Source organism: Protomyctophum bolini (assembly GCF_963924005.1).
Source record: "Protomyctophum bolini genome assembly, chromosome: 6".
Taxonomy (NCBI): domain Eukaryota; kingdom Metazoa; phylum Chordata; class Actinopteri; order Myctophiformes; family Myctophidae; genus Protomyctophum; species Protomyctophum bolini.
The window spans coordinates 33,870,282-33,931,229 of NC_137867.1; the positions used below are offsets into that span (position 1 = coordinate 33,870,282).

The following is a 60,948-nucleotide window of genomic DNA, read 5'->3' on the forward strand; positions in this document are numbered from 1 at the left end:
GCTGTACCTGTCTGGATATTTGAGAGAAGGAATAAATGGTAAATGGCCTTTATCCAAGGCGCTTTACATAGATTGTGCATTACATTCACCAATAATTCAGACACAAATTTATACACTGATGGCGGAGGAAAACATGCAAGGCAGGCACCAACCTGCTCATTGGGAGCAGTCTGGCTCAAGGACACTTTACCACTAACTCTGGGGGATCCTGGGATCAAACTGCGTCTCAAGCGACCTCTCTACCCCTGAGCCACTGCTGCCGGAATAAAGAATTCTGTCCAGAAATGTTGTATGGTATAAACTTACCCCACTTCCAGACTTTCTTAATGCAAGTAAGAACGATACAGTTCACTTTTCTTTTTGACAGTATACTATACTGTACCAGTAAGACGCCTGGCCAATATTGATGACATCAGGGATCTCCATATTTATATGGGCTTAATTGCGACAGCAAGTCGCATTTACTATGACATCAGGGATCTCCATCCCTGATGATGTCACGTGATGTCACGAGACCATATATGGGGGCTTTCCCCAAGTAAATTTCATAGTAAATGCGGCCTGTGGTCGCAAAAAGCTCTTCCCACCCGCTACAGTCCCACCTGGTTACACAAATTTACACAGACCGTACAACACTCACAGTGCCCAGGGGTACAAAAGAAAAAAGAAAATAAAGAAATAGAAATAAAATATATACATGACTTCTTCAGTAGCCTAAATTATCACCATTATTGGACACAGTTAACACAAAAATCCATTCCATGTTTATCCCCGTCATGGCATCTGTCTGTGAGCAGCTAATCACAGGCAACGCTGAACCGATCAGCGTGAATTTGAAACTTTGCACGAAATCACGTCATGTGATTCAAGACATACCGGTACCTGTCCAGAGTTATTGTCGAAGTGTCATTGAGCAAGACTCTGAATGAACCCCTAATTGCTCCCGATGTGCAGGTTGTTGCCTTGCATGGTTTCCTCCGCCATTGGTGTATGAATGTGTGTGTGAATGTAATGCATCTATGTAAAGCGCTTTGGATAAAAGCACCATTTACTCTTTACCACACTCCCAGTGGGCCAAGGAAGAAATGTCATCCCAACAACACGGCCCTGGATAGGCAATGGCAACTCGTTTTAGCGGGGATCTGCACTCTGAGGAGCGTACTTTTCTAGTTAGATTTTCTGGTTGGTGTGTTGTGTTGTGATGTGGTTGAGATTATTCATGTGAAAAGAGAACAAGCATGTTTTCCTTATCCTGTATGTATGTATAATATTAATCACTGATGCAAAAACAAAAATCTGGTGTGAGCGTGCCAGTACAGTTAAAATGATATTAATACTGACATGAGGTACATTACACAGCGGGCTACTATTCATGTTACATAATGTCATGTTAGGTAATCCCTTTTTAGAAAGAAGAATTACTTAACTAAAAGCCCTATGGTATCTTTGTTGATGATCAGGTTCTGTGAGCTACCGAGCTATAATATGAGGATTCAAACTGAGCATACATCCAGTGTCAATGAATGCAACATATGGCTTCTAGCAGAACAACCCTGGACAATTTTAAAGCGCTTTGTCGTGTGATACCGAGGGTGTCATGAGATTATGACTGCAGGGGCCAAATGTCATGTGATGACTGATGACCCTGCACTTGCATCCTGACTGTGGCTCCTCCCAGTGGTCATTCATCGAATGCTCTGGCAAGCACCAAATGAAAATGTGCTCATCTTTGTCTCTGTCCTTTATTTTCTTTGTGATCACTGACCTTTGTCTCTGACTCCACAGTAGCTCCCTCTGCGATTGTTTCAGACAATCCATTGAGACCTGATATTGTAAAACAAACAACAAAAAATATATATACCGGTAAATAGTTATAAACAATAAAGGCATGCATCAATAGAATTAAATCTTTATGATTAAGTATCCTGCTGCCATAACCTCAGCATATTGAGATTTTCTGTTTTCAGCCGAGTTACATAATAATGTACCGGTATGCTAGATTATTGTCACGGCACAGGGACAGTAACTAGATGGCAAATGCACACAGAAATGCCTATAAATATCAAGCCGCCAGAAATGAAATTTCATAGTGACAATCATGCACGCTAATCATTCTAAAAGCACTGTCACATTTCTCTCTATTATTTGCCATTATGAGATGTGGTTCTTGTAGGTACAGTATGACAGTAAACCAAAATAAACTTAAATAAAGAAATTAAGCAACTAAAACTCAACTCTTTTTTGTGTCGGAGATTTTACTGTGTAAGTATAGCCACACACGCCCCTCTCCTCACCCTCCCACTGCTAAGCCTTGATCTCTCCTGAGTCACACAAATATAGCCTTTTATAAAGCATCACGTTAGTTCATGCAGGACATGGGAATCACATCACACACCCTTAGCTGTAACCAGCTGTCAGCTGGCTTATTGAATAATTGTTTCTAATCAGCCATGCTTTACTACACACCAATCACAGTATTTGCACAAGGGCGGTCCATTTAAATATGGCTCCCTCCTACACAGTCAGGATCTCACGCTGCTGCTGCTGGCAACAGGCAACGCTTGCCTCGATTGATTGATATGTTTATTGACAATGTTTACATGTACAGAAAAATGCACATAGTTTTACATCACCATCAAAAGGATAAATGCAAGAGTGCCAACGGCTTATTTCCATTGCAGTCCCTTAAAACATAAAACACAACAATGAATGTGTATGAGTGTACATCACGCAAGACGGGCAGTGTCGGTAGGCCAATCAGAGGCAGACGGGGCGTTACCATGTCTATGCTCGGACGTAGAAAGAAATCACGCATTAAGCGTGAACCTACAGCATATAAGGCAATTTTTTCCAAATTCCATTATGCTTTAAGTGTCATGTGACATGTCAAACTAGGGGGTTTTCATTATTCTGAATCCATTGCAAGCATTAGTTTTGCACGAAAAACACTCCTTCTGCTAAAAACGGCCATAGCATAGGTCAGCACATTTGGGCAAGTGCCTATGGCCGAATTTAGTGTTTTCCGTGCAAAATGAATGCTTTTTATATATAAGAAAAATAAATAATAATAACTCCAATCAAGCAAACAATACATACTGTACATGATTGTGGCAGTTCAGCCTGCCACTGAAACTGAATTTTACACATGGTGAACGTTTGAATTATTATTTATGTTGCAGAATGATATTTGTTATTTTGACTTTATATATATATTCTTTGATGCTTGTTTCAAGTTGATTACTGATTGGTGGCTCCAGTGTAGGGAGCACCTACCAACTGTGGGTTTGGGTAGGGGACATGCCAACAGTGTTTTGTGTATATTATGTGGATAATGGGTGGAATATTATTATGTAACACTTTAAAAGTTTATATGAAATGTGATGTCTCTGGACATTGAGGAGTAACTGTGTAATTGTGGAATCAATTTAGGGTTGGTATGGTCCATGGGAGGGGCTTAGCCTATATAAGTAGGGAGACTTCCCACTGCGAGTCAGTCAAAGCAGGACTGCAGAGGTGTGAGGACCAATCTGCCCAGTAAATAGCATATTTGTTTGCTGGGAAATCACTTGTTTTGCGCTGGACACTTGCACACAAAAGGTGAATAAAATGACTGCCTTGATATTTTCAACATTTGGATCCTTTTTTACTACTGAGTGAGGTACTTTGAGGACTAATTCCAAGTGGGTGTGGCCCTCACTCAGGAGACAGCATGTGACAATGATTATGATATTTGACCAAGTGTTAACAATGGGACACGAAAAAATAAATTAAACAAAGCTGACAAACACAAAAAAATGAAACATTTTCAACATTTCTAACATAACTTTAGGGTTCACATTCTGCTAAGTGGAAGTTAAAGTCTATATAATATATGATGTAAGAGTTCCTGAACTATTATTGGTGCACAGCAGCAAGACAAAATGTGTTATTTTCCTAAAGCCTCTGACAGTCTCAAAATGTAACAATTGGTATCAAGTTACAACGATAAGAATATAATATCATTGATGTATTGTCCAAAAAGATGAAACGTTAAAGGTAGATAAGACCAGAGCCTTAGATAGATGGCTCTGGATAAGACTAATTGGATCAAAATTAATTACAAGATTGCAGGATGTAACATGATGCTACCTCAAGAGGGCGCTTGGGTACTAAAGCAGAAAAGGCCAATGGTGCCAGTCTAGCCCTACAAGCAGAACCCAATGGTATAAAGTTTCTGACATTTTTTAGACCCAGCGACATCCAAAATTCAGAAAGGCTTTACGGAGGGTTCCGAGAGGGGCTAGTGCCAGTCTAGAATCCAGCTTTTACTGGTATACTGTCAGAATCCACGTTTGAGTTGTGTACCAGATCATGAGCCACTCTGAAATCCGGATGTTGTGGTACTGCAGTGCTGGCCCACTACTACGGGCTACTGTCCTTTGACATTTTTATTTCACATAGACTGACTGACTGGGTGAGTGGGTGTGAAAAAAAGCAGTGAAGTGTCAATACAAAAACTTCTAGCTACTTTGAGGACGAAACCACCACGACCTTCTTTCTTTGTCAAACCGCTCAACATGAGAAAATAAAACAACTTCTACCTTGCCTGGTGCCAGGTCTCTCCAGATGTGTTTGGCGGCCATGACCAGCTCGAACCCCTTGGCCGTCACGTCAATGCTGAGCTGCAGTGCAATGCTGCAGACAGACCAGCTAGTGAGTGACTGCCCGCCTGCCCGCCTGCATGGCCTATAGTGTCGACTAACAAGAACATACAGTAAGTATAGCTTAACTTGCCTAAAGTGAGACGGGTGGCTAAATACACGCACGCACACTGTCACTCACTCAGTCACAATTTCACATACACAAAGATGAATGGTAATCTGCAGTTATCAAGAAGAAAGCCTGGCTCGTGGGGTGGGGTTAATTGAAGCGTAGGCCGCCTATGATCATACGTATGAACGAGGTACTGGAAAGCCTGCATGGTGACGCGAGGATGTACAATATAAACTGGAACATTTACCCACTGAGCCGATAGATGGCAATAGAGCACAATTGAGAACCACCTGGAAATGTATTTTGGCACTCATAGATGGAGGACGAATATAATGATTAGAGCTTTAATTATAATACACTTTATCTTCACCGTACTTTTCTATGGGTAAATTGATATTTCAAAATGCAAAATAAGACTGAACACAAATTTGGTGTGCCAACATGTTTAACATGTTTTTCCACTTGGGGTTAATTCCTATTCCTGCTAATCTATCATTTTATAATTTTAATTTCTTACACTATTATGCTATGTTGGCCCAACATTACATAAAGTTTAAGAAATTAAGATTAGATAGGCCTACTGGATGGAACATGAATAGCCATGGAATGAAGTAGAAATGCTTACAGAAGCAAACTGACACATTATAGCCAATTTACAGGTGCCCAGATGTCCAAGGTGCCCTGCGCACCGGCGAGGGATGTATGTAACCCATAACTTGCCGTATTCTCTAACTCTCTAACTAACCATGCACCTTTCTATCAAATTATTACAAAGACATGCATGGTCTGACCTGTTAATGGGTAACAGGATAGTTGGGCACCTCAATGTTTTAAGTAAGTTTTAAGTAAAGTCTACATGATTAGACCATGCTTAAACATTTCACAATTAAGGTCTAATATTTTTTACAATTGCTACAAACCCTGTAGGCCTAGCCAGTCATTTTGGGGCATAAACAAGAAGTTGAAAGATAAAACTAAATCTGATAATGATGTACCGTGCATGTTCACAGCAGCATACATACTTTACATTAAGACCATTTTTAAAATATATTTTATATTATTAGACCGTCTACCAAATATTTAGTGTAATCATTTTAAGCAATTTGAATTATAGTGAAATTAAACTACTTATTTTGCTGGGGACACCCTGAAGTTTTCCACAATGTTACAACTTATTCCACTGGTTTGATTTTTTCCGGGCGATGGATGATTTGAGTGTCGATCTTGTCATACCACGCCTCATCAGCCTGGCTGAGATGCACGATGTACTTCTTATTCAATTGCCTTTGCAGTCTTGACTCGAGTGTGTGAAATAAGGGTTACAATCTGAACAGCCTTTTAATCGCCTAACGAAGTGGAAAGCCTGATTTATAGTTGCCCACCAGTGTCATGCACCAAAACTTGTAGACCTACAACATAATCAGTACTGTATTTATTTACTGAGGAACTTTAAACCTACCTTGAGTTGTTTCCATTTGATACTTCAAGCCTACTCCACTAGGCTATATCTCAGACAGAGGCAGTGTTACTTAATTCACTATATTTGAAAACTTTAAGTTAAGTTACTTTGTAGATTTTTATAAAAACACATGAACCCCTTCAGCTATTTGAAATACCGGTAACTGATTAATGTAAACTTTTATGATAGAAATGTTATCAATCGGCCTAATCACTGAAATTCAGCTTGGTTGCTAAAAGTTCAATCAAAATGTAATCATTCGTTATGTGACATAACTAATGATTTTGAATCTATTCCAAGCATTAGTTTTGCACAAAAAACACTCCTTGGGCTAAAAACAGCCATAGCTACTTGCTCAAATCAAGGTTCAAGGCTCAAGGTTCTTTATTAATTGTCTTCCGAGGAAGAAATTTGTCTTAGACAAAGGGCCCGCATGCAAGCGTAGCCCTTATGCCCTTACGCAGAGCAGTGCCAATACATCTTTCTTGCAACATCAAAGAAAAAGAAGGAAAAGGGAGGGAAGGGGGGGTAAGAAGACATCACATCACATTTCAAGTAAGATTGGTAGTAGGCCTACTTGGCTGTGCAGTGCTGACCTCATCACATTTGTGATGACGGTGTCGGCTATGGCCGAGTGTTCTTTTGTGCAAAACTAATGCTTGGAATGGATTCAGAATCATGAAACCCCCCTAGTTTAATATGTCACATGCTACTTAATATATATATATATTTTGCCTTGTATAGGATGTTAATGGTATGGTCACATATTATGATAATAATTCAAATTGCTCAACTGTGCAACTTTTAGCAACCAAGTTTAATCTCATCTGCTGAGCCTATAGATCACATTTGAATCATAAAAGTTTACATTAAACAACATTTTCTGGGTCTAACATTGGACTTATGGGGGCTTCCAGTACTGATCTGCAGGCAGGATTCCAGAGAAGAAGGGAAGATATAACCTCATGATCAGCTCTGTAGCAGTTGCCAGCAAACTGTGTTCTTCTGAATTTAACTAGTGAAGAAACACGGGGAAGGTTGCCGTATATTAGAGAAGTCGAGGTGGCTCTTCCAAGAGAGATTTTGCACTCTCTTTGGAATACGGGTGTAAGTGCCATCCAGCCGTTTCTCTAATTTCTTTGAAAGTGTCCATGTCTCGGAGCCATAGAGGAGAATCGGTCGTCCTAAATATTTTTTACTTTACAAACTCAGCACAAAAAAGGAGTGATTTTCAAAAGACAGAGTGCTCAAATCATTGCGTGCAGAAATGAGGTTAGAATATGCATTGTATTATGTGAGTATTATGTACAGCATTCCATGAATCCTCACATGCACAACAGCAGGAAAGAATTATGCATTCACATGCATTCCCCACACAACCATGCCAGATCCTTAGCATGGATCGGTTCAGACAAGCAGGGAAAGACCTTCTGCTTATATCTCAGAGGAAACCATAGTTGCTCAAAGCCCTGTTTGCATAGGACAAGCATCCTGATTACAGACTGTGGATCCCAGTTTGACTGTGAAACATTTAGGATCAAAGTTTACAAAGGTATGGGACTTTGGACATGTAATGTCATCACCCAGACAAGCAAAAAATGTAATAAAGAGAAAGCAGCCAGTGCATGTAAAGACTCACATACATATCCATTCTGCATTAGAGAAACACACCCACAGAGGGCATGCATTCATAGTAGTACAGCACAAAGACTGATGGCTTGAATACCGAATATGGAGTTCCTGAAAAGTTGTGGGTTAAACACCATATGGACAAGTTGTCATACAAGTCGGCCAGAGATTTGCCCGAGCTGTCTATCAGCTATGGATATCACAATGAACAAGCATCCCCCTGGAGACGGGATTGGCAAGGTAGAGAAGTATGCCTTCAACAGGTGAGCCCCAGATCAACCTGGTGGATGTGTAAAGGGAATGTTCTAGTATAATTGGGTGGACCTGAGACCAGTAAGGTGAGGCTCTCAGACACTTTCACTGGCAGGTTATAGTGAAGGCACCAAACAGACTGAACTTATTTAAAAAAAATCACACCCGTGTGAACTGAGTGGTGCAACTCCGTCTGGGGGTCCCTGTGGGTCCCCGGAACTTCCCGACCCACAGGAACACGCCCAGGTTGCCGGCCCGGTTCCGGCGAGCCGCCCGAACCGATGGAGAAATGACAGTTGCTGCATGTGTGGGGGAATTTATTAGCAGACAACTCTCTCTCTCTCTCGCATGCAGGCAACAGTACAACACTATCTTTCTCTGTTTCTAGCACAACAGCGTCACTTTTGCCCCTATTGGTACCCTAAAAATAGGGACATAGGGATGGACGGACATAGGGATGGACATACAGTAGGGACATTGCTGTTCCTTGGAGTGGTTGCACCACTCAAGGTTTTTTAGTTATACGTTTTTTGTTTTCTTTGCAAAATGCTTGTTAAAGCTCTGTTGTGCTTTTGTGTAGGCCTACCCATACACAAATATGGACTATTAGAGATACTTGCACATTTCCTCCAAATGAGTTATTATGAGAGGAGGCGGCACTGGAGCAGCTCAGACAATTTAGGCCCTTACTTTATTAACAGGGTACAGGTAAAAAGCGACGTTTCGATGTTTCAGTTACATCTTCGTCAGGTCATGTTGACCTTGAGAATTGCAAGTGCAGTAATTGCAATAAGCAAGTGGCTGCAATATTTTATATAGGCTACTTTGTTGTATGCCAGTGTTGCATGAAAATAGCTTGTAGATTACAAGCTCACAACACATTGAGCTTGTAGATCTATAAAAAAAATGGTTACAGAAACATGCTGAATCCACTGCACACAAACAAGAACATTTTAAATCAACATTGTGAGTGTGTGTGTGTGTGTGTGTGTGTGTGTGTGTGTGTGTGTGTGTGTGTGTGTGTGTTGAAAAAAATCTGACTGCCTTTTTCATAACATGGTAATTTTACTTAATTATAAAATACAGCATATCTTACAAATAAATGAAAATATGGTGAATTATATCAAAATAATAATGTGTGCACTTGAAAATAATAGCCAATTGTACTGTAACATTTCACACAGCCAATATTCCAGTCAATAAACCACAAATAAATACATTAACATAAATTGAGGTTACATATGAAATATTCAAAAGGCACTTTTAGGGTGAAGAGCAAACAGGTCAAAATGTGTAATTGTACCAGTATTGAATCAAGCGATGATTGCCATTTGATTGATCTGTAATTCTTTCAACTCTAGAGATCTGGTCACAATTTTGAATGGTGCAGGTGGATACACATTTATGAAATTAGAATTTGAAAACCTTTCGAGAAAACACCCTAGCTTGGTATGCCTTTATAAGTTTATATTTACCTGACATACCTTTAATATACAGTACACATACATAGGTCAATACAAAATTACCGATTTGGGGTACATAATACATATGCTAACAGGTAGCCCCTTTCGGAATCCTTGTTTATCTATTCAGTATTTGTGACTTACCGACGTCCCAAATACATAAAAGGTAAATAAGGGTCCCCGAAAAAGGGCACTTTAAATTCTGCTTTCATGGAATGTTTGCAGAGTGGCTACCAATAGTTACAAAGGAGAACAGACAAAAGGGAATAATTGTTTGTTTCACTTCCTTCGCCTTTGTAAAACAAAGCCAATATGAAATGTCTGTGACATGTGCGTGTGTGTTATAAGATTAGGGATGAGCAGACAATAAGATTTCCATTGTCCAACAATATTGGTGCATCCCACTTAAATTAACTGTTGGCAAATACACTCTCCAGAACATTCTCCAAATGGCCTGTTTTAGGAACAGGTAACATCTCTTAGTAGTATAGAAAAAGTTGAAAAACAATGCATTCTGAGGTCTGATATCACTGGTATAAAGGTAGATCAGGTTATTCACATCATACTTACTCTCTGCAGTAGTCAAAAGAGATCCCGGTAGAAGATTGTTGCTGGATGTGTGCTTAACAAAAAAGGTACAGCAGACAGTTCTCAGGTCTGGAACTGATTGAATCCATCACATGATTATTCCTACTAATATGATGAGTACAAGGAGGAGACTTGCTGCCCCACACACCGTAAATCGTTTTCTGTTGGAGGGTGAACATGGGGAGATAAGTCAACATTGTGTCTGTTACAATCTTTATGTACAGTAGGCCTTGCTGGGTACACTCGCAACTGGCATATTTACCATAGGAAAATCTTTGAAAATATACCGTAAGTGGATTAGTGCAGTGTTGAATGAATGAATCGATAAATTAATGTTGTACCCAAGAAAAGAGGCAATGTGAATGTCAGCTTGTCATTACCGTAACTCAGGCTGCAGGCAGTAGGTCAGAGCGGTACTCATACAGGGGGTTTTCTTAGTCCAATAGACAGGCCAACAATTAGTGCAATGACAGCAAGCAGGATCAACAGAGCAAAGGCAATGATAATGTACATCTGCCAAGTAAATAAAAGGCAGTCATTAATTACACACCTTAGCCTAAAAATAGGACTGTCCTACAGATCCAACAATGTGAATATAGAAACAGAAACCAACTATAAAGACTGCTGACACTTTAACAAAGGTCTATGATACAAATCTACAAAATAATAATTAATTACAGTAGCTATTGTAACTTAAGTAGACAATTTCATTTGGCAAATTCTTTGTCATACAATGCAGGGTATAAGGACCAGAAAAGGCAAGTGTGTGACCGTTGGTTAGGAAAGAGCACATACTCTGCGGGATTTCTTCTGGTATCGCACTGCTTTTTTCGTCTCTTCTTTTGCACGCCCAATATATTCAGCTGCATTGGAGACGTTATTTTCAATGTTATTGACCATATCCCCCTGTAGGGCGGGTAAAGGTTAGTCAAATTGTTAAGACTGTGTCAATAGTTTATATATGTTATTGGGACGTTACTCTCTTTGGAGAAGAGATAAATGAGCAAAATGAAATACATGTTGACAGACATGGTATTGGTACAGGGATAACGGGACACAAAAGTCAGTGCTACAGAGGAAGAGGAAGTTTCGGTTGTAGCCATGCAGCTGCGGCTCCGTCTTATGAGCAAATTTAGAACTTCCGGTCTGAGAGCTAGCAGATTTAAGACATCCGGTTGCTTTCAGAATAAAATAAGGTTAATTAATTCGTTAATTAAATAATTTTTACATTACATTATTAGTATTATTATTACATTACAGTTATTGTAAAGACACACATTATGTTTCTGTGTAAAAATAAGTAATTAAATAACATAAAAAAGTTATCTAAATGGATAAATGCTATTCACTGGAGTGCATGGACTTTATAAAGTGGACACTGGACAAAAGACGGATCCGCGAGGCAACTATCTGGACATACCCACGCGTTCGGGAAGATGTCCTCTACCACCCCACAGTCTCCGCTAAGCGGGAGAGGTGTAAAATTCACAGCAGCAGAGCTTCTACTGGGGTCAATGCAAAAAAATGTACCGTTTCCGGACCCAGAATGGACACTGGACAAAAGACGGCTCCGCGAGGCAACTATCTGGACATACCCACGCGTTCGGGAAGATGTCCTCTACCACCCCACAGTCTCCGCTAAGCGGGAGAGGTGTAAAATTCAGAGCAGCAGACCTTCTATTGGGGTCAACACTCAAAAAAGTGCCGTTTCCAGACCCAGAATGGACACTGGACAAAGAGGCCTCCGCGAGGCAACTATCTGGACATACCCACACGTCCGGGGAGACGTCCTCTACCACCCCACAGTCTCCGCTAAGCGGGAGAGGTGTAAAATTCACAGCAGCAGAGCTTCTACTGGGGTCAATGCAAAAAAATGTACCGTTTCCGGACCCAGAATGGACACTGGACAAAAGACGGCTCCGCGAGGCAACTATCTGGACATACCCACACGTCCGGGGAGATGTCCTCTACCACCCCACAGTCTCCGCTAAGCGGGAGAGGTGTAAAATTCACAGCAGCAGAGCTTCTACTGGGGTCAACACTCAAAAAAGTGCCGTTTCCAGACCCAGAATGGACACTGGACAAAGAGGCCTCCGCGAGGCAACTATCTGGACATACCCACATGTCCGGGGAGATGTCCTCTACCACCCCACAGTCTCCGCTAAGCGGGAGAGGTGTAAAATTCACAGCAGCAGAGCTTCTACTGGGGTCAATGCAAAAAAATGTACCGTTTCCGGACCCAGAATGGACACTGGACAAAAGACGGCCATGACAGTCGTAGTCTACTCAACTAGAAGTGCCGGGTGATAGTGGAATAATAACAACAACATGATTTTAGCCAAAGTTCATAAAAACCGCATGCGTCTATGACTTAAACAATGTAGGCTAAACACTTTGGAATTACGTTAAACATTAACATGGTATATCCTCCGTGTCGGCGTCATTAGGTGAGTAGGCTACTAATGAATTGTTAAGTTTATAGTAGCCTATCATGTTGATGCCCCCCAAAATGAACAGGTTACAGCCAACAGGATTCTCATTCTGTTACCGTCACTGCCTGCAAGGATGGCCGCCGTGCTATTTCTTATAAACATATCTAATTCATACGTGGGTCGTCGTGGGTCCACGTGAAGTTGTTTTTGTTGTTCATGCGCCACGGTGCGCGGCGTGGAGAGGGCATCGGATGGCTGCCGTGCCATTTCTTATAAACTTTCTAATTCATACGTGGGTCGTCGTGGGTCGTGGAGTTGTTGTTGTTCATGCGCCACGGTGCGCGGCGTGGAGAGGGCATCAGAGCGCAGAGCAACAGCCTAGTAGGCCTAATAGTATGGCATATTGTCTGTAGGCCTACTCTGACGGTGGAGTCTGTTCCTTGGTCAGCAAAATACCAGTGAAAGCAGGGCCAATGTGCAGAAATACATTTTCCAAATACCTGAACAGTGAATATTCTAAAATGGAAGATGAGCTCAAAAATACATTTGATGAATTAGAATATCTCTATATTACTGCAGATATATGGACTCATTTTTTATTTGATTATTATTTAAAAATAAATTGAAGGCAAGTTGAGGCTACAATAAAGATGCGCCTGTCAAAATTCCTGAACATGTTTTATTGTTCCACTACATTTCATAATGTTAAGAAAAAAACTTTTAAATCGTTTTTTATATTATTATTTTTTAAAGTAAAGTAAAGAAGTTACTTTCATAATTTAATGTAAAGTAAAGTAACAAATTACTTTTTTAGATAAGTAACGATAACTATAATTCCTTACTTTTTAAAAGTAACTTCCCCAACACTACAAGCAAGTAATGACCTATGGTAATGATTATGCTTATGTTAAATCACAATGTTTAACCCATTTTGGGCGGGAACCCCTTTTGGTGTTAGCATTATGTTATGCTTTAGCTATTGAAAAATAGCAGATCTGGCGCGCTACAAGCTTGTAGGTCTGCTATTTTAGAAAAATCGAACGACTGACATAGAAACTTAGCTTTTTCAGAAAACTTATCTTCCTTCCATTAAGTCTCTTTGCTCACCAATGTGTTAAGTCTAATTCATGCAGCTGTCAATCCAACAGCTGACTTGACTCCTCCACATTGTCAGCATAGGTATACTTATTTGTGTGTCGCCCTTATGTTTAGCGCAGATCCGTATATGGACATTCAGTGTGGACAAGACTATAAGGACGGTCTGAGAATGGGGTGGAGGAGGCTTGCGCCCGGAGGGGCTGCTGGAACAGGCAAGGAGGCCTGTTCCTCACTCTCTGTATGTTGTTACTCTGCCGAATCTTCTGAATAAATTCTCAACACTTCACTTCGTCATTCCTTCATCTTTACAAGATTATTTAATCTACAACAGGATGTAGAAGACCTTTTTAGAATCTGATCTCAGGTAAAAATGGGTTAAAGGTAATATTATGAAGGAAATGTAAGCTCTTTTACATCAACATCGCTCTTATCCATTACCTGAGTCTCTACCAGCATTGCCATATCCATGAACATAGCATGGAGTTCTCTGATGCTGCACTCCAAGCGAATTATATCCTGGTGCCGGGATTCAATCTCATTCAATGCCTGCCGTGTGATCTGAGAATCAGAAATTATCTGAAGAGAGAGAGAGAACAAAGACACAATGTGGACTATTTATAGAATTTCAGAATCATAATCAGAAGAATCTAACAGGTTTATTTGCCACTCATACATAAGTACAAGAAGTGAAATGGCATTTTAAAACCAACGTCTTGTCCACATCATGGAATCAGACACGGTCTCACAGTGAGGCCAAGACTAATCGAGGCAGCTGATTCTGTAGTTCTAAATTATCTAATCATTTTCTGTGTGGCCCAGACTCACATTGAGGTTATTTCACACATCCCCACCAGATGGAGCTAGTTGTATAATGTATACCTTTCAATATTGACACGAACAGCCCATATGGGGGCTGAAAATGTTCTCTAAAACTAATTCTAACTCTAACTTGTATTCTCTTAACTTGCATTAAGAACCTTACATCCGATACGAATATTGATGGGTTGCCACTTTCCAGCATATCCTCCAGCTCTTCGTTGGTGGTCATTCTTCCAGCTGAAATAAAAATCAATAGCCATGATGAATGCAAAAGCTAAATTAGTTTGTCATTCAAAGAGACAAGAGCGCCACAAGAAGTGGATCATACACAATTCCCTGTCATATTGTATTTGAAAGACAACATAATGGTAAATGGTGCATTTATATAGCGCATTTATCCAAAGCGCTTTACATAGACATTACATTCACTCATTCACACACATTCATACACCGATGGCGGTGGAAACCATGCAAGGCACCAACCTGCACATAGGGAGCAACCACGGGTTCAGAGTCTTGCTCAAGGACACCTTGACACTAACTCTGGGGGAGCCTGGGATCAAACTGGGAACCTCACGGTTTTGCCATTAGTCCGAAACCTCATTGTTCTGAAGCACCGTTGGTCCGATGGCCCGTAATTCCGATGTATAGATAGTCTGAAATCTTCTAAATCATTGATCCGACGATGTCAATGAGCGCTCTCCATGGTACTGAAATGCCGTACAAATGTATTGAATGTGGAGCTCAAGCAATGTTCAAATGCAAAACCGATAAAGAATTATTGTGAGGTATACCGTATATTTCCAAATAATGCCCTGCGCTGCGCCAAAAAATATTTGCAGATGGGTTCTTAAACTGTAATTAAAATAACATTCAATACGTATATATAGGGGAAATATAATATTTATTTGTTATATGTGAAAAAAGGAAAATGGAATGCACACGCAAATGCCAAAGCAAATTCCCATGTGTTTTAGACAATGGCAAATAAAGGAATCTGAATCTTTGTGGCATTTCAGCACCATGGAGAGCGCTCATTGACATGTTGGATCAATGAACCTTCGAAACAAAGAGATCTCGGAATATCGATACTTCGGAATTCGAATTACGGTGTTTCAGAACAAGGAGGTTTCGGACTAATGGGCGGCCCCCGATTTGGCACTGTGATCATCTTGTGATGTCTTATTGAATGGTATTTAATGCAAGCTGTATTATTTTGTGTCTATTTGGGAATTATTTTCAAGTCTTTAACTCCTGGCTGTAACCCTTTGGAAAGTAACACGTACAGACTTTTATGTCAGCTGAGTCAGTCACAGAGCCTAGTTTTCTTGTCTCTTTAGGTTAATTAATGTGTGGTAATGGTTTTGTTTGTGAAAATTGTGACTAATAATGACGAAAGATGACTTAGTTTCGGGAATAAAATGACACCTACAGAAACAGCTGGTTAAACTATAAACAGAAAATCGTTCTCCCTCACTGTCATCCAACACTGTCATCCAAGTCGTACAACAAACTCCCCAGAGAGACAGGTTTCTGTGCAGGTGACTGTGACACAGGCAATGGCATGTCCTCAGAGAGAGACATGCCCAAACAAAACCCTGTTATTACATGTCATCAATAACAGCCTGCGATCAAGCAGAAAGTGTAGCGCTAGTTAAGTGGTGTTAATGAATGAGTTCACTGATAGACCAAACACATTCAGACACAGGTATATCAGATCGGGTGCCTGCATCAAAGGTGTAGGTGAACTAGTGTTACACAGGCCTCGGAGCCCTCTGCTCGTTGCCAAGACAACACACAAACACAGCTAGGCGTCTCTTGTGTCAGTTCTTTCGTCTGCAGTGCAGAGCAAAATGGCAAAGACTCATTAATGCGAACCGAGGGGATTTGTCCTATTCTCGCCCTACACTACTGTCATTACCCATACGTACATAACATACATGATGCATGTGTGTTGCAGAATTTATTCTAGTCAGAAGGATTACCAGCACTGATGGAAATGTCACTGGAAATTATGAAGTTGTAAATAAATAAATAAAAACGTGCTTCTTCAAAGCGTGCTGAAACATGTCGTTTATTTATTTGCTACCCATGTCAATTTAATAAAAGTACCTGAAGGATATTTCTGTGAGTGCTGGTAATCTTTATCTTTATCCTAGTAAGATATTACTGGAAGAAGTTTGAGTAGTGCTCGCATCCTTAAATTGTAAATTGTATAATTTATTGCTACCTTTTCAAGGATTTGGTAGTCAAAACTACCGCCAAGTACTGTACTGTCGACCACTACGAACTTTCACATTTCAGCCTCTCTGTAAAACATTGAAATTAAATACTAAAGTCGGGTTATAACTGGCTGTCAATGGTGACGTAATTACGATACGTTTCAATATTGGTTGGGTAACAAGTAACGTATGTATACATGTATGTAAGTTGTAAGTTGAAAGTAGGCTACTATACTGTGGTCGGCTGGCTTTTTTCTGTGCGTATGCTTGGTAGTTATATACACTGATGTTGTTGCGGTGACGTAATTAAGATATGTTTCAATGTCGGGTTATAACTGGCTGTCGATGGTGACATAATTAGGATATATTTCAGTGTCGGGTGAATTAAAGGTAATGTCTGTATGTAATCTGAAACCTATCTTTATTATGTCACCATCAAAAGCCAGTTATAACCCGGCATTGATACATATCTTAATTATGTCACCATCAATAACTACCAAGCATACACGTGCAATCGTGCATTCGTACCAGCACGACCACAATACTTGCGCGCTCTGCTTGCACAAGTAAAGAGATGGATCAAAGAGAACATTTTTTAAATAAGGATGTTGCCTGTCTGGCTGTTGTTCATCATTTCATCTGTCACTCACTTATCTCCAGCTGCCTCTGGATCCTTCCTTTGCTTCTTTCCCGAAAGGACACTTGAGTTTCATTGTATTGCGTCATGACCTCCACAAACTTCCTGGATAGCACTGTGTGCTGGAGAGGAGGGTGAACACAATGTTAGGACAGAGGAGGGGTTTCTGCTTCAAAGGCTCTCTCACAATGTACAATCTTAATATTTAATAACCCACAATGTAACACAATGTTGCAATAAATAACGATAGAACAGCTTCAGTTATACAGACCCCTGTGGCCTACAACAAGGCTGGGAATTTCTAAACATTGGCAAGGCGCTAAATCTTTGGCTGTGGCTGGTGGGTTTAGCATATTGCCAAACATCATTATCCATCTGGCTGAAATATGGGGATGTGGCAGCATTTACCAGCTACTGGGCATTGTGTAAAATTGTAGTTTTTTGCTATTTTTTTTCTTTCTTTCCTGCAACCTAAGCAAAACCAAAAAGAATCCATGATCAATCAACTTGTGATGTTGGTGACTCGGCTATATGGAACCTGGAGAAAGATTGTACTGTAGGTATTTTAATGGCACCTCTGTAAAGTACAAACATGAAGAATGAGCAGGACGTGTGATGTCTTGACTTGCATTGTTTTAAACCTATATCAAATAACTTATTTTCTGCAAAGCAAAAAGAACACAATATCCCGTTTCACTCTTGGTGTCTGCTGCTACCTAAAATCTGGACAAAATGCAGAATCATGGATGGTGTCCTGACCTGTGTTTTCTGGATTCGGAAGTCAACTGAGGTTCTGTTAGCAATGTCATCCATGGGCAAGCTTTGTTCCATAGCTTTAAGGAGAACACAGCCATCATTGTATATACAGTATTAAAAACAAAACAGCAATATTTTATTATGGTTTTTTATTATGGTTAAACTTACATTTTAACTTAACTCGCACAATGTTGGCAGTGCCTTTGATGTTGTTAGTTAATGTATTGAGTTCATCCTTTGTTCCTAAATTTAAGAGGGGAAAAAACAAGACAAAATAAACGGGTGTTTGAAATATGTTTTCCATGGTGACCAGTGCAACGTCACAGATGCTTTAAAAGTCACCAAACACATGTGTCTGGTTCACACTTCCTGTAACGTGTTGTTGTAGGCCAGATAAACACAACATGTGTGTCATAGTATTGTGGTCACATGGTGAGGCACATTAAACTGAAGTGTCTTTGTCTTTGGCAGGGTCCCGATGGGGTCCTCTCTTCAGGCCTGTGACTCCCAACAAGGCCAGTGATTGACTCTCACAGCTGAAACAACAAGCCTCCACGAGCTTGATTCTAAGCAAGAAGGACAACAACCAGCATATACAAATACTGCATGTCAGACAGTCCCCCTGGATGCTTAACTGTTCCTTGAAGGATTGGTAAAGAGTCTGCCCCTTGAATAACCTGTGAGGAAGTAGCACTGTTTCCTATTTCCTAAATACCAGCTAGCTAGCCAGCCATTCATTAATTTACAATGAAAGAGTAAAGGCAATGCATATAAAGGAAGTGAGACACTTTATTTGTTCTTTCTGTGTGAGCATTTCCGATATAGGACCAAAAACGTCAATCAAGTCCACAATCACAGAAATTCAGGGAATCACAAAAGGGAGCACCACAAATCACGCTCAATCCAGATTTGGCACGAACAAGGGTTTCATTCTATCGCTATGCCACCAAAATGTGGAATGCCCTTACCAACAGCCATAAAGAAGTGTGAATTCCTACTCTCTTTCAAAACTGCTCTAAGGTGGCTGAGATTCGGAACTGGCCCCAATAAAAAGAAAACAACTGAGTATAACCTTATTGTTGTTGTTATTTATGTTGCTGTCTAGGTGCGAACAGACTTCTTGATGGTAGAAAACTTACTGTCATCCGGATTGGGTGCTGACAGGATCATGCTATGGACCTTCCTCACCTCTTCCACCTGGTAATAGATCTTATCAATGAGCCCCCTGACTTCATCCACCTATAGTTCAAACAAGAATCAAACAAACGATCACTTAAATGATTGCATAAGTAATCATACACAACATTTTCGAACCATGATGGAATAAAGTAGCCTACTCACCTTTCTGAAAAAACACTCCATGAAGCATTCTGAGACATCATCCCCGAACGGGTTTGTACTGTTCTGTGCTTCGAACGGGTTTGTACTGTTCTGTGCTTGTAAAAACGGGTTTGTATTGTTCTGTTCAAGTAAAATGTGGAATCCGTATGAGGTGTTTTGTGTTTGAAGTTGAACAATAACACATAACCCCGTCCATATTACCAACAGTGGTCATACACTAAAGTAACCAAGAGTGGTCATACACATTGCTTATCCAATCGATGAGTTGTACTTACAGCAGTTACTGTTAATTCTCCAAGACGATCCTTCATCACAGCGTCTTTAACCTTGTTATTCTACACCCGTTGGGTCATTCTGTAGCCTAGCTACTCCACCTGACCGTACACAGATTTAACTACGTTAAATCTATCTTATCTACGGAATAAGCAGTTCTATTTCTATGGTATTTCCTACAAACAGCACCTATACCACCACCGCTCGGCAAACCGCTACACTTTCTTGGGAGACGCCTCTCCAGCATGCGCGCACATGCAGGCGCGATCTGAGGAGCCCATTATCTCTCTGTGCGCGCGTACACAAAGTCACAAACAAGTCAGAATCTCAATCTAATGCCAATTAAATTGATCTGGTTAATTCTGTTTTATTTTCGAGCGATAGCACACGACATGAAACTGACTTGTGGCACTGCCACTGGGCCACTGGCAGTTACACGAGAAGGGCTGCTGAGCTGATCAATAAGTCATAAGCAGCTCTACATACAAAGGTCATACAAAGAATTGACCACAGAGTGGCGCTGTTTACTTTCATTTGTAAATTGACGCCACACTGAGTAGGGTAGTATAGTGGAGAAGCGTGGAGCAAAGTTCCTATGGCAAAGTTCCTACTGACGATTCACAGGCACGCGCAGGGATGCCCTTCTGTAAAATTAGCTCACTCTCTCTTCACTCTCTGAGTCGCACGTACCTAGCCCCGTTTGGAACCTCACTCTCAAGTCTCGCCTGGGTCCTGGACTCGGCTAGTTTAGGCCTATTTCTCAGGTAGGCCTATAGAGCAGGCTATAATAGGCCTAAATATATTACAAGTGAAGGGAGATCCGAAATATATTAGGCTAGGCTAAGGCTGTCTATCTAGGCCTAACATTTGGCTGTATCATACAACCGGTAACAGACAGTAACACACAACCAAGCACCTGCAAGGCCGTATTTATCACTGGTCAGCGGCGCATATATCTCTATAAAGGTCCACACACACCGAGCGCGTTTTTCTGATTTTTAGCGGCGTTTCTCCATCGGTTTTCCGAAATACGCGTCCAGTGTGCAACCACCTTTAAATCAGTGATCATGACCGTGTGAACCGTTGCTCCGTGTGTTGACCTGGCTGTTTTTACCAGTCGGGGAGTTTTGTGTCATATTAGCTGTTAATTTACCGAGTTTCAGTCATATTCCACTCAATCCACTGCAGTGGTGCGGTGGCTGGCTGGTTATATCTGCGCCGCGCAATATCCAATTACGCACAAGTAATGCCCTTTACGCACGCATTGATGAACGCCCCTCCTCGGATGATCCAAAAATGACATCACGTTTTGTATTCCCACGTCCAATCGAACAACCAATACGCCTCCGCGGAGACTTTCTCCGCTCGTTGCAAATTCAAGACACAGACTCGGAGCAAACTCCAAGAAACAAGCAGGCTAGTAAGGCTGACACACTTCTAAATGGATGCGTATTTTGGACTATAGCTCGTATCAGTGGAGTTACTATTATATATACACATTTTCATATCTGAGCTATGGACTAATCAGGATTTTTGGCACATTTTTGGAATAATGCGCGACTGGATTTATCACTATTTGGGAATTTAACAAGTTCTCCTGTAAACTCCTTTATGGTAGATTTCGGTTTTTCTTGTCGCAATGGAACTTTCATTTCAAATCCACTTTTTAATAGCCATGATCGTTTCATGTATTAAGGTAGGACCATTACTAGGCTACAATATTTATTTTAATATGTAACTTGAACTTTATTCATACTGATACAGCAGTTTTATATTAGCCTATATGTGTACATTTTACTACTTTACAGGTTCATGGCCAAGTGCCGGTACATCCATCAAAACATCCAGGTAATAACAAAAGACAAATAATGGTCTCACTCTCACCCTTTACTGACTAATTGTTCGATTTTATAGACTATATGTCACAGCATACTGTTTTAAGTGATCTAATTTACATGCCAGAATGTGCTCCACAAACATTCTTGGATGAAATACATGGCTCACTGGCTCAGCTAATGTTAGATTTGAGGAGTCATAAAGAACAGCAGTTCATTTGTTCATCCCAGGAAAACATAATGTGTTACAGTAAAAAAGTCTCAGTGTTATTTTAACTCCATCACCCATGAACCCATTTAGATCAATTTGAGCACTTTCAAATTTAAAACAGAGGATTTTACTGTGCGTGATTGGGCTTGATTAGGGAGGAAAGTCCCTTTTTTGGATATACTTGATATATGATTACCCGTAAACCTCCAAATCCAGGCCTGCAGGTGTTGGCAACGGCGGCACACTACTGGCCCCTGGACGCGGTGGAAGGGATCCATGAGCTGGGGGACCGGATTGGAAACAAACCAGGTCATGTTAACGGAAGTAATATAAGTATGTGCATATATATTTTACTTCTATATGCCCACTTCCCAGGGTGCAGGCGATCTATTCAAATCAGTCTATTCTCTCTATTCACTGTCTGCATGGTATACACACTATACAGCATTTCTGTCAAAAACCACATTTCTCTTCTAAAGCCACAGAGGTTGTTGCTTGTAAAGGTGCTGCTGTGTTCAAAGCGTGTTACATACTGTAGGATCATCGTTTCATTATCTAATCCCATCTGCAATATAAGTATGAATAATTGGTATAGTGCTGCGTTATTTACAGCACAAGCACATATCTCTTAATCCAGTGCAGTAAAGCAGGAATACTGCGCTGAGCTTTGCTCAAATGTGACGAAAAAGGCTCATAAAAGTAGGATAAAGAGCTCAGAAACAGATCACGACTGGACTAGCCAATGCAGACCCTCCAGGTCCAGTTTGTAGTTTCTGCGGATGAGCGAGCACTATATATAGGCCCATCAGAATCAGAAAAATGTATTGTGATTGTGAAAATGTTATATTGATATTTACTTAAAAAATATATAATTATATAGTTATACAGTTATATGGAGTTACCTGTAGTAAAGTCCTTTCAGTATAATATTTTGTGACTTTGAGGAGGGATCGGGTATAGACTTCAGAGTGATGCTTGGAGAAGATCCTCCTGTGATCCACTCTGAGCCTATAGTACATATCTGCAGGTGAACGGGCTGCACCTCCTTGAGCACAGCCAACTTGCACGGGGCTCAGCATCACTCTCTCTCTCATACCTGTGCACCATGTTCCTCCTGTGTCTATCACTGCTCTCTCACCGTTCCTCTGTTTTTGTGTCCATGCAGTTTGTGTGTGAATCATCACTATTTCTCTCCTTTTGTCCTCTGTTTGTCCAGAATCTCTCAGAATCCACAACCACACTGTGCTCCCCTCCTCCCATAACTCTTCCTATGTGTATACCAATGACACTAACATTTCTGCAACTGTAGGTGAGGATCACTCCTGCTCACTGAAATTAATGTTTGCACTGTCATCCACTGTCCCGTCTTGTCTCTGTGCCCACACAAGCAGCACGCTACAGGTGATGTGACTGTGTCATACACATTTTCTTTTCTTTTCTTTTGCAACACATGAGGCATCAATAATGTGTAAGGGGGGGAGAAAGGCCAAAGTCACATGAGTTCTACTGTATCACAAGTTACAAATTTCAACACACACACACACACACAGTTTTCAACGGTGTAGTAGCAGTGAGTAATCTCATGTGATCGCGGTGAAATAAAGTAACAAATATTTCGTATGGTTCATGGCTTCACGCTATCGTGTTTAATCATGCTTGGCCTTTCAATCTGGATTCAGAATAGTGCTATTTGTTAGTTTTAGGCAAGCTAGCTGTACCACACAGTAACACATTTAATCCGCTGTTGAATGTCTGTCATTAAATGTCTGACAAGAAATCTATGAAAACCTCAAGTTCAAAATTTCAAAGCTAATTTGGAAGATTGGATACCTTAATATAGAAAAACTTTATAACTATTATTATTATTATTATTACCCTTATTATTAGTATTATTATTTAACCTTCACCTTTGATTTTCCTGTAGACATTGTTGAGGGAATGGTCAACAAGGGCATCTTTCTGAATGGAGATAATGGTGGAACATTTCTGGACTTTGGAAGCTACCAGAACTCCTGTATTAGTGATCCAACTTTGTGTGGCCCTGAGGGTGAGAGCGACTTTTGATTGATGTGTGATTCTGGTGTCACCTATTATAGACAAATAACTGGTTATATATACTATCTATACAGTACACTACACATGTACAGTACAGCTGGGAAAGTAGATACTTTCACATACTTAATACAGATATTACAGTAAATCTCTGATGTGTCTTGTAATTGTTTGTGTTCATTTCGCAGGAATCACATTCTCCTTCTTTTGGAAAAACCAGGAGGCACAGTCCCGTTTTGCTTTTGCCTCTGGTGGGAAGGTTATGTCCAATGGTTTCTCAGTTTTTGCCAATCCCTTTGGGGGATATGTGGAGTTCTATACTAGACGTGACAACAAGAGATGGAAGGCCAACATCAGCATTCCAGGTACTGCAAATAAGCATGCATGCTGTTGTGTTTCACAATTCCTTTGTGAGATTCCTGTATGTATCCATAAGGAATGTATTTTGGAAGATTTCGAATTTCCAACCATGTTAAGTTATGTAATTACATTTATGTTTTGGCTGATTATAACCAGATGTAGCCAAGAACAGCTGAAAGGCGGAAAGAAAACATTTCATGAATGTCTCTCTCTCTCTCTCTCTCTCTCTCTCTCTCTCTCTCTCTCTGTCTCTCTCTCTCTCTCTCTCTCTCTCTCTCTCTCTCTCTCTCTCTCTCTCCGTCTCTCTCTCTCTCTCTCTCTCTCTCTCTCTCTCTCTCTCTCTCTCTCTCTCTCTCTCTCTCTCTCTCTCTCTCTCTCTCTCTCTCTCTCTCTCTCCCTGTCGCAAAACATGTAATTATCATGGATATGTGTCACATTTGCCATCTTGACTGTGACACTCTAATGTAATCCAGCTGTGGTCATTTGTAAAAGACAAAAATCTAGCAGCAATGAGAGACAGTACACTACAGTATTAATATTTTACATGGTTCAGTTTAGGTATTAAGCATAACATCAGCATTTTAATAAGGCAAAATGGTTCCACCACTCCCTTAGCCAAGAAAGATCTGATTAGCTGTTTTGAAAGAAAACACATACAGACAGTATGAAACTCCTCCGCAAGTTAAAATCTGAGGCTTTTTCTTTTTTACCAGTCAGCATTGCAATAAAGAAAAAAAGACAACATTCTCAAATGACTTCTGTCATTTTGTTTTTGTTACAATTACCCAAGGTTGCGCTTGAGAGGCGTCATAACTCAAAGGCCGCTTTTCTTTGTGCCTTCAGTTACAAATCATCAAACGTCATCTGTTTCTCATCCAGCGTATCATGTTGAAATTTCACAATATAAGCCTAACATTGTTAGCTTTCTGGGTTCTTACAAGTTAGGGAAGAGTATTACTTGATGGCTTATGGAAGTTTGCACACTGCCAGGTCTCAAGGTACCCCAGAGGCATGCAATTGTCAGCAGGGTGTATTAAACATTGTTGTCTCTTTCACCGTTCATTGAAACATCTCTTTAAATGAAATAGTTAAATGGAGAGTTAAGACGTGTGAATATAGGGTGGTCTGCTGTCGCACATATGGTTTGTGTTTGTGCCTGCCATTGTTTTGTCTGTTCTGCGCCGTAGGCTGGATTATTTTCACACAGTGAATGTATTGTCTGTTGGGACTTCATTGTCCTTTTACCTCAGAGAACCAAGGGGAAGTAATTTCTCCTTTTTGAAGGATAATTTGCAACATTTTGTTTTGAAGGGGAAGTGTCCTCGGAGCCAGAACAGACTGGCGGTAAGGGGCCTGGAGGAATAGATGTAATGATGACGCTGAATAAGTGGGGCACTTGGGGCTGTGGGTGGAGAGCAGTGATCGGGCAGCTAAAATGTTTGAGACAGGGAGAGTTAACAATGGAGTTCTATTGTGTCACCAACCTTCAGGCTTGTCTTACATAGTGTATACGAAAAAATCCTCAGTGTTGGTTTAACTCTGAAATTGACCCTTACATGTAGTTATGTAGCTACACAGTTCCTTCTTTTTTTGAGCTAGCCGCTCCAATGACCGGCTGCATGTTTGTCTGTCTGTCTGTTTGGAGTATGAACACCTGCAATACCGCTGGCAGCCAGCCAGCAGTGTTGTTGAGCAGCCTGCACATCTCAGTTCACACGGGTGTGATTTTTTAGGGTACAATGTACCCTAAAAATAGTGTATAGTTTGACCTTTATACCTGTACAATCTCGCGTGCCTTTGTCCATTTTATTGATTTGGCTCTTTATTTTTCCTTGTTTCAATTCACCACTGTTATCTGTTGTTTCATTATTTGAAATATTATTATTACAATTATTCTGCTCCTTCAGGCCCGTTCTGGACTCACGTTCTCTTCACGTGGACATGGAAGGCTGGTCTCAAGGTCTACATCAATGGTACATTCAGCATCGGTGACCCTACAGGCGGCGAGTCCGGTTACTATGGTGACCCTAATCCCAACCTCGTCATCGGAACGGGCAATGACAAGGCATACAGCCGCTACGTGACCGGGGCGTTTGATGAGTTTGTCATCTGGGAGAGGGCCCTTACTCCCAGTGAAATCCAGCTATATTACAACGCTGCTATAGGTAGGACACCCGCTGCCCGCCAGAAAGTATTTCCTCTCCTTTCTACGTCATTAAATTTAAGTTGTTATCATTCGGGTCCCTCGACTGTACTTTGAGGAGATATGGGTTAAAAAGCAATTTCCGTCTTCTGTCCTAAGTACATTCCACCCACAACATTCATGCATGTCAGAAGAACAAGACATTAAACGGTGTAAATACGCCCCCACGTATAAAAACTGTCTCACATGCCTCAACCAAGGAATAGTTTCATGACCTTCTACCTTATAAGTGCCAGTGTCTCACATAGTTCTGCCTTATAAGTACTGTATGTATTACTGTGCAGCATGAACTGCAGGGCTACAGGGGGTACTGTAGATCATTTTGATTTGAAAGATTTAACTAACATTACTTTCTGCTACTCTAATTTGTTGTTGTAATCTCTTTTTGTACCTTCCTTGGAACAGTGCTAGAGTGTCATAAATCCACAAAAACATGTTGATATTAACTTATTATATTTGTGACACTGTCCTGGTGCATTAGGGATAGTAAAAATCAAAGCAAACTAATAATTCTCTTCGGTAGCTAGGGAAATATTATTCAAAGCCTGGCCATTTCAATGCATTTACTGGTAGAAATGGATGAATCACATTTTGTTATGTGTGGAAAATACTCTTTATGAAGGGTGTGACACCTTCCCTCTGTTGTGTGTCTGCAAATAGTGTAATCCAATTACTGTACTGCATGGAGCTCAATGGTTATGATGTTCAAAGCAGCATAGGATACACTGCCATGGTGTCATCACTGAAGTTGCTACCAAAGGCAATAATTCCATAGAGTATTACCAGATGCAAATAACAAGACTGTTATGGCTACAGAAAATATTTTCACTTCTCCAGAGCAGCCATACTAAAATTGAGCATTGGGCCAAAATGCCAAATAGGAGCAGGAATGGTTTAGAATACCTCTAATGTGCCTCCATTATGGCTGTCCGATGGCAGCTACAGTTGTGTATTTCATACTACGTGCTGTAGGCCTACTTCTGAACCACAATGTTGTGAATTTCTGTTAATAGTAGTTTCACAGATGTTACAGTTTCTCCTTTCATAATCGAACATGCTTGATATTTTAGTGCTGAACAATCCAGCCATAATGCAGTAGTAGATAGTCTGGTTAGTATTAGCTCCTGTGATAGAAAAGAAGGAATTCAGACCATTGTATATGTTGGTTACTTGTTCACATGTTTTTTGTCATTTAGATGTGTTTTGCTTGACTACAAATGTTAAGAATGTAATTTTCTTTTTTTTATATAAATCTTTTTATTGAGATTTTCACTGAAAGATATCCCAGGATCAGTTAGACACAGTAATAGTCATGATCACAGATCATATTCCTTTGGTAATATGACAGATTTAAAGTAAGTACAACATAAGATCTGAGTTATTTTGTTTGCATGTAATAGGTACAGAGATAAATAATAAGGTGACTATGCTACTGAACACCCCAAGCCCCATCCAAAAAGTAAAAGAAATATATATTTTCTATATTGTTCTCTTTGCAATCTACTTCTGTGGCTACCCTGGCTACTATACCCTGTCTGATTAGCGTTCATGCCATTTACTCAGACTTTGCACTTGTAAGTCACTGTAAAAATAATCTGCTAAATGGCTAAATAACGTGAAATATATCGAAGATTCAAACACTATTGTTATTCCTATTTTCAAAGGTTCTTCCATATCGTCCACTCTAGGTCAAACTTGGTTGGTTTTACCCACAACTCCTGCTGTTACCCAAGTCACTTCAACTACTGAAACGACTGTGAGTACACTCCCACTGTCTCTTCCATATCTTCCATGCTCTCACTCACATTATAAATGTATGTAGGATATAGAATATTAATACATTTTTAAATGTCTATATAAAAAGATTAATACTGTTTCAGATCTGCTTACTTGTTATGTGCAAAAGGCTAGCCTATTGATGGAAAGTATACAGAATGCAATTGGTTTTGAATTAAGTCTTGTCTCTTTGGCCAAAACAGACGCACAGTAGTTCTGCCAGGAAATGAGGTGGAGGTCTGGAACCGTCGTAAACACAAACAATTCGTTTCTTATGGAACTATTGTTTGCTTTGAAGGCTGAGGAGTTGGAAAGAAGAGGGGCGGGGGGTATTGGGAGCACATGTGAATGGGCTTGTCCCATTTATTAAATGGCTGTTGTGGAGGTAGAGAAGAGGGAAAGTAGAGACAGCTGCTCAGCAACTACTCAAAATGGCTCCCCGTAGGCCGTAGGGCATGGGGATAGGAAGAGACCAACACTCTGGAACACTCAAGCCTAATTTGTACTTTTTACAAAAAAAAGAGCGTATTTCCAACTGAAAAAGTGTTGATTTTGTTGTTGTTGTTGAGCAACACTTTGTCATCGACGTATAAATTCCCTGCCTCAACTGGCACATGCAGTCACAGCAACGTTTTTGTTCATATTGGCACCTATCACGCCTTCAAAAAGTACATTGTATCGTGATAGTAAATGAAGCTTGTTTGAAGCTAGTTGTGTTTACCCACACTACACAGAGAGCCACAGATGTGAGCCGTCCGGTGGTCAGCAATCAGCGCGAGGAGCTCCATAGCTCACAGGGCCCCATGTCCATGCCCATGTTGGACCTGTTGGACAGCCTGCCACACAGCATGCCCAACAGGACCATTCCCCATGACACTGCCAACAACCTCACGCAGGTACTAGATCGCAATCGAATGTGCAGACAGCACACACCTGCACATGGACAATTGGACACACAGACAGATACATGTGTGCATGCACACCCCAGTGCACTCATACAAAGACAGTCACACACAGATAATATGCCCACCCAAGTGTCCATGAGGTAACGGTTCCATGATTCATTCAATTTCTTCCATTTAGGCTTTTCTCAAAAGTGTGGAGGAAGTGCTGTCTTCTCCTGGAGTGGCAGAGGTAGGAGAGTTCACACTGTACTTCTGTCTGACCAGGAGCACACATCCATCACATATACAAACATGCTCATACCATAACATGAGGCAGGTTCAGTTCAATATGGATTGTGCTGAAATGCGGTGTTTATAACAATAGAGTATTATGCAGTATCCAAGTTAGTCAAAAGGGTGGCAGTATATAAAACTTTACTCACAATACATCATACTTGTCATGTAAATATAATATGGTTTAAAAGTATATTATTCAAACCCTCCCTGTTTGAGCCCATGCAAGCATGGCTTTGCCTGAAGAAAGGCATTTTGAGAGAGTTTGTGGTTACAGTGCACTCAGTACTCAGAACAAGTGTGCTTGTTTTCATATGAGCAAGCTGAACCAGATGTTACCAGTGCATGAGAACACTGGCCTTGGCCAGTAGATACAACATTCAATAAAGTCCCATATGATTACCTACTCAATTCATTCAGATTCAGTCAGGAAACTTCATTGTCTCTCATTTTTCCATTGGACAGAATTTCGTCTTAGAATGGGATCAGGAAAATAAATACCAAACACAGCCAATGAGTAGTTATGTTACTTCCCCGCCTGTTCCTGTTTTGTGCTGATTTATTCAATTCGACTCAGTTAAGTTAATCAGAAATATGTGATGGCAACAGTCTCAAGACACAAACACAGCATTCAAATAGTAAAATAAAATAAATAAATAAAAATACAAGGTGAAAAACACTAAATAGGATCCAACATATAATCAAACAATTCACCCCTCCACACATCAGTTGCACAATGTTTGCTTTAATTTAAACCGAACATAATTTTATGATCTTGAGCTGATTCAAGAGTATGACTGTTCCAGCATTCCACTCCTGTGGTCAGTGGGCTGATTGAGACAGTGGACCGAGTGATGGAACACATGGTGTCGAACCTGGAACCAAGCCCCAACTCTCCCATCTCTGTGGGTGGAAAGTCTTTTGTTGCAGGTCAGTACAGTGTTAGGTGACTCACAGAATCTCTGAATGGGTTTTAGGACGATTGCATAGTTTGGGAAAGAAGGATGTATTGTGTTTTCTTGATGTAACACAACCAACGGTTGATTAGATAAGCAGCATGTGTCACATCCCCCTTCTCTCTCTCATGGGTGTAGGGCTTTGTTAATATTTGGTTTGTCCATGGACAAGCTTGCTTGCGTCTTTCTCCCAAAGGCTTGCATGACATCTTTGATCCACCCTTCTAAAGGCAGATAACGTGTTTTTCCTCGGGTTGCAGGCAGCTTCCCCTCCATGTTGGACTAACTTTCTTATGCCCTATGACCCCCACAGACTACTCTTTGATGAAGTTCCCTCAGAACTACAACCTGGACCACTACCGTTTCCCTAAACAGGGAAAGAACTACATCTCAGTGCCTGGGGAAGCTCTCACCATGCAGTGTGAGTGCCTCTAAGCTAACGTCAGTTTCTGCACGAACATTTCACACCACATACTCACTCAGTGGCATGTTTAGTATGCGTCTGTTACTGTACAAACACATTTTATTTTGAGAATGTTTGGCATAAAATTATTAAAAGGACATTTCACAAATAATATATCCCAAGTTATCCTTCAGTGTAATCCATTTTCACGGTCTATTGTTCAATAGATATTTGTCTAAGCAAAATGGATTCGTCTTTTGAGTCTACTTTACCAAAAACATTGTCAATTTATTCAGCCTATAACCATTAACCTCAAACAGTTATAAGCAGAATACATTGACTATACAGTATGTGTCTGATAATGTCCCTTTAAGAAGTGTTTACAAACCTCCTTAAGTTGATTGTGAATACTATGCATTGGTCTTGTGCTGATTCTGCCAAGAGAAAATTGCACGACTGCGAAGCTTTTGTTATTGGCCAGTAATTTATTATTTTAAGATTCACCACAAGGTGTAGGACAGAAGCACTGTGAGATTGCTTGTGTCGCTTTATGGTCCAATGTAGAAATCCAGTTATGCCTTCTATGCTGGCACAGTATTATTCAAAAGAGAGAGCACTTTTTCTCCACTTAACTCTCATTAAAGAGAATAGCCTTTAACTCACACAGTGAACTCATTTATTTACTTAGCTCACTTTTTGCCGGTGTTGGGATTGTGGGAAGGCAGCAATTATGGCACGCATTAAAACCATGTTTGTTTGACTTTACGTTCAGGTCAGATTCCCTTGGCTCCACCTGGGCCTTAACTACACTGCGTTGCCACACTAACATTTGATGTTCATGTATATAAATAATCTATTAAAGCTCTATTATCAAAAATGGAATATAGATGTTATTTCTGGCAGGAAGTTAATCTGACAGAGTTAACCAATAGTTTTGAACACATGGCTGTCTGTATTAAAACCTCCAAGCTGAGGTTTTATATCCTAATTAAGGGCAGAGAAAGTGTTTTTCTCCCATTTTCTCCCTCCCTTAGGAAAGTTTTACATGCTAAATGGCCACCAATTGACTGATCACTGGTTAGATTAGGTATGGGGCATTCTGTTGACCGGGGGTGGAGAGAGTACTACGGTCAGGACCTCGACGAATTAGTGACGTCTCGATTGTGGCCAGATCAAGTGAAACCAAGAGTAGTCAGATCTGGCCCATAATATCACCTGATTTCAACCAACTTAAAATGTACCCACTAAGACGGACGTCCCTGGATGAATCAGAGAGTGTCTGATCGAGGCCAGATCAACTTAAGTCATAACTAGTCAGATCTGGCCCAATATAAGCTATATTATTTAATCTGGTGAAGACGTCCTGGAAATGACGTAAAGATCATCACCATATGGGCTGTGATCTGGCCTAGTCCTGAACGTCACCGGCGTCACTGGAAGACGTCATCATAACGTTATCATGACGTCATTTGGCTTGCTGGGCTAGAATAAAACAAAATAACAAAAATACTTAGTTGCACTGACAACAACAACAACCTCTGACTGTGTGACAAGACCAAGTCTTGTCACACAGTCAGAGGATTGAGGTCTATCAAGGATTTCCTCCAATTTCATTGTTTACCTTCCTGTCTGAAGGTTGTATCAAGCTGGATGGCAGGTCAGAGAGGGGAGGGAGAGCCACAACTCCACTGGTTAGGTCACAGAGCTTTCATAAAATTTCCCAGCAACCACGTGGCTTTGGGAGCCCCCCTCCCTATTCACCCTTGTGTGAGCATACAGCTCTCCTATTAGCCAGCCAGTGCCAACCTGAGGCAGCAGGGCAGCGTTAATTAACTTCCCTTCCCTGTGAGCATTTTAACAGCACTGCATCACATTCTCAACCTTCTGCCTATGCCTTTCACCTTTGAATGTGTCCTTCTTTGTCTCTATTTCTGTCTCCAACTCTATTGCAGCTCAAACCACCATTGTTGGCCTCTTCTACCATAACATGCACACCTACTACAAAGAGATCAGCCCAGGCCGGACCAGGTAAGAAGAATCATGGGTTAATGGCCTATGTGCAGAGAATGGAACATTCCAAAAGATAGCTTCCTAAACCTGCCTTATGATCTTTTCAAAATGCAATTGTTCAAAGTTACTTTAGTAATTAAATGATTTATTGGGTACAGCCCTAGTCAGGAAAATGCACTATAAACAAAAGAGTTTACTGCCAATGTTTCGGTACTAAGCACTTTCAGCATCAGCCAGAAGCACTTCCTGTGTTGGGGGAGGTGGGCATCGTCCCCTGTTTCCTGAGCTGGAGAACGGCTGATCCCTTGGGCCAGGACCTTATCTGTTCCCCTGCCTATCTCTCATCTCACCACTCAGCTTCCACTGACTGATACACCCTGCTATTAGCCCCACAAGTCCATTTGCCCATGTTACTTATCCGTCGCTAGGTGAACTTGTTACTGTAATGTTTATTTTTAGTTACATAACCTCAGAAGTGGGTAAACAACTTTTTTTTGGGTTTCCTCTTCATGCATGTTATGTTCCATAAACAGACATGTCACTTGTAATTCTCTGCGTGTTACTGTACTGCCCCCCATATGTGATTTAAAACAACAATTCTTTAAGACCATTGCATCCTGACCCTTGTAATCTCTAGGAATCTTTGGCATCTATTCAACACCAGTGGATGTTAGAGTGAGGAGTCATCACAAGCCAGTCAATGTGTTAGTGCATCACATAGCTTGTGTTTGATAGTTAATTTCATGATTGATTATTTTTAATATGAGTGTCCCAGTCCTCTAGTCCTCGGTGTGTGAGAAATTGAGAATGCCCCTTTTGAATCATGGCAGAAGGGCCTTCCTATCGCCACATATCTGCTGACCTATTAAGAAACTACTGATGTGATGTATGTTGTCACCATGATAAAAATTCAAAGATGGATCAAAGTCCCATTCCCAACTGTTCAAAGCCACACAAAGTCACTGTGGTGTTGCACTGATGCTTCTGCTCGGCCGTCGCTGCCATTGTTCCTGTCCCTGTGTTTCTCTCGGTCCCTCTCCACCGGAAAGATCAATTATGCTTTGAAGAACAAATGTCGCTCGACACATAACATGACTGGGTCAGATGTCATTCTGTGTTTGAGCATTCATACTTTACATGACAGCATGCAGCCCAGTTAGCCAAACTGAACCATCCCACATCTGTTTATGTGGACAATGATGGAAATGGCATCCACCCCCTGTTTTTACAATGTATCCACAATGAAAACTCCATTAGTCCACCAAGTACACTTAGTCATTCCAACCACTACACAAACATTTACAACGTCTGCATCCTTTAATCTTTCTTCAGGTCTTCTGAGACACTTTTGTACTCTTTTGTCATCATTTGTTTTGCAACGTGTCGGGTCACACTTGTTACAAAAGTATGAATTGGCTTCGAGTATCTGTCTGTCTGTCTGTCTGTCTGTCTGTCTGTCTGTCTGTCTGTCTGTCTGTCTGTCTGTCTGTCTGTCTGTCTGTCTGTCTGTCTGTCTGTCTGTCTGTCTGTCTGTCTGTCTCAATCTCTCTCAATCTCTCTCTCCCTCCTCTCAGGATTAACGAGGCCGCTGACTACAAGGATCATAAGATCCAGGTGACCAGTCCCATCATATCTCTGAAGGTGGAGCCATCACTAGCTCTGTCTGTCAATCTCTCTGGAGCACCACTCATCAAGATCATCCTCACTCATGTCTTGGTAAGATTATTGCGTACACAGCACAGTAGTCAGTGCACTAGATCACTCTCCAGAGATTATTCTATTGGATTGTTGTCCCTGGCTGTAAGAAACCACCCCTTGGCCATGCTGTCAAGTCAAAGCTATTTCATATGACAAATGTAGATGTGCTTCAAAATAAAAAAACAGAATAGGAAAAGATCATACATGACAAGACACTAGCTATCATAAAATAATCCTGCTCTCGCTGCCTGCTACGCCGAGCAGGACAACCAGTAAATGAGAGTGAGGATAGACTAAATCGGAATCTTGAACAAAGAGTTAACCTCAGGCTATATGATTGTCCTGCACACAAAGTGCCCAACCAAAGGGTTTAATTATAAGACTCCATTTTACGCTTATATCATGTTTATGTTCACATAATACATCCCATTACAGCTCAGAATTATACAGAGTGTTCTGTATTCTCTCCCAAGCTTGACAAATATACTTTGCCAGAACAAAACCTCAAGTTTTTCATAATCATCTAACTTCAGGAAATCACCACAAATAGAAGAGATTTTACTAACAAATACATCTCTAATATAATCATATTTAGGGCAATAAAACAAATAATTTACGTCATTTTCAATTTCACAAAGTACACAAAATAAACACGAGTATCTCCCTTCCTCTGGAGTGGCATTAAACCTGCCAGTCTCCAGTATCGTATTTGTGATTGCTTTTGTTTGTCTTATAATACTTTGCTTTGGCTTCATTCACAAACTGCACAGACAGCAATTAATTATCGACAAGTAATCATTGATTGGTAGAGTGAGTCCACACTGTTGTTATTAGACTCTCAGCCTTGTTGCTTTTTCACTTCTGTCAGTCATGCTGTGGAAACCGCTGCACTTAAGTTTTCCACATGGCCAGCTCAGATGTTGGGTGTGGGACGCATACCTTATCAAGGAGGAAGAGGGTCGTGGTTTGGCTGAAACCGGGGTTTTTTGGATTGCTCTCTATGAAGTCCATCAGCTCTATTTCTAGTTTATTTTGAAGTTAGAAGATGAGTATCAGTTATAGTGAGAGGTTCACACAGTTGGGTACTCAAAGACGGAAGCATATATTTGTTCTAATTCTTTCCACAACAAACATCCAGAAAGCAAAGTGATTATACATTTTTGAACTGTGGTCTCGGGGCACTCTCGAAAGGAACAATAAGTCTCCTTTATGAGCAACACATTTTTGTGTCTCTGTTTTTGTGATGGGGCCTTTAAGGATACGATGCCAGGATTTCATGGGAAATGCATTTAAAAGCTTAAAAGCTAGGTATAATGAAATGAACATCAGAAATGTGCATCAAAGTTTCAGAACTATCTTTTGCACAGACACCCTTCTTCACATCGGTTATTGAAATAAAACTCTCCTGCTTTAACAATTATACGTATAACTATACAATTATGAAGTTATTGCCCAAATGAAAAGACCACAGAAGAATGCGTAATGTAGGCACCTCGTTTCTCCTCTGAGAGTATTCTGTTTCCGTGGTTCTCAGTTGAATCATATTCTCTCTCTATTGAAATGAAACACTAAATAAGTCTTTTGTTTTTTGTTCTCCCCTCACTCCTATAAGAGCACAAATGAAAACCATGCCGCTTTTTGAAACCATGGCAATAATACTTTGTTTGCTTCCATTTCCCCCAGTGAAAATAAATGTTTATGCTGCAATTATCTGGCCTGGTTCCTGTGACAATGATTGCTCTATTTGTTTAAGCAGACACCATGGGAGAGGGCTTATAATCTCCTCTGTTATTGGGAGAGCTAGAGATGCTCTCCAGCTCTGGTGAATGTTGGTTCAAGGTGTTTCTATTTTCATAGGCCTGTCTTTTACATCAGGCCTACACTTTACATCTTTTACATCTGAAGTATTAACGATTTGCAAATTCTTTCCTCGTTACCTATCCCATTATTTACGAACAAGCTCAGACTGTGATACGTATTATCACCGGCAGGAGGCCAAAACAGCTGAAGGCAAGGGATTATGTTTTCGCTCCTGTGAGTGCCGGTCTGTCTGTCCGTCTGTCTGTCTGTGAACAGATAATCTACGTTGCAGGCTCCCAGTAGGGCTGCCCCCAATTTATTTATTATTCCATTTTTGTAAGATGTTTTTGGGCTTCTTCTGCCTTTATTTGATAGCGTAAAGTAGACAGGAAATGGGGAGAGAGAGATGGGGAGTGGAATCGGGATTAGCAGCCTAGGTGCCCGAACGTCTAGCCGCATCATGGTGGTGTTATAACAGCCCTCTTCACATTCTGGCCTATAACTCTTGAACCGTATTTTTCCTATGGATTATTTTATCATGACCCAGCTCCTCATATTATGCCCTGCAGGATTATAGTTTCGCTCCTGTCTGTCAGGTCAGTGTGTATGTGTATGTGTGGCATGTGTATCAGGTACACTGCCAGTAGGCTAACCTCTGTCCCAATATTTCAAATCCCCCTCATGGTGGCACTATAACAGGCCGCTACACATTTTGGCCTATAGCCATTGATTTTTTTCCTCAAATATACTTTTTGCTACAATTGTCATCTCTGGAGTCATGTGATGAAGATGTATCAGTTAGAACAGATTCCATTCCAATTATTACTGGCAGCTATTTCTGCCTTCTGAGTTTTGTGGGGCCCTGGGTAGGCAACCCAGCCTGGCGGGGATCTGCGCCGAGAGGAGCGCCCTTTTCTAGTTGCAAATGCATTCCGACTGCAATGTATTATGCCCATGTACTTAACTTTAATCAGACTGTATGGTTTTATGACTTTGATTTTTATTTAGAACTTGTATGATATGGCACACCTCACTTTTGGCTCTGACCCCCCATACAGAAATAAATCATTTTGCTTTTACTACTTTGCAGTGGAGAGACCAGTGGATGGATTTGGTCAAAGAGCGACTATTTTTGGAATTTTAATGTCTTTGGCAGCTGGCAGATACTTACCACTCCTTCAGAACATGCAGGCAGGGAGAGCTGCTCACACAGTCAGTGGCAGACCTTTCCCGTCATTGTTTATGCCTCACTTTACTGTCTGCACAAGTCGAACCGTCCAAAATGGTCTCCCATGGCACTGGTCCAGTGACCAGGAGTAAGTGATTTGTGATTGACCTCTCTGTTTTGCCACAGAGAGTAGACAAGCACCCAAGTTCCTTCATTAAAACCTTGTAGGAAATTGTGTCCGAGACAGAGGGCTGTCAGCCCCCCCATATTTCTTAGCTCTCTCAATGCAGTCATGGTTACGACCGGACCCTGTGTGCTATACCTCTCCATTGTGCAAACAACCGCTCACCTTGCTTGTCAGGTCTGTAACTCCAAATGTAGATGTGATTGGGCATCCATTTTCTTAATCTGACAACTGCCATGTGAAAAGGTAAGCTACTATGTACCAATGGCGTCACTGAACCATACTGGCATTGTGTCGAGGTGGCCAGCTTCACTCACTGAAGGTCAGAGCCGTGTGGTCGATGTCTGTCTTTTGACCTCGCTGCGTTGATTGATGCCCTGTGAGCTCAACGAAACTTGTGAGGTCATGGCATTCCCGTCTGACTTTGTCAGGTCCGATTTGATGCCAGTGATGTTGCATGGAGCGGGTCCGATACCCAGACGAGGTGTTATCAGGTCTGTCAGAGGCCCGCTAGCTTTCTCACGGCATTCTGCTGTGGCACTGATTGGGCCCCGGCTCCGAAGGTGATTTATTACCGCTGACCAATCTGGGTTCTGGTGTGGGAGGGGAGAGGGGAGCACCAGGGATCTGTAGTTAAACATTAATACATACATAAAAACCCCAACATCCCCTCCTCTTTCTACTGAGTCTCCTTCATCTCCCCTCCTCTCCTCTCCTTCCTCCATCAAAGGCATCACAACGATGGTATGAAATGAACGAATGGAAAGATTGATTTCACGAGGGAAAGACTTGTTTTTTTAGGGTCAAAATTGAAAAGATTTTTCAAAAAGGGATTTTGACAGGCAGGACCTGACTTTACAGGCTATTAAATCGGTGTGTTCGTTTGGCAGTTCTATAAGGAGGGCTGAGGGGAGTGGTGGAATAGGCTTAGCACTGTACGAACGAACACCGGTGGCCTGGGTCTATCCCCTCATGGCAGGGCTATGGTCAATTTACTTTCAATATATTAAATTTCAATGGTAAAATGGAACCACAGAAAAATATACAAGGAAAATGCCCTCTACTAGGTTTAGACTGAGTGCAAGAAACGTATGCAATCTATTTACAGAGCAGAGCATAATCTGAATCCTCTGCATCACATCAATGTGTCCTTGAGCAAGACACAACTCGGTAGCTTCCCATTGCTAATTTGCTCCTAATAGTTAGAATGAATATACACTCAAATATTCATCTGGCAATAATGCTCTCATAAGTGCCAACATTTTATTTAAATTCTCTGTATTTTATATCCAATAGTTCCTTTATAATTAAATGGTCAGGGAGTGAGGAAAAAGGGCCAGGGGAAGAAATGGAGACTGGGTGGTTTGTTATACAACAAAGAGGTCTAGACTTGCTGGAGCTCGTTAATACAAGTGAGGAAACGAATGGATCAATTGTTCAGCAACTGTATAAATAAACACACAGACGGTAGGGTGCCTGGTGGCTCAGCCAGTTAATGCACTGACCAACGTACTCCTCGTGTATGGCAGGGTCCAGAGTTTAAATCCACATGTCTCCCCTCTATCTGCCTCTCTAAACTTTCTTTATATAAAGAAAGAAAGTTATCTTTAAAAAAATACATTACTACATTAATAGAGTTCTGATAGGCAATCTATTGAATTGTGCCGATATCTCTGCTTTGTACCACAATAATAACTATGCTTTTTACTGGCAGTCTTTTTATAACTCACAGCACACGCCCCAACGTAATCTTAACCGTACCCCCCTAACCCACCCCTCTCTCTCCACCCACACCCGCCCATGAACAAATACATGTACATACTCAGCCTCACACATACATACACGTACATATGCACTTGCACGTACACACGCACATTCGCACACGCACGCACACACACACACACACACACACACACACACACACACACACACACACACACACACACAAACTGTATGAGCCAGCATGCTGATCAATCACAGATGGTGGTCTGGCGATTGCTTTTCCACTCCTGCCAAGAGCTTTGCATTGAGGTCTCTCTTCACTTCTACAAGCCTTTAACCACCTCGTCTCTATCACCACCAACAACACCTCTCCCGGAGCGAAGTGTCTCCCTCCCAGGGACAGTATAAAGACCCTGCGGTGTTTCATACTTTACAGTTGTTCATACTTTTTTTATATTATATATATATTTTTTTTGCTTGTCATGTGAGTTCATTTCGAACACTGCTCTATGCTGTTTATGTGGTTCTGGGATTTAGAACATGCCAACTTGCAATTAGAGAATGAAGACTGGCTTGTGAAATAATGTGTATGTGTAATCTAGAACTACGCCATAGAAAAGGAATGGATAACCATGTGGATTAACATACATTACAGTACAAATCTCTGTATCAATTATTGATATTACTAGAGATTATAGCTGGTCGTGTGAATGTAATTGTTAAAGGTAAAGATGCTCCGAAGTGAAGAAATGTATACTGCAGTAGTACTATTCTTAGTGTACGAATCTATTTGATTCCATTTCTACACTCTCTCAGTTCAACACTCGTGATTTTACAGTGCTACAGTGGTAGTTTTGCTACCAAGATTATCGGCATGTAAAGTCATTGAGCTTCCCACCCAGTGCCCACCTTATCAAAACAATGCTCAGAGTTCGACTTCTACTTTATTTGGCTCCAGTTGTCTTCTCACCCTTCACGCCTATCAACACTTGCATAGTTGTTTTGAGTGTCTACCTCGGAGACCGAGCCGGGACCACAGCTGCATGTCTTATTGCATTTCCCCTGGTATTATGACCTCACTCTCACAGGCCAGTTGTGTTGTCCCTCACTGCTCCAGATTGCTCCCCCACATGTTGTAAGCCTGATTTACAATTCGTCATATGGCGGTGTATAAATAACCGCCTTTAACCTGGGGCCCCTTTTGGTCACGTCATTATAGGTGAACCAAAATTGTGAAAATAGCCATTGTGCATTGGCTATATTCTCTATTTTCTCAGTATTAAATACTGTGGAAGAAGTAGCCGTGAGTCAGAAACGATGGTGTTGTCAGCAACCTGCTTGTGATGCTACCTTCAATTACAGTTTAGTGCCCTGCCCAGCTGATCAGTTCCCTATATCTGAGCAGTGTCGGTAGACCTACACCAATTGTAAAACGTTTTAATAGGTTTGATGATGTTTCCTTGTCGTCACCATTTGAAAATGGCAGGCTGTTTTATTGGTTTTGTGGCACGATGGAGTCAGTCGTCAATGGCTGATTTCTGATTGGAGATTGTAGTGATTGAGGAAAAACTCTTAAAGTTATTCTAGGCAAACTTTATTTTCATAATTAGCACATTTCATAGGGAAACCAGGTAAATAAATACATGCTACAGCTAGCTGCCAAACAATTTACACATAATGTACAGACATTACTTGGCACAATGTGCATGTGAGTCATTCTATAGTTGGAGAGAGTCTTGCAATGGAAACCACAATAGGTACATTTTTGTACTCTCACACTTGAAATATTAACACTGGATTTCTGGGTTTTGAAAAATAAGCTCTGACTAGACCTAAGTAAGCTACTGTTTGCCGTGGTCAGGTAACTCGGATCCTTTGAGCCTATAGTACAGTGGATAATGACTTTACTTGTTTTTTTTGTTTATTTCGATACGACAGTAATAACATTACATACAAATGCAACGTAAATATACCGGATTTAACTAATATTCATCCGCAGTCCCCACACAAAACATAAAGACTAAACAGGCAGACAATGAAGCGCATTACACTACGAGACAAAGCATAAAAACATACCTGTGCGTGTGCTTTGCAGGCAGACAATGAAGCACATTACACTACGAGACAAAGCATAAAAACATACAAGAAACAAAGTGCAAGGTATAAAGTGCATCTATATGGTTTAGTAGCATTGTTATAGGGCAATACAGAATGTAAACTAAAGAAACTTGTGCATAAAGTGCAGTATTGCTTTTAAGTAATTCAGGATACACTGTCAAGGTACAGGTTGTCGAGTAACCATTTGTTTTAGATTAAACTTAAATGAAGTACAATCTCTTGTGGTCAAAGATAGATCATTCCAGATTAAACAGCCCTGAACTGAGAGTATGTTTTTACCGAAGGCGGGCACTTCGCAATCTCCTCCAGCGGCTGCCCTAGTGCTGATTCCTCTATCGCAGTGGTTTTCAACCAGTGGTCCTTGAAGAGATTCCAGGTGGTCCCCAGCTAAATGATGGAGAGTTGCTAACCAAATTCTCTGGGCTACCTCTGTTTTCCCAGATTTACATCAATAATGTGTTTACTTTTCTGACAAAAGAACAGTTGGTTTTGTCTTTGGGACATATATAATATACCGGTACATTATATACTATCCTCCTTTCTGATGTTACATGGTTGAATGTTTGCACATTTGTGCCTCATTTATACAGGGGGTGAATGTGATATTGTTTTGTTAAAATAAGTGTATTATAACTCTATGTTACGATAACAATTGCTATAAAGTGTTCAGTGACAGGGATCTCTCCCAATCGCTCCAGGTCTTTAATTAGTAAACATAATGTTCAGGTGAAGATAACAATTGTATCCAATCAGGAGAGAGAACTCATGCAGGATTCAAGATAATAAAGTAAATAAGCCTTGTGGACCATAGGGTGGGAGCCTATCTCCTGTTTGTATGCACAAGGCAGTTTAATGTACAAGTACGCCATATGGGCCTGGACATGACGTTAGTATGTCATAGCTGCTAGACAATTTGACGCAGAGTGCCAAGTAGGGAGGCATTGGATCCCTTTTTTATGGTCTTTGGTATGACCCGGCCGGGGATCAAACCCCAACCTGCCAATCGCAGGGCAGACAATAACCACAAGGCTGGTGAAGCAAGATACAGTTAGTGATGAAACAAAACAAAAACAATCAGTTGACAATATCTGTCTAAAAAGTGCATTCCAAATTACACTCTGGCACTCCATGTTCTCAAAGTCAAAGATATGGGAACATCAGGGGAGGGACACTAGGATATACCTCCTTATATTGCACTTGTGTATTTTCTTTTTGTGCAGTTTTTAAATTTAGACAAACCCTAATTAGACGTCATTGCTACTGCAATATGTCTTACTACAGACTGGCAATGCCAGCCACAAGATTGTACATCACTGTGGTGGGGCTGGAAGAACTGTCAGTGGTTGTGTTTACAGCATTTATTTATAGTTGCAAAATGAATTGAGTTTTTTCATTCAGCTTTTTCATTTTATTTTATTTTATACTAGACTCAGACTGACTAATTGTCTACCTACTGAATGTCTCCAAATAGGTATTATCGCAAATATTTACCATTAATTTTGGATGATAAATATTACACCTTTAAAACAACGTTACATGCACGTGTACGAGCATGCCTGTGTGTGTGTGTGTGTGTGTGTGTGTGTGTGTGTGTGTGTGTGTGTGTGTGTGTGTGTGTGTGTGTGTGTGTGTGTGTGTGTGTGTGTGTGTGTGTGTGTGTGTGTGTGTGTGTGTGTGTGTGTGTGTGTGTGTGTGTGTGTGTGTGTGTGTGTGTGTGCATACTGCTTAGTCACTGTTTGTGTTTGGACTGTAATGCACAGCACACTGTGCACTTTGTGGTAAATTGACTGTGGTAATGAGGTCTGCAGCCTTCTCTATCTCCATTTTATGCACTCTATACTAAAGTTATACACCATCCTACGATGAAGTATAAACCAGTATAAACCAGCTGTCAAAATCTAAAATTTGATTTGGCCCAGTGTGTTCTGTGTTAGGACTTGAAGAGGCGTATGCTGTCAGTGTTTGGTAAAGATCGCTCGACCACAGCGAGGGCTAGGCCTCCAGCTGTGCCAGTTATGGGAGGTCTAAGAGATACCACAGACAAGAGGAGAGCTCCATGGGTGTACACAAATTGCTGGGTATGCCGCATAAGGCTTATAGTATACTGTGGGCAGATGCAATGCATCACAGTGTGTATTTTCATCCTTCATGTTTTTTTTCCCCTTCAGGCTCAACATTGTCATTAAGCAGTAAGACAGGACAACATTTGCCCTGAATTAGAGTAGCCAGAATCACAGAGCAGTCTGCACTTTCCCCTGTTGGCAGGGCAGTATCTTAAAAGCTATTGTTTTATAATAATATAATATATAAAATATTATTATTATTATTATAATAAAATAATAGTAGCATAGTTTTAAGAGGGTATGGGTTGCATTGTTGCATTATTCACAGACAGATGATGAAGTATGAATTAACTAATGAAGCTTTAGGTTTGAGATAGGCAACCAAACCCAGATTTGTAAACGTATATGAAGTCTTGAGTCCCTATTCTGTGGCTAAAGACTTCCCTATTCTGGGGCTAACCGCTTCACAGCTAGAATGTCCTGGGTTCCCCGCTCGGGGCGTGTTCCCCGCTCGGGGCGTGTCCTCCTCGTCATCAGCGCCCATACCCTGGGTGGGGTTGGCGAAAGGGCCTTTCTGGGGGTAGGTACCCTCACAAAAACATGCAGTAATCCTGTTTTCTGTACTGCCATCCCCTTGTCAGGATGATGGAGGGGAAAAGAACTGGTTGGAATAACGTGTTCCTTCCACGCGATACGTCCTACCGGGGAAACTCCCCCCTGTCAGGTGATAAGAGGCGGCCTGCTCACTCCTCATGCATTGAAGGAAGCATGAGCTCAGGTCTGGGCTCTCCCCAGGTTGGCAGAGGAAGAGTAGTGCCCAGGATTACAGCTTAGGTAAAATCATGGGATAAAAATGTAGGAAAAAATTTATATGAGGTTCATGACGCTCAACAACAAGATAATTTTTAGCTGAGATCTTTATGCGCTTGACGACAACATCAGTTGTTGACCTTCTGGTATCAATCACTGACCACATGCCAATTGTCAACATAGCTCAGAATGTCCCTCAGTTGCTGTTATATAATGTGATGCCGCATGCAGTGATTGTGTATGTGGGTACGTGCGAGAAAAGAATGTGTGCATGCAATCCATGCATTCGTGCGAGAATGCGTGTGTGCATGTGTGCTGCATGTTGCACTCAAGTTATATTATATTATACATTAAAAGTGCCAGATAAATGCCCCAAATTCCCACATTTTATTCTATTATGTTCTGTGCACTTGCACTTAATGTCCAGTGCATCATCATACTAGAAACTTTTCATCTGTGCACTTGCACTTAGAATGAATGTCCAGCACATTGTATTTACACATTGTACTTTTAGTTTTCACATATGCTGAAAAAAAAGGTTTGAATTTGATTTGATTAGTCTGAATGAGCTGTTGAGATGTGGATTGATGGTGTGGATGTTGATATCCCCACTAGAGAGACAGAGAAGTACCCAAAACACCTCCTATCTAAGAGTTATCTCTCTGTCTCTCAATGACTCTCAGCTTGTATCTATCTCCCTGTCACTCTTTACTCCCTTTATTTCTCATGCACCTGGTTTTCTGCCTGGTTTCACCTCCTCCCCCCTCTCTTCTCTCTCTCTCTCTCTCTCTCTCTCTCTCTCTCTCTCTCTCTCTCTCTCTCTCTCTCTCTCTATCTCTCTCTCTCTCACCATTCCCCCCCCTTCTGTTCCTCTCTGTCTCTTCTTATGGGGCTTGAAGTGATTTCCAGGCGGTGTTTTGCTGGCCTTCTGTTGTTAATAAAGAGTTGGCTCGCTTGCCTGCACTCTTGGCTGGTATAGACGTTAGAGGCCTCAGGGCACCAGGGAACATCGGCGTGCGTTCACAGCCCAACCAGATCTCTTAACGCTCGCTAGTGACCCTCGGATCGACGGCCCTCTCCTCAGATATCCCCTCACAAACACTCACTGGACAAAAAACAGGGAGTTGCTACAGGCGAATGATGTCCAAGCAGTATTCCTCACATACAGTATGTGATGGTCTGTTAGTAGATATGTTTGTATCTGGTACGTCTCAAGCTTTCATGAAGACGGATTTGTTTGTTTTTTGCCTCTCCTGTATGAGCACCATGTGTGCAATTAGTCTTACTTCAATAAAATAGCAGCCTCAAAGTCTCTGTGGTTTGAGTGGAGAACAGATTTGTCACTGTAAAGTAAGGGTTACACTGTGAAAATGTGCCCTCTATCCCTCAGTTGTGACTGGATGACAGTTACAGTATAGCCCCCTGCCCTCCCCGTCTGCTTTGCTTTCATTTACACCCTACAAGAAAAGTGAGTTATAAAGTCTTCAGGGAATTCTGTAAATTCACCCTCGTAGTCACTTGTGCCTCCATCAAGCCAGCTGCCAGGCCCATGATGACGGGGTACATGCACGCAAAGGACTCTCGCTGCTATAGAGGGTATGCACATGCATAAAGTGAATGGCAAATCGAGTGGCAAAGTGAGTTTAACGTAGTTTAACATTGTTTAATGCTATCATATAGGACTTTTCTGTTTGGATGTACAGTATGTGGGCTGTCCAGGCCAGAAAGTAGTTTTTTGCCACTCCGTATAGGCGTTCCTGCATAGCTTCCAGGTATGATGATGTCACGCACATACCCTCTAGATTACCTTGTCCTGCTTAATCTCTCTTGTGTACAACATTTAACGTTTCATGTCGAGGGCCGGTGCACATGCAGTCCATGAGAGTGACTCTCCAGTTACCCAATGAAGTCAAAGTATTGAGAGCTATACAGTATGTTTTGTAATTGTAATATGAATCACAGAGCCTATGGGCCAGGAAACAGACATCCTGACTCTCATCTTCGCTCTCTCGACATCATTTTTTCCAGGAGGAAATAGTACAGATGTATTTCATCGCAATGTACACTTATGCAGTCTCTGAGATGAGGTTCAGGGAATAAGCAGCAGTGTGTCATCGTTCAGTGTACACCCTGGAAGTGTTGTTTTCAGCAGGCGACAGATTGAACAGCAGTAGAGGTTTAACCTGCAACGAGGGCCAAGGCCCAATTACCACAGTTCCAGTATTGTGGCCATTAGATCACCGTCTCTGGGGACTACAAATCTCATTTAGAGGAATTACATGGAAAAAGTGAGCTGTAATCAAATGAAATAGTTGAAGACAGTAGGGAGTCTCGCTCGGTGTAATAATCACCTCCTTTAGTTTTTCCTCACTTTGGCGTGTGACCTCGGACGAGTTCAGTCTTCCTTAGATGTTTACTGGCGTCTAAACGGCAATTAGAGCGTTTTCTATTTCATGTTAGAAAAAAATAAGTTATTGGGTTGGTTTATTCCACTCCAGGTCCAAAAAAAAAAAGCAGGTACTATTTTTAGCCATAATATGTGAAGTTGGAACGGTGCTCTGCAAAATATATGGATGGAAGTTATGGCAACCAGATTTGGGGGTGGGGTTTGGAGCCGCGACAAAACCACACATTTGCATTAGAATGGTTCCATGCCCGCTTTTGGATGAAAGCACTTTTTTCCAAGCAGGTTGGTCTGCGTTGTGGAAAAAATGAAAGATCTTGTATCCTGTGGCCATCAATCAACTAATAAAATCCAAAGACAATTTATTTTGTAAAATATACAGTATTGGATAATTTAGAGGGGCATTGAGGCTGCGATAGATAAATCCATGTCCCTTTTCCATTCCCCTTTTCAGACCAAAGAACAGCAGGAACAAGCCCTAAACCAGAGTAATAAAGTCTTCCTTTACTGTGCCTTCCTGGACTATAGGTGAGTCTCTATACGCAAAGCATGGATGCCATATAATGTCTTAGAGATGTTATTTCTGCCCATCATTCAAACAAATTAGATTTAATTCTTAAAATGTTTTGATTATAAAATGTTCTGCATATATTGCTGTTTCAGCTTTTTTTAAAGTAACCTTTAAAGACACAAAACACTCATCTGATAATAAGTGGAGCCAAAACACTATTTAGAAACCATAAATCACTTTAAAGGGAAGTGTGTTTTAGTTGGACTCGAGCACTTCCTTTTCTTACCCCTCTTCTCCCAGAGGTTCGAGAAAAATGTGAATTATTGCATTTGCCTGTCAGGCGTTACATTTAGCAAAACATTTTGAGTGAGCCTCACATAATGCATTATGCACTATGGTACATATTCGCAACCACCAATGTTCCTGATTAAAACCCTGTTGATTCTTTCTTCTGTTTTCTTGGATATATGGTTTGCTGATGGTTTGTCGATATCGACGGACTGTCATAAGCTGTGTGTGTGTGTGTGTGTGTGTGTGTGTGTGTGTGTGTGTGTGTGTGTGTGTGTGTGTGCGTGTGCGTGTGCGCATGATGTAGTGTATCAGAGCTGTAGCGGAGGTTGCTACAGTATTTGCCTAGCCCCAGCTGACTGCACAGAATGTTAATTGTTATGCTGTGTGTGTGCATGCGTGTGTGCTTGTTGATGAAACTGTACAACATGTGTTTTTCCAATTCCACTGGATGTGTTTTTGTCGAGTCTGCATGCAACGGTTTTCTCTGTGAATCTTTTCCGTCAGTTCCAAGGAAGGAGTGTGGTCCAACGAAGGATGTGTGCGATCGGGGGGAAACCTCACCTACTCCGTGTGCCTGTGCAACCACCTCACCAACTTTGCCATCCTCATGCAAGTGGTGCCAATCAAGGTATGAACTTTTCTCATGTGATAGATGGTCACGGAGCAACTAGAGACACTGTGTCGCTGTACTGTATACAGTATTTCAACTTGAATTCCACTGGGACTCCTTCAATCCTGGTCTGGGACATCAGGTTGAATGCTGTTTTGGGAGAGGTGAAAAGCATAGTCTGGCTCTTCCGGCCTGAAGTTGAGAACCACCAGGCTCATACCACAAATTAATGACTAGTTTCCATTCGAAAAGAGATCTTTTGACCATGTGTTTCACTTTGCTGCCTAAAGTACATGGACCCCTATTGTTGGGAGCATTGTCCATCAAAACCTTATTCCATAGTGGCCTACCCTCTCATTGTGATTGTCCAAGTCTCAGTACATCACAAAATGGGTTGGAATGTAGAGTCCAGACTGATATTCCGGCCAATATTTTACTTTTGGATGACTTTGATATATCAGCAATTAGCCCTGTGTCCCAATTTTGGGGGAATTTTCAAAACAGCAGATCTACAATGTGTTGAGCTTATATATAGCCATATAGGGCTTAAGTGGTTACAAAAATAAATTCAGTGTCTGTGTTTTATTTAATTGCTTGTACATAAAGTTTGCTAAATAGAAACGTTAATAAATAAACCTTTTGGCTACTGGTCTATGACTCAAAATCGGCAGTGGACCCAAAACTCTGGCATGGGTCAGGTTCTATTGGAGTGTAATTGGACAGAGGGCAGTGGTTTACCACACATTCACCCACCACTCTGAGTCTACTGGCACTGCTGCTCTTGGGTTTGACTCTCACTGTTCCTCTTCAACGGGTCAATTATAAGCAGACCTACACAGTAGCAATGTTGGTTCTACTGGTGGTTTTATATAGAAGGACTGAGGACAGCAATGATTAAGTGTGGTTCTTTCAGAGCCTTTGCAAAGGCCAGTGGTCCATGCCTCAAGCACCACAGTCTCTCAAGAGGCCAAAGCTAAAAAACTTATTTGGCCTCTTGTTTATGCCATAACTGTAAATGTGAGATATAAAATGCACACTGTTTGTGCATCACTCTCATTTGATTTGGTACATTGATTTAAAGTACACATTATAGCCATATAGCTGAGACTTCTGTACATATATTTATATCATAATGCCTCATGCCTGTCAACAATGTGTTCTCAAAAGGCAACCGTCAGTGTCCACTATGGAAGTGGTCAGCACTCAGAAGCAGCGTGAATAGCTTCCTTAGAATAGAAAAGAGGAGACCTTGTTTTGTAGCTAAATGAGCCAACATTGTATTTGAGTAACAGCCGTCCTATTTGATGCTATACTTTCTCCGGCGGTCTCTAATTAGTGGGCTGCCTCATCCTTCAGCTGCAGGGGAACATCCCACGCGTCCCTATTCTGGAAGGCTGCAACTTCTCTGGCCCTCCTAATGACAAGGCACATGTGAAGGGAGTTAATGGAGATTCAAACCCCAGTCCCTCAAAATAGTCTGAGCTCAAAAACAACATCAATGCAAGTATGCAACTGACTGCACACTGTGCCAAGGATATATGCGTACACAAAGAAACACAATTGCTGCTGTCTCTCTGTGAGAAACACCACATGCACTGTGCAGTGTGCATATCATCAAACCATAACAAAACATATCCTTGGGGGGGAGAGGTGTGTGGATTCAAACCACCCAAAGAATACTTCCAAGAAGAAACTATTTTTGTGGGGGAAAACAAGTCACTCCATGGTCGGGACAGCTTTGATAAGCCACAAATACGTTTTGGATGGAGAGGAAGCCCTCGTCCACTGATCCGCTGGACTGTCCAGCGACTCTCTGCATTGCTTTGCTTTGAGGTCAGTATCATACCAGGCAGTGATTCAACCACTCTCAATGGTGCCTCTGTACCAGGGACCTTTGGCTCCATGCCAAACGTCTTCAGTCGTCTTCCCCAAACGGTCAGTGTGTATACATCCCAGTTGAGATGAGGGTGTGCTACTGTGCTCTCTGTCCGGCTTCCCTCTAGTCCATGATCAGCTGTTTGGTTTTATAAAAGACAGGTATTTCTTCAGGTGCCAATTTGTCCGATTCTCGACCTCACTCCTGTAGACTGACTTACTGGCACCAGTGATCCGGCCTAGCACTGTCATCATGAACTTGACCACTACGTTGGAGCTGTGAATACCATTACATGTACAATGTACACATGGCCATTCATGTGGGTGGGGGGGGGGGCAAGGGGCCAGTCAGAGAATTCACACCTATTTGTATTGCTCTAGGATCCATTACAAATTTGGATTTCACAGCAAAATAATTGTGTCATGTTGAAGCTCTACCACGGTGGTGAACGTGTGCCCAGTCCTGTTCACTGGCCCCCCTGTGATCACACTAATGAGGGGTCACTCTCATGGTCAGCATAAACTGTGCAAACTCTACAGCACATTCTCACTTCCTGGCTACCATTACGTTAGTAGCGGGCGAATCAAACAGACCAGTTTGCTGGACAGGAACACATGGAAGAAAGGGTCAGACCTCAGTTTAATCACTTCCTCCTGTGCAGGCTGGCCATGGCATATAAAACAATGACATAGCGATCACTGGCATGATGTGAAAAATGTGGGGGGTTGCACTATGTCATAACACCCTGTAGTGGGCACTGTTGCACAAGCCCAATTTTCTGCTCTCTTTCTCTCTTGTGGTTGCAGTTTAACATTTTGCTTTCACAGCAGCATCACGTTTTTTTTTTAACAGCCATTAAACATCCATGATCAAATACTAGTTCACGTTTTACCTCATGTTCCCATTCATATCTATATATCCACAGTAATGAGTTTCTCATCCACACACAGCTCACTGATGGCCACCGGGTGGCGCTGTCGACTATAGGTTACGTTGGCTGTTCCATCTCCATCTTCTGCCTCACCATAACTCTGGTTACCTTTGCTATCCTTTCGTAAGTATCCCATTATTATTATTATTATTATTAGTATCCCAGGGACGTGCACACATACAGTAGACATCAAAGGGGGCGCGATGCGTTCTGAGCTTGTAGATCTGCTATTTTTGTCCAAAAGTGCCCTCTTACGGGATTTCAGCCCCTGCCACTCTAACACACTCTGCACGTCTCCCATCAAGAGACTGGACTGAACTGTTTGTCCAAATGCTTTTTCATGACACATTTCAGCCTGCTTCAACGACATCATGCCTTTTTAACCTACACACTACACATCTTCATATAATTGGTCCTCATTAAATGCTCATTATTATAAGATGATACCATTTTTGTCTACTCACTCTCTACTGTGTCTCAGAGGAGGGCTGTGGACAATTCAGAAACCCACCAGAGACATCGTTAATAAAAATTAGCTTTAGTGAAGACCAATTACCGGTATTGAAAATGGGCGAAGTCATGAATTGTTAAAGAAGTTACATAATCTTGACAATTTTTAAACATAAATATTATGAAGGTCCCTGGAACTAAATATTTTCAAATGGGGGTCTGAAGCCTTAATATGTGTCAATTTGGGCGTCCTTCACATAAACATGTTTGAGAACCACTGCCCTACATTTCTCCTCAGGTCAGTGAGCACCATCCGTAACCAGCGCTACCACATCCATGCCAACCTGTCCTTTGCCATCCTGGTTGCAGAGATCCTGCTGCTCATTAGCTCCCGCTTTGACCCTGGCACGGTAGGCACTCCTCATTCACTGTGGAGGATGAATATGTCCGTTTGTCACATTCAATATCTGTGATCTTTTGTGGCCAGATGTAATTTCTTGGGGTCTAGTAGGACTATAGTGAATAATAAATAATAAAAATCGCCATAACATTTAGTAAACAAATACATATTTAGCCCCATGCTCGAATGCCCGCCCCCCCTGTCAAAAACTGCTAAAATCCCTAAAACGAAAGAAAGCAGCAAATTAAAGAAAATGTACACTCACCTTTTAGTTTCTCTAATAACAACCTAAAACATGAACCTTGGTTGAAAAAAACTAAAGTTGTCCTTTAATAGATAGAGCATCTGCTCTCCGCATGCTGTGGCAAAGTGTCAGCATATTTTCTTCTCGTGGCTGTATTATTAATTAAGCGGTTTTGGATTTTTCTGCTGCTCTTTTCCTTCCTTTTGGATGAACTCTGTACAGATTATTTCATCACCTGGTCTTGTCTCCTCTCCCAGCTGCCCTGTAAGGTCATGGCGGTCTTTCTTCACTTCTTCTTCTTGAGTGCCTTTGCGTGGATGCTGGTGGAAGGCCTCCACCTCTACAGCATGGTGGTCAAAGTATTTGGCTCGGAGGGCAGCAAGCACTTGTACTACTATGGCATTGGCTGGGGTAGGTGTGGTCAATATGTGATGTTTCATGTTCAGCTGAAATGGCACATTTATTTGCTTCATAGTACATACTACACAAAAAAATCACACCTGTGTGAACTGAGTGGTGCAACTCCTCTCTCTCTCTCTCTCTCTCTCTCTCTCTCATTAGCAGACAACAGTGCAACACTATCTCTCTCTCTCTCTGTTTCTGGCACAACAGTGCCACTTTTGCCCCTACTGGTACTCGAAACATAGTCACATAGGTTAGGACATAGTCACATAGGTTAGGACGGACATTGCTGTTCCTTGGAGTGATTGCACCACTCAAAAAGAGTGGACGAGTTATAGTGTTCCCAAAAATGTCTAGAATGTAAATAGTGAAGGGAAAGGCACTGTATGATGCAAAACAAGACTATGGCAAACCCTAGTACTACTGGACACTGGACAGTGTATATATGAATATGAATTCAAATTCAAAGAGCCACTTGGGCTTGAAACGTTACGTACGATGGTGGAAGAAAATACATTTAAAGGGATTGTGACATTAAAAAAAAGGTTTTGGAATTGTTCTTATTTTTTTTAGGTTTTCTAATCTCAATTGCACCCAAAAAACATGAACTTTTAACATTCAGTAGATTTTCTGTGATCTGGGGTTTTCTGGCTCAAACAGGCCTCTGATTTGCCGGCAGTTTGTGATGTAAGATCCTGCAAATCCCATATATGTCAATGGGATTTGCCAGCAGATGTCACTGTTTTCACTGTTTTGCCTGTTTTCATATAGCTCAAAAGGCTTCCAAACCCCAAAGGAAACTTCAGACCACAGAAAATCCACTGAATGTTCAAAGTTCAGGTTTTTTGGGTGTAATTGAGGTCATAAAACCTAAAAGAAAAAAGAAAAAGAAAAATAAATGAAAATGAATGTCATAAAACCTTTAAAGACTTTTGAATTGTTCTTGCATTTTAACTTCTGCCCTGCACCTGGCACCTTAGAGTGGATGTGCATGCCCTGCACCTGGCACCTTAGAGTGGATGTGCATGCCCTGCACCTGGCACCTTAGAGTGGATGTGCATGCCCTGCACCTTAGAGTGGATGTGCATGCTTAGCTTGTTCGCTTGTTGGAATTCAAATGTGAAACAACGGATACAAGAATTGGGCTGTAGTACCAATCATAGTGAACGACATTTGTAGTGAAACGGTTAATTCAAGACCAATGGATTCCAGGCAATTAACACATTGCATTGGTTTACAATTGCACAGCCCGCTATGACCTATTTTAGCCACAAACATTCATTTGATCTGGAGGGGAGCATGCACTAATGTGTTAAATGATATCTATCCTCGTGTTTTTTTTAATAGTTTGAGGATAGCATTTCTTTTTTGCACATCACAGTTCATCAAGTAGAGTGGTGCAGCTCTTGGCAAGCGTACTGCTGGTGTTGTGAACTCACCTAATATGATGACTTAATTGGTCAGCAATTTGCTATTCATAGCCGTAATGTCATAGCCCACTGTATTTTGGACGGCAGGTTTGTGATCCAAATTCTCTGAATGGCATAGAATGATGTCCATCTACGTCCTCAGCAACCCACCTGTGTCTGATTAAAATTCTGGATAGACACCACGACCAACCTGTAGGATTTTCTAGTTCAGCAAAAGAGAACATAATCCCCTGCCGGCTGGAGTGTCCCGCTCTGCATGGTGTTGGAGACACCATTCCCAGACACCTGTCTATTTGTTCATGAATGTTTTGTTTTAATTTTTAATTTTATTTGATCTTACTCCCAATCTCTTGTTTTGCCTCGTTCAAGGCTTTCACTGTAAATAAGAATCAGCTCTCTAACCCAGGGGTTCTCAACCTGGGGGTCACCTAATTATTTTGGAAGGTCCCCAGATTATTTCTGACTGAATGGCTGGGAAAAGGAAATTAAGAGTTTAAATAGTACACATAGTATATGCATAACATTTCCTTATTGATTATATCTGGTTTCATTTATGATGTATTTTCTCTATTATTAGTGTTATTGTAGCGGCCAATTTGTATTGGGGGTGGGGATGGGGGCAGGGCAGGGGTCGTGACATGGCCAAAGCATTTCCGGGGGTCCCCAGCCAAAAACGTTAAGAACCTCTGCTATAGTCTAACCTGCTGCACAAAATGTGACTGAAATTGACTGAGTTCATAGGGTGAACATAAAGGCAGATAGAGAAACAACGAGATAAACTACAGTATACTTTGTTGGACTTCTCGAGAATGCATAGTGTCCCGTCCACATGCTGAAGCCATTAGTGGAAATAAGATCCCTTTTTTCTTTTCTTTTTTTTTCTCTCTTTTTGCCAAAGTAATTTCTCATTTTGTGTGGCCAACTGCAAATGAACTGCTGGAAAGTTGTTCAGTGGTTTGAAGTGTGGCACTTAGTCATGGAGGGTAAAAACACTAATTTTGTAATTAACAGCTCTTGTTATTATCCTTGATCAATCCCGCTGACCCTGTTTCGACAAGGTAACAGTTAAATCATCATGTTGGGGGATTAACTGTTGTCCCTCAAGGTAACAGTTAAATCATGATGTTGGGGGATTAACTGAAAATCTCTGGGCTTGGCAAGCCAAAAGGTTATTATTCAGATGAAAGGATAATGATGAAACAGTCATGCTCAAGGAAATGAAGAAGGATCTGTTACAGCAACAGAGACATTATCAAAACAGGGACCTGGATCAAATTGTGTACACACTTTTCAGGCTTTGTTTTAGCACTCTGACAGTATAATTAGCAGTAGTTAATTTAGACAATCACAGCAAAGTATTCAAACTACTTTGTTTGGCAGACATATCTGACAAATTGCATTGATTTTAACTGTATTTGACCAGTGTAGTAAACTTGCATAAATGTATGATAGATCAGCCCTATTAACGGCAATAATACGTTCCCATTTATTCTTTCTCTTTTGTTTGCCAACAGGGTCTCCACTAGTGATCTGTGTGGTCTCTATGTCATCCGCTCTGGGCAGTTATGGTGAGGTTGACAAGTGAGTACCAGGACCAACAACTGGGACACTTAGGCCAACAACAGGGTCAGCCAGACAGGATCATTGCTACCGTATATTTCAACTTTTTATGTACTGTGCTATTTCTGCGTTTTTTTACTTTTTTTCAAGTGAAAGTGGTTCATTCTTTGTGTGGGTTTTATGAAAAATACATTGAATCCATTAAAACACTCGGTTATTAGCTAAATGTTTTGAACATACAAGGCTTGCATTGGACAGCGATTATATTATCCTGTCAGACGATAATATGGATTCTAATTCAATTAATAAAAGCCCAGGGAATTGCATAAGACAAATGACGTGACATGTAATGTAAACATATTGGACATGTTTACATTACAGCATTGCAGCTTTACATGGATGCGTCATTTTTGGGAATGACATTTCTTTTTTAATAGTTTTTAGTTTACAATAAACCTATTAGCTTCTAATGACTGCCTTCTTCCTCTGTGTCCCGCTTATTCAGCTGCTGGCTTTCATTGAAGAATGGAGCTGTCTGGGCATTCGTGGCTCCAGCAATGTTTGTCATTGTGGTAAGAATGATATAAGTTGTCAAGTTGTAAAGTTTAACCACTTGAGCCCTATAAAAATAATAGCTGATCTAATAATAATAATAATAATAGCTCAGATTTATATAGCGCTTTTCTAAGTACCTAAAGTGCTTTACATAAAACAATAGGAACACTTTAATTCAAGAAACAAAGTAAAATGTCAGTTCTAGGTTAAAAACATGAAAGGCTAAGCAAGGGATGGGGGGGACATCTTAACTAAGGATGGGTATCGTTAGGATTTTTGTGAGTCCGGTACCAATTCCGTGTTGTAGTGTTGTAGGCTACTCCTCTTACTACCAATAACAAATAAAAGCATGTCTGAGACTCCTCGACAACTAACTCCATGCAGAGAGCAGCGAGAGAGAGAGAGATCAGCTCTGTTCCCTGCGCGACTATTAAAATGGAAGAAAATAAATAAATAGCGTGTGACTGCGTGTCTGTGGGAACCGATAGAGAGAACCGAAATGTAATTATTGTAATGGGTACCCGGTACTCAAGCACGGCCACCGATCGAGTATAAGTAGGCTAATAAAAAGAAGAAAATAAAGGAAGGAGACAACACTATTTGTTTTGTTTTTTCTTATAAATTATTTGATCGGCCCAAAACATTGTGTTCATTGTCAGGTTTTGTCACGATCCGAGTTGGCTTTGTCCGCGGCGTAACCGTCTTTAAATAAATACTTTAAGAAAAGCCTATGGAGAAAATGAATGGAGATTCATTTCCTGGGCCACTCGTTGTTCTGAAAGGGGGAGGGACTGCAACGCTCTATACAGAGAGGCATGATGTCATCCGAAGACGTCGTACTATCGTCTTCCAAATTAGTTGTCTGCCTTTGAAGGTTTTTCTCTCCACGACAGGAAAGATATGGCATGATACTTGCTGAAAGCTGCAATCAGGTTCTGAATTCCTGGCTAGTGTCGCTCACTGATTGGAGACTGGAAATTACGTCAGCTTTTTTCGTTAAGCTGATTGGCTGAAGAGGTCTGTCAACGCTGTAGTCCCGTAACCAGTTGAGACTCCACTTGCATGAATTGAAATGCGATTTCAAGCTTTTTTTGATGGCCAAAAAAGCGGATCGAACAAATCATAAAATTGACTCATTTGGAGATCTACAGGTCAGAGGTCTTTTAAAGAATGACTGTGAGCTTCAGTTCCTGAGGGATTCTCACGGCCCTCTACCATATTGCCGAATTTCGTGGAAAATGACAGCACAGAACTGCCAAAACTGCTAAGAATTTCCGAATCCGTACGGAAACAATAAAGGGTCTACGCCCTTCGGGATTAACCCCTAATTACCCTAATTTAACTGTCATACTTAACTGTAGAGATTAATCTAAGAAACTCCTAGTACAGTACAGTACAGTCAGAAGCCCTGTGGAAAAAAACAAGCCAGGGTCTAATAACGGTGTTGCTCCCATGTGGATCTCGGACATCATGCACTAGTCTATGATGTCAGTTATTTATGACTTGGGCAAAGTTTCAGACATATCTGACCCCCGATTGACTTCTTGCGTGGACATTGTGCAGTGCTACTGGCAGCAAGCACAAGAAATTCACTGCACTGATTTGACTGCTGTTTGTGAGATGAACCCCTGAAAGACAGACAATTAAAGACACCCACAGACAAGACCCTCTTCTAGACTGTAATTTTTAAGACAGGGGGTGACGGGGATGGGGTTGATCTTTGTCCTCCTGGCACTATGTGGGTGATGGGGTCTATTCACTGGCAGGTATGACAGTAGGGTACAAAAGCAGTGGCGACACAGAAATGTGTGGTGAGGGTTAATTGGAACAAATAATACATTGGGTAAAAACGAATTGCTGCCCTAAAATCAAAATAGAAGTTGATTACCAATGGATCACTGCCTCTGTGACTTTCAGGTGAACATCGGCATCCTTATATCAGTGACGAGGATCATATCTCGGATCAGTGCTGAGAATTACAAGGTTCACGGAGACGGCAATGCAATCAAGTAAGTAGTTCATATTTCCGTGACTACATTACTAAAGCTTGAAAGTTTCATAGCTCTCAAGCTATTACAGCAAATAAATGTGTTCCTTTGTTCCATCTCTAGGCTGACTGCAAAGGCAGTGGCGGTGTTACTACCCATCCTCGGCATTTCGTGGATTTTTGGAGTACTTGCTGTCAACACACAGTCTTTGCCATTCCTTTACATTTTTGCTGTGTTCAACTCATTACAAGTATGTTCTGAAAAATAAGTTTGTCATTTTATTCATGTGTTCATTTAGAATTTTTGTTTTACCATTTAATTTGTTTTCATTTAACAATCACTTTTTTGTTTTTTCATGTAGGGTTTCTTTGTCTTTTTGTTTCACTGTCTTCTCAACTCTGAGGTAATGCCATCTTGGTACTATTTGCCTACTGTTTGCCTTTATGATTTAAGTTTGTGTCAATTTTGAATCCAGAGGTTAACAATTTGTCATCATTGTTTCTTACCTGTTTCTGCAGGTCAGAGCTGCCTTCAAACACAAAACCAAGGTGTGGTCTCTGACCAGCAGCTCCATCCGAAACATAAATGTGAAGCCCTTCAACTCTGATATTGTGAGTGTTCGTATTAAAGGAATATACCTATATACACCCTAAAGGCCCTGACACTAAAAGTGCCATTGACGTGAGTGTCCCTGGCACACTAAGTCGATCTCCATTTCAGGATTGTTTGGGACTTGTGCGCTTCAGTGCTTTCATTCTGACATACTGTATGGTCTTATCTGGTTTCTGTTAAAGTGAAGTTGAACTCTTAATTGGAAGAATTATTTAAGTATCACTGTAAATTCCTAAATCCCCATTCAAACAACTCTACATGTCTCAGCCAGTCAGCCTGACTTCTCACCATTTTTTTAGATGAATGGAAACAGGGAAGGTGTGTCTCCGACTAAGATGAACACTTGGGACAAAAGCACCAACTCAGCCAATCGCATCGACCTCTCCGCCGTCTAAAGAAATACAGATCACTGCATCTTTCAAAGGCAGAAGCAGGAGAGTGATTCACATGAAGTTCATGCAAGTGTAGATTCCCAAACACTGGCCAGAGTATTGTTTTACATTGTTGTGTGTAATGAACTGCACACTCTTGTGGACTATTCTCATCTTCAAAGACAAACAGACTCAAAGGACTGTGCCTAATAACTGCATTTTTAGATATCTTATGGAACAGCGGCTTCTGAAGAAACACTAGGTCAGTAAACGGACAGTGATACGTTTTGTGATCTGACGTAAATTAATGAATGAACCATGAAGTGGCTTGAAGTGACAGTGCCTTCTGAACTGTAGTCTATTCAGCCTAGTTTAAAAATAGGACAGGATAAGCAACAGTTAAAAAAAGGAAGAATATGTTTGGTTCAGGTTTTTCCTTTTTTAACCTTTTCAAGTACTTCCACGTAACACGTATCATTATGATTTTGACAGGGTTATAGTCGTGTTCAAATATATGACCTAGGCAAGGGGTATATGAAGATTAAGGTTAACAAATGTATGTTTTACAACATATATTGTTAGTATTATTATACATTTTAAAGAGGTCCATTAGAATGTCTTGATGAGCTCTTAACAGTATTTGATACAGTCAGAATCCACATATCGGCTACTCTGTACTCACTGTGGTCGGATGAGCCACACCAAAATCTTTTGTGAATTTTTTATTCACAAAAGATTAGTTATGTAACATAATTATGTAACATATCTTTTATCAGTAGAAGATATTTAAGTAAATCAGATAGCATATTCTGATCCTGAAGTATTTATTTATTGTGATTCAGATATAGCTGTATTAATGTTCCAATGTTTTTGCAAAGCAAAGCTCGAGAATCACTCTCATTTTGTTCAATATTGTTTCTCTATAATTGTGTCACCATGAAAAAAAAGACAATGGTATTATGTAGTACCTCACATGATCACATCTTAGATAGCTGCATTATTTTGTGCTTGTTAACGAATAAGTGAATACTTTGTGTTTTGGACACAATTCTGTGAATTCCTTTTTGTGTGTGTGTGTGTGTGTGTGTGTGTGTGTGTGTGTGTGTGTGTGTGTGTGTGTGTGTGTGTGTGTGTGTGTGTGTGTGTGTGTGTGTGTGTGTGTGTGTGTGTGTGTGTGTGTGTGTGTGTGTGTGTGTGTGTGTGTGTGTGTGTGTGTGTGTGTGTGTGTGTGTGTGTGTGTGTGTGTGTGTGTGTACACGTTTTGTTCAGCTGTTCTCAATCTTTATCCATAAAATATGTGCTTTACAAGTGATGGCTTTAATGCAAGTCAAATCAGATGCTTTTTTTATCTTGATAAAGCTGTGAGATTGGAAGGGAGATAAATGGTAGTGCCTTTATCCAGTTCTTTACAATGTGCATTACATTCACCAACCACACACTGATGGCGGAGGCAACCATGCAAGACACCAGTTTCTTAGCTCAAGGATACTTAGACTCTAAGCCAGGAGGAGCTGCGGATCGATTCCCAAGTGGTCGCTCGACCTCCTGAGCCACTTTAAAACATGTTTTAAAGTTCTTGATTGATCTTACACTGTAAAAACATATAAGTTAATTAAAGACAGGATTTACTGTAAATCACTCACTCAATTACAATTACATTCTGTATCATGTTAGTTAATTATTTTAAAGTAAGTTAGGCCTGTTTCAAAAGTCATACTGTAATGTATTGTATATTGATTCTTTTTTTCTAAGGTACTGTGTTCAAGGCTGTCTTTTGACTTCTATAATATGTTTATTAAAACTTATATGACAAAAAGAAAACATTAAATGTCAAATTGTTTTAGCTTAACAGTGGTATATGGAACTTTATTACTTGCACAAGCAGAGCGTGCAAGTAGCCTACTGCGATCGGCTGGGTATGTACTGTATGTCGGTATTGTCCACCAGTCAATAAGATGTATGTAGGGCACACGGTGGCACAGTCGGTAGTGCTGTCGCCTCACAGCTAGAAGGTCCTGGGTTGGATTCCCGCTGGAGGCACTGTG

At 41.1% G+C, this 60,948-nt stretch overlaps 2 protein-coding genes across 4 annotated transcripts; one reads left to right on the top strand and one right to left on the bottom strand.

The window, feature by feature from the left end:
- Window positions 1–9,210: 9,210 nt before the first annotated feature.
- Window positions 9,211–19,903, bottom strand: stx2b (syntaxin 2b). Its single transcript, XM_080765563.1, has 10 exons — window positions 19,724–19,903; window positions 19,449–19,568; window positions 19,247–19,346; window positions 18,276–18,350; window positions 18,111–18,184; window positions 17,365–17,473; window positions 14,656–14,729; window positions 14,112–14,249; window positions 10,939–11,049; window positions 9,211–10,656 (listed from the first exon to the last, which is right to left on the bottom strand). Exons 1-10 carry the CDS (start codon window positions 19,757–19,759, stop codon window positions 10,561–10,563), a joined length of 933 nt encoding a protein of 310 aa, XP_080621689.1. The 5' UTR covers window positions 19,760–19,903; the 3' UTR covers window positions 9,211–10,560.
- Window positions 19,904–21,107: 1,204 nt separating this feature from the next.
- On the top strand, window positions 21,108–60,704 carry adgrd1 (adhesion G protein-coupled receptor D1). 3 transcript variants are annotated; one of them, XM_080765943.1, is made up of 26 exons: window positions 21,108–21,417; window positions 21,530–21,569; window positions 21,984–22,100; window positions 22,984–23,076; window positions 23,692–23,814; window positions 24,008–24,184; window positions 26,087–26,344; window positions 28,047–28,138; window positions 28,893–29,054; window positions 29,242–29,292; window positions 30,143–30,266; window positions 30,606–30,713; window positions 32,648–32,723; window positions 34,280–34,421; window positions 47,127–47,200; window positions 47,979–48,102; window positions 50,911–51,014; window positions 51,640–51,751; window positions 52,243–52,396; window positions 55,332–55,398; window positions 55,883–55,949; window positions 57,850–57,941; window positions 58,044–58,170; window positions 58,282–58,323; window positions 58,439–58,531; window positions 58,832–60,704. In XM_080765943.1, the coding sequence occupies exons 1-26, from the start codon at window positions 21,361–21,363 to the stop codon at window positions 58,925–58,927; spliced, it is 2,772 nt and encodes a 923-aa protein (XP_080622069.1). In that variant the 5' UTR covers window positions 21,108–21,360; the 3' UTR covers window positions 58,928–60,704. The 3 variants fall into 3 exon arrangements, with proteins under 3 accessions (XP_080622069.1, XP_080622070.1, XP_080622071.1); XM_080765944.1 differs by having other exon boundaries at window positions 28,071–28,138; XM_080765945.1 differs by lacking the exon at window positions 22,984–23,076 and having other exon boundaries at window positions 58,832–60,703.
- The last annotated feature ends 244 nt before the right edge of the window (window positions 60,705–60,948 follow it).

What these genes read in the sequence shown, in the direction of transcription:
- stx2b (XM_080765563.1), bottom strand. Translation starts at nt 19,759, where the DNA reads ATGAAGGATCGTCTTGGAGAATTAACAGTAACTGCT. An exon ending in TGGAGTGTTTTTTCAGAAAG is followed by an intron (nt 19,347 to 19,448) that starts GTGAGTAGGCTA and finishes TTTGAACTATAG; the next exon opens with GTGGATGAAGTCAGGGGGCT. An exon ending in CAATGCTGGTAGAGACTCAG is followed by an intron (nt 11,050 to 14,111) that starts GTAATGGATAAG and finishes CCCGCCCTACAG; the next exon opens with GGGGATATGGTCAATAACAT.
- adgrd1 (XM_080765943.1), top strand. Translation starts at nt 21,361, where the DNA reads ATGGAACTTTCATTTCAAATCCACTTTTTAATAGCCATGATCGTTTCA. An exon ending in TGTTAACGGAAGTAATATAA is followed by an intron (nt 22,101 to 22,983) that starts GTATGTGCATAT and finishes CTGTTTGTCCAG; the next exon opens with AATCTCTCAGAATCCACAAC. An exon ending in AGTTATGGTGAGGTTGACAA is followed by an intron (nt 55,399 to 55,882) that starts GTGAGTACCAGG and finishes CCGCTTATTCAG; the next exon opens with CTGCTGGCTTTCATTGAAGA.